Source organism: Hyla sarda, chromosome 8 (genome assembly GCF_029499605.1).
Source record: "Hyla sarda isolate aHylSar1 chromosome 8, aHylSar1.hap1, whole genome shotgun sequence".
Classification (NCBI taxonomy): Eukaryota; Metazoa; Chordata; class Amphibia; order Anura; family Hylidae; genus Hyla; species Hyla sarda.
This window is the reverse complement of record NC_079196.1, coordinates 214425394-214497482: the sequence shown is the minus strand read 5'-3', so window position 1 is coordinate 214497482 and position 72089 is coordinate 214425394. Positions and strand designations below refer to the sequence as shown.

General features: G+C 45.9%; 1 protein-coding gene across 2 annotated transcripts; it reads left to right on the top strand.

The window, feature by feature from the left end:
• Positions 1-31619: 31619 nt before the first annotated feature.
• C1QTNF8 (C1q and TNF related 8) lies at positions 31620-56622 on the top strand. Of its 2 annotated transcripts, XR_008847331.1 has the most exons (5): positions 31620-31864; positions 32009-32125; positions 51151-51390; positions 54932-56108; positions 56252-56622. XR_008847331.1 is itself a non-coding variant. In XM_056536844.1 (4 exons), exons 1-4 carry the CDS (start codon positions 31858-31860, stop codon positions 55477-55479), a joined length of 912 nt encoding a protein of 303 aa, XP_056392819.1. In that variant the 5' UTR covers positions 31620-31857; the 3' UTR covers positions 55480-56622. The 2 variants fall into 2 exon arrangements, 1 of the variants encoding a protein (XP_056392819.1); XM_056536844.1 differs by having other exon boundaries at positions 54932-56622.
• Positions 56623-72089: the final 15467 nt, after the last annotated feature.

The following is a 72089-nucleotide window of genomic DNA, read 5'->3' as shown; positions in this document are numbered from 1 at the left end:
CTAGACAATAAGTCTCGTAATTTAGGAAGAGATTTGCAGATCCGGATTTAGGGGAGGTATTAGGTCCGGAGATGCTGCAGAGTGTTTGGGAGGTGATACACTCTATAATTATAATTGTTCAGCCGTTACCGCAAGGCTCGGGCCTAACTCACTGCGATTACTGCTGTACAGGTCTTGCTTGCTTGACAGCCCATGAGGTAAGAGAGAGAAACATGGCCGCCGCTCCCTTATATGGGCAGGGGGCGTGGCGAATCTGATTGGTCCGAACGTCTGCCATTCACCTTACATGGTGTGATGGGATTGCTTAAGTCACAGGGCCTCCTAAGGTCCTTAAGCCAAATACCATAGAGTTCACCTTGTCACATGACCCGCAGGTCCTGCAACGCCAATGGAAACAAGTAATTAACCATTTATCTACATATACTATGCTATTTACATTAACCTATGCATAAATTACTGATTATACATTAGAATAGAGGCGACTAGGGGTAGACTAGATTACAAGGATCCCTACGTCCTAGGGACTCTGGCTATGGGGACCCATAAGAAAATAAGTACCGTATAGAATGCGATTCTGGGACACCACAAACTCCCTTACTAAAGATAAGTCAGCCTCGACGTCTGTCCCCTAAGACAGAGGGACTAGGACTAGACCAGGATGCTATAAAACAGGATGAACTATAGATTTGCTATACATCCTAAGTAGACTAAACATATTTTTATGCTATCTAGACATCTGAATGCTATCTAGACATTTGAATGCTATCTAGACAATTAAATGCTATCTAGACAATTGACTGCTATCTAGACACTTAAAGAAGCTATCTATCCCTTAGTTTCTAGCTTCCTATACAACTTTATAAAACTTTTGATACATTTTGAGGCTAAACTGAACATTAGCATATACCTCTATATATAAGGCTAACTAGACATTAGTACAGCTCTATTTACCTTTTGCATCAAGCTGACTAGACATTTTGTATTATCTCACATATTCTATATGCCAACAATAAGTTACCTGTTAGTACACAAATGGTATACTGGCTAGCCGGAAGCTAGGTCACAGTAAGGGTGGCTGCTAGGGTCTATGGACTACACGCTACTTACCCCTAGAGCACTTTCAAAACAACATATCCAGGTTATTCCAAGAATTACGTGTTTATTTTCTGTATTTGCAAGAGCATCTACTGGCCACGCAGAGCATCTCACACACGCAATGAAAAAAAGAGAAGTGTACCTAACAGTGGCAGGAATTGGGTATCAATATGCTACAATTCCTTAAGTGTTACTTAAGTGAGATGTTTATTTATTTTTGTGTATGTACTAAAGAAATTTTGAGATAGTACATTAAGTGAGTAATCTAGGGTACTGGAAAGTGATTGGCGGAACATTGAAGTGGGTTATCAAAGGTACCATGTGTGCAGGTACTAAATGTGAGTCCTGGTACCTTATGGGTAGTTTGCCCTGTGTAGTCCTTTGAGACCGCCGCAACACCACCTCCGAGTCATCAGGAGTTCCTTCACTTGAGGATTCTTCAAGAACTTCAGTCCCCGAGGGACCAGCTGGAGGGCTGGAAACGGGAGCAATTTCTTCGGTAGAACGGAGGGGTTCTCTTAAGACAGATGGAGTAGTGGCTTCAATGTCCAGAGCGGTCAGCTGAGGTTGGGTGTAGCGATCAATGGTGGTTGACTTGGGGCAACAGCTACTGGCTGGTTGGTGCGACCAGTGTCGGCTGACTGGATGGAGCTGGGAATGGTATGCCCTAATACATGGTAGGCTGCTGAGATGGGAACAAAGGAACGTCCATAGTGGGATGAATTCCTTCTCCCGGCACATACTCTCTCACAGGCCTTGTCGGAGGTGGAGTAGAAGTAGCAGGTGGATCAGGATGAGTAGGAGGCGATGGGCTGAGCATATCTTCTTTCCGGCACACTTTTATCCTATTTCGGTGAACCTTATACGTCCGTTTCAGGGTAAGGATCTGCAGTGATGGTGTATGGCTCCGTTTCCCTTTATCACGTTGCACATGGAGCACTCGGCACACCATTTCTCGATGTCTCCCCGCATCCCAATCCAGTAAAATCTCCTTCTGACGGTGATCTCTGTCTTATGGACCCCGAAGTGTCCGGATTGGTCATGATAAGCATTCAGAACCATGGCTGCATCCCTCCGGGGAACCACAATCTGGTGTATGCGGTCTCCAGAGACTGGGTCTAGGGAATTTCGGTAAACCAACCCCTTGTGCAGGAACAGGTGGTTTCTCTGCCGCCACAGTCGCTTCAATTCGAAATCTCCATGGGCCTTGCGCACCCGAGTAGGCACTTTCTTGTGGAGGCAATAGTCGAGGAGGTCCCCGATAACTCTGCTCTCATCCTGAAGCGTCTTCCAGGTAGACAAATCTTCAGATACCTTGGGAGATTCAGGTCCGTCACCCATCTGGGCAGTTAGAGCATTCTGGCTCACGAACCTTTGGTAGAAGGGAGGCATTTCTACATCTTCCCACACATCTTCAGCAGGAGGTGCTTCTCCCGGGGCCATGCGAGAAAGTACATCCGCGTTGACATTGGTTTTTCCGCTGCGGTACTTGATGTTAAAGTCATAGTTGGCCAACCGAGAGGCCCAACGCTGTTCAAGAGCTCCCAACTTAGCAGTGTTCAAATGGGCCAAGGGGTTGTTATCAGTATAGACCGTGAAGGGAGTAGCAGCCAGATAGTCTTTAAACTTCTCAGTAATAGCCCAAACCAGGGCCAGGAGTTCCAGCTTGAAGGAGCTGTAGTTAGCATCATTCTTCTCAGCACCTCAAAGATGCTGGCTGGCATAGGCAATCACCCTCTCCTTGCCATCTTGCACTTGAGATAAGACCGCCCCCAGACCTTCAAAGCTAGCGTCTGTGTATAAGCGGAACGGCAGGCTGTAGTCAGGATATGCCAATATGGGGGGTTCAGTAAGGAGATACTTCAGGGCTTGGAAGGCATCCTCTTGTTCTTCGGCCCACTGGATGGGAAGCCTCCCATTGTAATTATCCCGGGCAGTCCCTCTCAGTAATTCGGTCAAGGGTCCGGCAATTTGAGCAAAATGAGGGATGAAACGCCGGTAATATCCAGCAAACCCCAGGAAACTTCGGACATCTCGCACCGTCCTGGGCGTAGGCCACTCTTTCACAGCACTCACTTTGTCTGGATCAGGCTGGACTCCTTGAGCACTGACGACGTGTCCTAGGTAGTGCACTTGAGGCTTTAATAAGTGACATTTGGAAAGCTTAACCTTGAGTCCATGTCGGATAAGAACTTGGAAAACTTATTTCAGGTGATCCAGGTGTTCCTGATATGTTCGAGAGTAGACTATGACGTTGTCTAGATACAAGAAAACACTCTGGAAGTTAAAGTGCCCTAAGCATCGCTCCATTTGGCGCTGGAAAGTAGCTGGTGCATAGCACAGTCCAAAGGGCATACTTTTGAACTCGAAGAGACCCATGAGGGTCACAAATGCGGTCTTCTCTCTGTCCTCTTCTGCCATTGGCACTTGCCAGTAGCCGCTCGTCAGATCCAGTGTGGAAAAGTAGGCGGCAGACCCCAACGCAGTCAAGGATTTTTCAATGCGTGGGAGAGGATAGGCATCCTTATGAGTTATGTTGTTTAGCTTCCGGTAGTCTACGCAGAAGCGGATGGTGCCATCTTTCTTTTTCACCAAGACCAAAAGTGCAGCCCACGGACTCTGGCTTTCTTGAATGACATCGGCCTCTTTCATCTCCACCAGCATCTTCTTTATGGTCTGATACATCCCAGGAGCCACAGGGCGATGCCTCTCTTTAATGGGTGGATTGTCTCCGGTGAGAATCCTATGTTTGATCATGGCAGTCCTGCCAAAGTCTGTGGGAAATTTGCTGAAAGCCTCTTGATGTTTCTTAGCCACCTGGATGACTCCTTCCACCTTTTCCTTGGGGGTGTCTTCGTCTCCTATCTGCAGCTGGTTCCACCAAGGTTCGGCAGGGCTCTGATCAGGTCCAGATTGGACCACCTGTGACTTTGAGACTACATCTCTGACGTCTAGATGGTGTAATGTAGCCACTGGGGTGTACTTGGGTAGCTGGACAGCAACTTGAGAGAGATTGATAAGCCTCACCGGGACCTTCCCATTCCGTACAGTCACAAGGCTTCGAGCAGCTCACACCAAGGGACAATCCTCCAGCAGAAGGGGCTCCAAGAGTGCTTGGTAATCTTGATTTTTCACCCCGGGTCGGGCACGGTACCAAATAACTATCTCTGTCTGTGGCTGTAGGCTAATGGCTCGGATATCTTGAGTCCTTACTCGGCAGATTTCTCCATGATGATTCACGAACTTCTGTTCTGCTTGAAGGGTTTTGAGGTGGTGTTGGGCAGCTCGCCGGCCTGGGGGTGACAAGTGAGGGAGAGATGCATGCAGTGCACAGACAATATCATCAAAACAGTGCCTCATAATATTCATGTCTAAAATGAAATCGGCCACTCCCTCATCTCTGACATTTGTGACAATCACCCCTTGCCTTCCTAACACATGTCTTCCCATCTGCACCGTGGGCTCCCAGTAGCCATGTCTGGGTACTGGTTTCCTGTTCCCTGCAATTACTCTGAAGTCCGCTTCCTGAGGGTCACACAACCTTTCTGGGCCCCAGTACTTATAGAAAACCCCCTGTGGGATAGTGGATACCTGAGACCCCGTATCTATCAGAGCTTGTAACGGGACACCTTCAATCATCACCTGTACATAGGGGCAAGCAGCTACACACATAGATAGTCCTTTCTTGTTGCTGGTTGATTCTGGACCTTCAATCTCTACTCCTGGGGTGCGGTCCTCGACCCCAGGGGACGCCCGTTTAAAGCCCAGCATTGGCTCTTCCAGTGTCCATTCTTGTTACAATAACTGTCTCACAGGAGGAACACTAGGTGGAGTGACAGGGCGAGGGTCAGCCTTCTTAGGTGGTGGTATTGCAGATCTGGAAGGGTTTGGCCGTATTGTCATTTCTTTGAAAGCCTTGGCTAACTGTTTAATGTCCTGTTTAATGTCTTGTAAGTCAGCTGTCCAAGGGCTAGGATTAAATGTTGGTGGGGCAGATTGAGAAGGGGCAGGCGGTTGGGGTGAAGGACCCTGAGAGTCTGTAGTAGGGACACTAATTTCTTCTGTCTGAGGCCCCGATTCTATTACTTTCACCGCTAGTCTCTTAAAGGCTGGGAAGGCCATGTCGGGATTCTGTAAGGCCAGCATCCTAAGTTGGACCTTGTCCCATTTGTTTAGCGCCCCCTCTATAAAACGGTCCATCAGTACACGATTGCCCTGATCGGGCGTGATGCCGTCCAACTTCTGTACCGCCTCTAATGCGCTCTGCAAAGCCACTGCATATGCTCGGAGGGTCTCACCTGGCTTCTGGCGTCGTTCATAGAGTCGGAGACGTACCTCTGAGGGGGAGTGAGATTCAAACACTTTAGAAAGTCCTTCAAAAATCTGTCCCACTGTGGCCTTTTCGGCCACTGACCAGGTGCGAAGTTCTTCCAAGGCGGGTCCCTGGAGTTGTCCCAGTTGTACCTGTTGGTGAGGGGGAAATGCATAGAATGCAAAGAGGCTGTAGAATTTTTCTTTAAAGTCTCTTAGTGTAAAAGGGTCTCCATTGTAGGTGGGAAGTACAGGATTCCCCAAGAAGACAGGTGCAGCAACTGGGGCTCCCAACACATAGGGAGAGACTGAGGGTGGACTGGTTGGGTCCTGTTCTGCCGGTGTTGGAGGTCTTGCTGGCATCACAGGCAGGGCACGCTCTTGGGAGGTCGAGAGTGCTGGTGAGGGCGGCAATATTCTTCTAGCTGAGGGTGGAGACCCTGTTGGCTGGGCCGCTGGAGCATCGCCCCCTTGCTGTTCAGGTGGGGACTGTGGGACTGCAGGTTCCGACATTTTCGTATTTGTTGTACTGGCCCTTTAAATAGACCTTGGATTCCTAGGTCCCAGGGAAATACGCAATTGTTCTTTAATCTGTAACTTGAGAGCGTAGATTTCAAACTTGAGAGACCTGAAACTCAACAGCTTTTAATTGGAATTTGAGTGCGTTGATCGGCAGCTGGAGCGATTCTATGCAGGACTTCAATTCGGTGATCTGATGTCTCAGAGTCCCGTACTGCTCCGGTTCTTCACAGCTTCTAGCCTGTTGGCGCACTCTGCGCCTTTTCGCGTGCTGGGTTGTCTCTCTTTGCTGGTTTCTGGCCCTAGGCTCCGAAAAAATGGCCGCCGCGGAACCGAGGGCTTCGGTGGGCGGGGTCTTTGGATCACGTGCACTGGGATGTCCTGCGCTGACTTGTAACTCCACAGTACTGTTCGCCTCCCCCTTACTTTACATGCGCACTTCCTCCACACAGCACCGTGCGCGCAACCCCTTACTCCGGAGTATAAGTCACAGTACATTAATAAAGTTCACTTCTTAGGGGAGAGTACACTTTCACTAGTGGCAATAGTAGGCACACACCCGAATCCTGTTCGTGCAATGCCAAAAAGGCTTTGTGGTAGCCCTTGGGGGGTGTATGGTAGTGGTGGTATGGTATAGGTATATAAGGGGTTAATGTTAAACCTAGAGTTCGTGACGCCAGGCTGAGGGCTGGTATGCTGAATCAGTGTTCCGGCCTATCGCCGCCCTTCCCAGTAACGATAGGTGCATAAAATAACGAAAGGTCGACATGGAGAATTGAACTTGAACTTGAACAACGTTTACTGAAGTGCTTGCAATATTCACGGCACAGTAACAGTCTCATACAAACAGTCCTTTGGTTACTTAGCGACTGGCAGTAGTTGCGGACCTTGAGCTAGACAATAAATCTGATTATACATTAGAATAGAGGCGACTAGGGGTAGACTAGATTACAGGGATCCCTACGTCCTAGGGACTCTGGCTATGGGGACCCATAAGGAAATAAGTACTGTATAGAATGCGATACTGGGACACCACAATTATAGGAGTTGTAGTTTTTCAATAGCTGGAGAGCCACAGATTAGGGTACAACATCACCCATCATCACTGCGGAACTTACAAGTGACTACAGCTGTGATGGGACAGTCAGGAGAAAACACAATGATATCAGTGACCTGAGTGACGTCTTCTCTGTTGTCTTTTCTTTTCTTCTTCATCTGGTCCAGACGTCAGGACTTCTACCAGCTCCATCTTCTCAACAGAGTCTGACACCCGGACATCATAGGTTCTCACTTTGTCAGTAGATCCTCATCCTCTGTATGAAGACAATAATCATTATTATTCTGCTAAATACTGCACCCCCTCAATATAAAACTACCGTCTACTGTAGCTCTTGCATATAATACTGCCACCCACTGTACTCCCTGAATATAATACTGCCACCTACTGTACCCCCTGAATATAAAACTACCACCCACTGTACTCCTTGAATATAATACTGCCACCTACTTAATCCCCTGAATATAAAACTACCATCCACTGTACTCCTTGAATATAATACTGCTACCTACTTAATCCCCTGAATATAAAACTACCATCCACTGTACTCCTTGAATATAATACTGCCACCTACTTAATGCCCTGAATATAAATCTACCACCCACTGTACTCCTTGAATATAATACTGCCACCTACTGTACCCCCTGAATATAAAACTACCATCCACTGTACTCCTTGAATATAATACTGCCACACACTGTACCTCTTAAATATAAGGCTGCATTCACACCACGTTTTGTACATACGGGTGCCGGATCCGGCGGGGGGAGGGGCAAACCAGGCGCTCCCGTACCCCAACCGGATCAGCCCGTGACTCAATTTACATTAATGAGCCGTCCAGAGTCAAACGGTGACTCCTGTCGGCTCAGTTTTGACCCGTATGCGGTTTTGTGACCGGACCTAAAACCGTAGTATACTATGGTTTTAGGTCCAGTCCAAAACCGCATACGGGTCAAAACTGAGCCGACCGGAGTCACCGGTTGACTCCGGACGGCTCGTTAAAGTAAATGGAGTCACGGGCTGATCCGGCTGGGGTACGGGAGCGCCTGGTTTGCCCCTCCCCATGCCGGATCCGGCACCCGTATGTACAAAACGTGGTGTGAATGCAGCCTAATACTGCCACACACTGTGCCTCTGAATATAAACCCTCAAAAATAACCATGATATACGCTGTACCCTCCCACACATCATACATACATCTTGCTTACACACATCATTCATACACACGCCACCTCCGGACCCCCCAAACACATGCATTATACATACATACACACATAATACATACACATACATCATACATAAATACACCCGCCGCCTCCAGATCCCTCTGCATAATTAATCTCCACACATCCTTCTAGCTTACACACATCTCCACACATCATACATATACATCTTGCTTACACACATCATTCATACATCATACATACAGTACATACACACACATCATTCATACACACGCCACCTCTGGGCCCCCCACACACGTATAATTCATACACATCATACATACACATACATCATACATAAACACATATCATACATACACCTGCTGCCACCAGATCCCCCAACATAATACATGTCCACACATCATATATATATATCCTTCTAGCTTACACACATCATACATAAATCTTGCTTACACAACATCTATCATTCATACATCATACATACAGTACATACACACACATCATTCGAACACACGCTGCCTCCAGACCCCAAACCCCCCCTATGCATATATACATCGCGCTTACACCTACATACATACATTACATACACACATTCTACACACATCATACATAAACATACACACAGCATACATACACAAACGCAATAATACAAACACACATGATACATGTACTCACACATAAACCCCCCCCCCCCCCCCCCGGTCCGGGTTTTTATGGGTCTTAGTTCGGAGGGGGGGGCACTGCTGGGGGCCCCTAAATGGACGGAAGGCAACCCCCCCCCCCCCCCCGCCGGCCACCAGGAATATGTTGCCGCGGATGTTGGGGTCAGAGGCAGATGTGGAGCACCGGCTCCCATCTGCTTGCCAACCTCCACGTCTTCCTCGGCAGCAGGATCAAGAAGACATTCGTGCCTGCACAGCGCACGTTTTCCTCCAGCAGCCAATCCGCTGCGGCAGGAGGAGGGGTAAGAGCGGCCGCAAACTTAAAGAAAAAAAAAAGTTTTTAAACATTGCATTGAAGCAGACAGCCCACTGGACGGCCTGGTCCCACCGGGCAGATGCCCGGTGTGCCCGATATCCAGCCCGGCCCTGGCTGCACCATAGTATAGTGAAGTGGCCGGGCTACGGGGCCCGGTCGCGATTGCGACCTCTATAGCTATGCCACTGACCTCAACTATAAGAGACAGAATGAGAAAGAAAAAATCCATAAAATCACATTGTCTAATTTTTAAAGAATTTATTTGCAAATTATGGTGGAAAATAAGTATTTGGTCACCTACAAACAAGTAGGATTTCTGGCTGTCACAGACCTGTAACTTCTTCATTAAGAGTCTCCTCTGTCCTCCACTCGTTACCTTTTTTTAATGTCGTCTGTTTGAACTTATCAGTATAAAAGACACCTGTCCACAACCTCAAACAGTCACACTCCAAACTCCACTATGGCCAAGACGAAAGAGCTGTCGAAGGACACCGGAAACAAATTGTAGACCTGTAGGAGCAATTATTAGAAAATGGAACACATACAAGACCAATGATAATCTCCCTCGATCTTGGGCTCCATGCAAGATCTTACCTAGTGGTATCAAAATGATCACAAGAATGGTGAACAAAAATCTCAGAACCACACGGGGGACCTAGTGAATGACCTGCAGAGAGCTGGGACCAAAGTAACAAAGGCTACCATCTGTAACACACTACACCACCAGGGACTCAAATCATGCAGTGCCAGGCGTGTCCCCCTGCTTAGGCCAGTACATGTCCGGGCCCGTCTGAAGTTTTTCTTTTTTTTCCCTTTAAATATATTTTTATTATTTCATTTTGCAGTTTACAAAAGTAAAGAACAATTCCTCCTATACAAGTTCTATCCTTACACATACAGTAAAACCCCACACAGCATGTGAAAACCTTGTGAACCTTGTGAAAACCTTGCCAACAAAGGGTGTATAACAAAGTATTGAGATTAACTTTTGTTATTGACCAAATACATTTTTTATAAATCAGACAATGTGATTTTATAGATTTTTTTCTCATTATGTCTCTCACAGCTGAGGTTATACCTATGATGAAAATTACAGGCCTCTCATCTTTTTAAGTGGGAAAGCTTGCACAATTGGTGGCTGACTAAATACTTTTTTGCCCCATTGTACACAAAAAGCTAGTGATTCACTTCAACTGGCTGGGAATTTACACCAAGCCTAAAGTCTCTCCAGAAGGAATGAATACTCAACTAGTGATAACTGTTTCAGAGTGATACAAAGCAAGGTGCTGGCTTGGCTTAATGCTTCACTGGGAATTCTGGGAAGAAAGGATATGCAAAGTAGTTAAAGGGAACCAAGTATTAGATTTTTACTATATATAACATATGTCAACGCGTTATATATGGTAAGATCTTCACCCTCACCATCCCCATGGGACGTTCCTGCCCTCAGGGATGGTGAGGATATGAAGTTTGTAAGTTACCCCTGCCGGCCCCGTAAGCAGTTCCCTGATCTGGGAGCTATACTCACCTAGTCCTGTATTCTCCGGCTGTAATCATGCCCTCTCCGCAAGCAGACGAAGCAGAGCGGTGATGCTGGCTGTCAATAATGTGAAGAGGGTGTGATTGCAGTGCAGTCAACTGGACTAGATGAACTTCATATCCTCATGATCACTGGGGGCAGGAATGTCCACCAGAGGAAACACCCACTGGTGTGAAACGGCTGTATCTCTGAAGTAGGAGGAGGAGGAACTTCATTACAGGAGGATCTAAATCATAGGAAGACATGAGGATCTAAATCATAGGAGGATATATTAGATGGACCCAGGTAATAGAAGAACTTAAGTCACAAAGAGCATCAAAGTCTTAGGAAATGATGTGGAATCTTCATAGACACTGAAGTTCATCTCAAGTCATGCAGATCATTTTTTTTAAATGACATTCTATATGTGGTGAAGTGTCATAGAAACATAAGATAACGCTGGGGTAGGTGTTATATCTGCATATTACACTGTACATGTTGTTATATCAGTATATATATATATATATATATATATATATATATATATATATATAACACGTCTTCTATATCATTATGTAGATTACATGTCACTATAAACAATTCAGGTTTACTGAGCCTCAGTACATCACATCCCAGTGGCACAGGGATCCTTTGGACCCACCAGAGTAGAGGCTGATGGTCAGCTTTCAATCTTCTAGAATATGTGCTCATCCTCATATAGGACATACCGTTAGTAAGGTCTATTTATTTTTTATCACTATCCTGCAATAGACCCAAGAAAGGAGTTATTGTCCCCAAATTTACCTCGGAATGGAGTTTTCTTCTGTAGGACAACTGGAGCCCATTATTGTGTCAGACCATGGGCCCACAGTATGATCATTTGTGTTCTATTAAACCACTGAAGCCCATTACTGTGTCAGACTAGGGGCCCACTGAAGTATCCCTTATGTTCTGTAGGACCACTCAAGCCTATTTTTGTGTCAGGCCAATGGCCCACTGTAGGATCCTTTGTCTTCTATTAGACCCCTGGAGCCCATTACTGTGTCAGACTACGGGCCCACTGTAGGATCCTTTGTGTTCTATTAGACCACTGGAGCCCATTACCATGTCCGACCATGGACCCACTGCAGTATCCTTTGCATTCTGGTGGACTGATCTGACAACTGGACTGTCACGATGCCGGCTGGCAGGTAGTGGATCCTCTGTGCCAGAGAGGGATTGGCGTGGACCGTGCTAGTGGATCGGTTCTAAGTCACTACTGGTTTTCACCAGAGCCCGCCGCAAAGCGGGATGGTCTTGCTGCGGCGGTAGTGACCAGGTCGTATCCACTAGCAACGGCTCAACCTCTCTGACTGCTGAAGATAGGCGCGGTACAAGGGAGTAGACAGAAGCAAGGTCGGACGTAGCAGAAGGTCGGGGCAGGCAGCAAGGATCGTAGTCAGGGGCAACGGCAGGAGGTCTGGAACACAGGCTAGGAACACACAAGGAAACGCTTTCACTGGCACAATGGCAACAAGATCCGGCGAGGGAGTGCAGGGGAAGTGAGGTATAAATAAGGAGTGCACAGGTGAACACACTAATTAGAACCACTGCGCCAATCAGCGGCGCAGTGGCCTTTTAAATCGCAAAGACCCGGCGCGCGCGCACCCTAGGGAGCGGGGCCGCGCGCGCCGGGACAGGACCGACGGAGAGCGAGTCAGGTACGGGAGCCGGGGTGCGCATCGCGAGCGGGCGCCACCCGCATCGCGAATCGCATCCCGGCTGGAGGCGGTATCGCAGCGCCCCGGGTCAGTGGATCTGACCGGAGCGCTGCAGTGACGAGAGTGTAGCGAGCGCTCCGGGGAGGAGCGGGGACCCGGAGCGCTCGGCGTAACAGTACCCCCCCCCTTGGGTCTCCCCCTCTTCTTAGAGCCTGAGAACCTGAGGACCAGACTTTTGTCTAGAATATTGTCCTCAGGTTCCCAGGATCTCTCTTCTGGACCACAACCCTCCCAATCAACTAAAAAAAAAGTTTTCCCTCTGACCTTCTTGGATGCCAGAATCTCTTTGACGGAGAAGATGTCCGAGGAGTCGGAAACAGGAGTGGGGGAAACAAGTTTGGGAGAGAAACGGTTGATGATAAGTGGTTTAAGAAGAGAAACGTGAAAGGCATTAGGAATACGAAGAGAAGGAGGAAGAAGAAGTTTGTAAGAGACAGGATTAATCTGGCACAAAATTTTGAAAGGACCAAGATAGCGTGGACCCAACTTGTAGCTAGGGACACGGAAGCGGACATATTTAGCGGAGAGCCATACCTTGTCTCCAGGAGAAAAAATGGGAGGAGCTCTTCTTTTCTTATCAGCAAACTTCTTCATGCGTGATGAAGCCTGTAAGAGAGAATTTTGGGTCTCTCTCCATATGGTGGAAAGATCACGAGAAATTTCATCCACAGCGGGCAGACCAGAGGGCAAGGGGGTAGGGAGGGGAGGAAGAGGGTGACGGCCGTACACCACGAAAAATGGGGATTTGGAGGAAGATTCAGAGACTCTGAAGTTATACGAGAATTCGGCCCATGGTAGAAGATCTGCCCAATCATCCTGGCGGGAGGAAACAAAATGTCGTAAATAATCACCCAAGACCTGGTTAATTCTTTCTACTTGTCCATTGGATTTGGATTGAGGATGATATGCAGAAGAAAAGTTTAATTTAATCTTGAGTTGTTTACAGAGAGCCCTCCAGAATTTTGACACGAATTGGACGCCTCTATCCGAGACGATCTGCGTGGGCAACCCGTGAAGACGAAAAATGTGTACAAAAAATTGTTTAGCCAACTGAGGCGCTGAAGGAAGACCAGGAAGAGGGATGAAATGTGCCATTTTGGAGAATCGATCAACGACCACCCAAACAACAGTGTTGCCACGGGATGGGGGTAAGTCTGTAATAAAATCCATACCAATCAGAGACCAAGGCTGTTCGGGAACAGGCAGAGGATGAAGAAAACCAGCGGGCTTCTGGCGAGGAGTCTTATCCCGGGCACAGACAGTGCAGGCTCGCACAAAGTCCACGACATCCGTCTCCAGAGTCGGCCACCAATAGAAGCGAGAGATGAGTTGCACAGATTTCTTGATGCCTGCATGACCTGCGAGATGGGAGGAGTGACCCCATTTGAGGATTCCGAGGCGTTGGCGTGGAGAGACGAAGTTCTTTCCTGGAGGAGTTTGCCTGATGGAGGCTGGAGAAGTGGAAATCAGGCAGTCAGGAGGAATGATGTTGTCACGATGCCGGCTGGCAGGAGGTGGATCCTCTGTGCCAGAGAGGGATGGCGAGGACCGTGCTAGTGGACCGGTTCTAAGACACTACTGGTTTTCACCAGAGCCCGCCGCAAAGCGGGATGGTCTTGCTGCGGCGGTAGTGACCAGGTCGTATCCACTAGCAACGGCACCTCTCTGGCTGCTGAAGATAGGCGAGGTACAAGGGAGTAGGCAGAAGCAAAGTCGGACGTAGCAGAAGGTCGGGGGCAGGCGGCAAGGTTCGTAGTCAGGGGAGATAGCAATAGTTCTGGTACACAGGGTATAAACACACAAAGAACGCTTTCACTGGCACTAAGGCAACAAGATCCGGCAAGGGAGTGCAAGGGAGGAGACTAGATATAAGCAGGGAACAGGTGGGAACCAATTAAGCTAATTGGGCCAGGCACCAATCATTGGTGCACTGGCCCTTTAAGTCTCAGGGAGCTGGCGCGCGCGCGCCCTAGAGAGCGGAGCCGCGCGCGCCAGCACATGACCGCAGGAGACGGGAACGGGTAAGTGACCTGGGATGCGACTCGCAAGCGGGCGCGTCCCGCTGTGCGAATCGCATCCCCAACGGCCATGGCAGAGCAGCGCTCCCGGTCAGCGCTGACCGGGGAGCTGCAGGGAGAAGGACGCCGTGAGCGCTCCGGGGAGGAGCGGGGACCCGGAGCGCTAGGCGTAACAGTACCCCCCCCCTTAGGTCTCCCCTTCTCTTTATCGGGTAACTGCCTCCCCTGGGATGAGGACACCGGGAAAGGATGGAGGGATTCCTCAACGGCAGGCAGAACCGCAGGAGTAGGAATGGGGAGAGAGGGCAGAGGGCGGGACCTGGCACGGGGCAGTGTGACACCAGGACGAGGGCCATGAGGGGACACAGAAGCTTGCCTGATGGAACTGGGAGGGGGGGAGGGGCATTTCCTGTGGCAGGCAGAGTCCTTAATGACCTTAGGGGGACCAGATACAGGAGGAACCACAGAGTTACGGCAAGGGTTACTGGGAACCGGTTTTAGACAGTTCTTGGAACAAGAGGACCCCCAACTCTTGATCTCCCCAGTGGACCAATCCAGGGTTGGGGAATGAAGTTGAAGCCAGGGAAGTCCAAGGAGAATTTCCGAGGTGCAATTGGGGAGGACCAAAAGTTCAATCCTCTCGTGGTGAGATCCGATGCTCATAAGAAGGGGCTCCGTGCGGAAACGTATGGTACAGTCCACCCTGGCTCCGTTGACCGCGGAAATGTGGAGTGGCTTGACAAGACGGGTCACCGGAATCCGGAATTTATTCACAAAGGAGTCCCGAATAAAATTCCCAGAAGCTCCAGAGTCCAGGCAGGCCACGGCTGAGAGGGGAGAGCTGGCTGAAGTGGAAATCCGAACAGGTACCGTGAGACGTGGAGAAGCCGACTTGGCATCAAGAGACGCCACACCCACGAGAGCTGAGTGCGAGCGTGCGTTTCCCAGACGTGGAGGACGGATTGGGCAATCCACCAGAAAATGTTCAGTACTGGCACAGTACAAACAAAGATTCTCTTCCTTACGGCGATTCCTCTCTTCCAGGGTCAGGCGAGACCGATCCACTTGCATGGCCTCCTCGGCGGGAGGCCTAGGCGCAGATTGCAGTGGGGACTGTGGGAGAGGTGTCCAGAGATCTAAGTCCTTTTCCTGGCGGAGCTCTTGATGCCTCTCAGAAAAACGCATGTCAATGCGAGTGGCTAGATGAATGAGTTCATGCAGGTTAGCAGGAGTCTCTCGTGCGGCCAGAACATCCTTAATGTTGCTGGATAGGCCTTTTTTAAAGGTCGCGCAGAGAGCCTCATTATTCCAGGATAGTTCAGAAGCAAGAGTACGGAATTGTATGGCGTACTCGCCAACGGAGGAATTACCCTGGACCAGGTTCAGCAGGGCAGTCTCAGCAGAAGAGGCTCGGGCAGGTTCCTCAAAGACACTTCGAATTTCCGAGAAGAAGGAGTGTACAGAGGCAGTGACAGGGTCATCGCGGTCCCAGAGCGGTGTGGCCCATGACAGGGCTTTTCCAGACAGAAGGCTGACTACGAAAGCCACCTTAGACCTTTCAGTAGGAAACTGATCCGACATCATCTCCAGATGCAGGGAACATTGGGAAAGGAAGCCACGGCAAAACTTAGAGTCCCCATTAAATTTGTCCGGCAAAGACAGGCGGAGGCTAGGAGTGGCCACTCGCTGCGGAAGAGGTGCAGGAGCTGGCGGAGGAGATGGTTGCTGCTGCTGTAGCTGAGACTGAATCTGCTGTAGCTGCGACTGGAGTTGCTGAGTCATGGTGGTCAAGTACGACAGCTGGTGATCTTGTTGGGCAATCTGTCGGGCTTGCTGGGCGACCAGTGTGGGGAGGTCGGCGACAACAGGCAGAGGAACTTCAGCGGGATCCATGGCCGGATCTACTGTCACGATGCCGGCTGGCAGGAGGTGGATCCTCTGTGCCAGAGAGGGATGGCGAGGACCGTGCTAGTGGACCGGTTCTAAGACACTACTGGTTTTCACCAGAGCCCGCCGCAAAGCGGGATGGTCTTGCTGCGGCGGTAGTGACCAGGTCGTATCCACTAGCAACGGCACCTCTCTGGCTGCTGAAGATAGGCGAGGTACAAGGGAGTAGGCAGAAGCAAAGTCGGACGTAGCAGAAGGTCGGGGGCAGGCGGCAAGGTTCGTAGTCAGGGGAGATAGCAATAGTTCTGGTACACAGGGTATAAACACACAAAGAACGCTTTCACTGGCACTAAGGCAACAAGATCCGGCAAGGGAGTGCAAGGGAGGAGACTAGATATAAGCAGGGAACAGGTGGGAACCAATTAAGCTAATTGGGCCAGGCACCAATCATTGGTGCACTGGCCCTTTAAGTCTCAGGGAGCTGGCGCGCGCGCGCCCTAGAGAGCGGAGCCGCGCGCGCCAGCACATGACCGCAGGAGACGGGAACGGGTAAGTGACCTGGGATGCGACTCGCAAGCGGGCGCGTCCCGCTGTGCGAATCGCATCCCCAACGGCCATGGCAGAGCAGCGCTCCCGGTCAGCGCTGACCGGGGAGCTGCAGGGAGAAGGACGCCGTGAGCGCTCCGGGGAGGAGCGGGGACCCGGAGCGCTAGGCGTAACAGATGTGTTGCGGAGAGAGTTCAGCTTCCGAGGCATCCGAGGAACGAGAGAGAGCATCGGCCCTAATGTTCTTATCGGCAGGCCGAAAGTGAATTTCAAAATTAAATCGGGCAAAGAACAGAGACCACCTGGCCTGGCGAGGATTCAGCCGTTGGGCAGACTGGAGATAGGAGAGGTTCTTGTGATCGGTGTAAATAATAACTGGAAATCTTGATCCCTCCAACAGATGCCTCCATTCCTCAAGTGCTAATTTAATGGCTAGAAGCTCTCGATCCCCGATGGAGTAGTTCCTCTCCGCCGGAGAGAAGGTCCTAGAAAAAAAACCACAAGTAACAGCATGCCCGGAAGAATTTTTTTGTAGAAGGACCACTCCAGCTCCTACAGAGGAGGCATCAACCTCCAATAGGAAGGGTTTAGATGGGTCAGGTCTGGAGAGCACGGGAGCCGAAGAAAAGGCAGACTTGAGCCGTTTAAAGGCGTCTTCCGCTTGAGGAGGCCAAGACTTGGGATTGGCATTTTTTTTGGTTAAAGCCACGATAGGAGCCACAACGGTAGAAAAATGTGGAATAAATTGCCTGTAATAATTGGCGAACCCCAAAAAACGTTGGATAGCACGGAGTCCGGAGGGGCGTGGCCAATCTAAGACGGCAGAGAGTTTGTCTGGATCCATTTGTAGTCCCTGGCCAGAGACCAAGTATCCTAGGAAAGGAAGAGATTGGCATTCAAACAGACATTTCTCTATCTTGGCATAAAGTTGATTGTCACGAAGTCTCTGAAGAACCATACGGACATGCTGGCGGTGTTCTTCTAGATTGGCAGAAAAAATCAGGATATCGTCCAGATATACAACAACACAGGAGTATAAGAGATCACGAAAAATTTCATTAACAAAGTCTTGGAAGACGGCAGGGGCGTTGCACAGGCCAAAGGGCATGACCAGATACTCAAAGTGTCCATCTCTAGTGTTAAATGCCGTTTTCCATTCATCCCCCTCTCTGATGCGGATGAGATTATAAGCACCTCTTAAGTCCAGTTTGGTAAAGATGTGGGCACCTTGGAGGCGATCAAAGAGTTCAGAGATGAGGGGTAGGGGGTAGCGGTTCTTTACCGTGATTTTATTAAGACCGCGGTAGTCAATGCAAGGACGTAGAGAGCCATCTTTTTTGGACACAAAGAAAAATCCGGCTCCGGCAGGAGAGGAGGATTTACGGATAAAGCCCTTTTTTAAATTTTCCTGGATGTACTCAGACATAGCAAGAGTCTCTGGGGCGGACAGAGGATAAATTCTGCCCCGGGGTGGAGTAGTGCCCGGGAGGAGGTCAATAGGACAATCATAAGGCCTGTGAGGAGGTAGAGTCTCAGCTTGTTTTTTGCAAAAAACATCCGCAAAGTCCATATAGGCCTTAGGGAGACCGGTTACAGGGGGAACCACAGAGTCACGGCAAGGGGTACTGGGAACCGGTTTTAGGCAGTCCTTGAAACAAGAGGGCCCCCAACTCTTGATCTCCCCAGTGGACCAATCCAGGGTTGGGGAATGGAGTTGAAGCCAGGGTAGTCCAAGGAGAATTTCGGAAGTGCAATTGGGGAGGACCAAAAATTCAATCTTCTCGTGATGAGGTCCGATGCACATTAGAAGGGGCTCCGTGCGGAAACGTATGGTACAGTCCAATCTTTCATTGTTTACACAATTGATGTAGAGGGGTCTGGCGAGACTGGTCACCGGGATGTTGAACCTGTTGACGAGAGAGGCCAAAATAAAATTTCCTGCAGATCCGGAATCCAAGAAGGCCATAGTAGAGAAGGAGAAGGCAGAGGCAGATATCCGCACAGACACAGTAAGACGTGGAGAAGCAGAGTAGACATCAAGGACTGTCTCATCTTTGTGCTGAGTCAGCGTACGTCTTTCCAGGCGGGGAGGACGGATAGGACAATCCTTCAGGAAGTGTTCGGTACTGGCACAGTACAGGCAGAGATTCTCCATGCGGCGTCGTGTCCTCTCTTGAGGTGTCAGGCGAGACCGGTCGACCTGCATAGCCTCCACGGCGGGAGGCACAGGAACGGATTGCAGGGGACCAGAGGAGAGAGGAGCCGGGGAGAAAAAACGCCTCGTGCGAACAAAGTCCATATCCTGGCGGAGCTCCTGACGCCTATCGGAAAAACGCATGTCAATGCGAGTGGCTAGATGAATGAGTTCATGTAGGTTAGCAGGGATTTCTCGTGCGGCCAGAACATCTTTAATGTTGCTGGATAGGCCTTTTTTAAAGGTCGCGCAGAGGGCCTCATTATTCCAGGATAATTCTGAAGCAAGAGTACGGAATTGTACGGCGTACTCGCCAACGGAAGAATTACCCTGGACCAGGTTCAACAGGGCAGTCTCAGCAGAAGAGGCTCGGGCAGGTTCCTCAAAGACACTTCGAATTTCCGAGAAGAAGGAGTGTATAGAGGCAGTGACGGGGTCATTGCGGTCCCAGAGCGGTGTGGCCCATGACAGAGCTTTTCCAGACAGAAGGCTGACTACGAAAGCCACCTTAGACCTTTCAGTAGGAAACTGGTCCGACATCATCTCCAAGTGCAGGGAACATTGGGAAAGAAAGCCACGGCAGAATTTAGAGTCCCCATCAAATTTATCCGGCAAGGATAGTCGTAGACCAGAAGCGGCCACTCGCTGCGGAGGAGGTGCAGGAGCTGGCGGAGGAGATGATTGCTGAAGCTGTGGTAGTAGCTGCTGTAGCATCACGGTCAGTTGAGACAGCTGGTGGCCTTGTTGCGCTATCTGTTGTGACTGCTGGGCGACCACCGTGGTGAGGTCGGCGACAACTGGCAGAGGAACTTCAGCGGGATCCATGGCCGGATCTACTGTCACGATGCCGGCTGGCAGGTAGTGGATCCTCTGTGCCAGAGAGGGATTGGCGTGGACCGTGCTAGTGGATCGGTTCTAAGTCACTACTGGTTTTCACCAGAGCCCGCCGCAAAGCGGGATGGTCTTGCTGCGGCGGTAGTGACCAGGTCGTATCCACTAGCAACGGCTCAACCTCTCTGACTGCTGAAGATAGGCGCGGTACAAGGGAGTAGACAGAAGCAAGGTCGGACGTAGCAGAAGGTCGGGGCAGGCAGCAAGGATCGTAGTCAGGGGCAACGGCAGGAGGTCTGGAACACAGGCTAGGAACACACAAGGAAACACTTTCACTGGCACAATGGCAACAAGATCCGGCGAGGGAGTGCAGGGGAAGTGAGGTATAAATAAGGAGTGCACAGGTGAACACACTAATTAGAACCACTGCGCCAATCAGCGGCGCAGTGGCCCTTTAAATCGCAAAGACCCGGCGCGCGCGCGCCCTAGGGAGCGGGGCCGCGCGCGCCGGGACAGGACCGACGGAGAGCGAGTCAGGTACGGGAGCCGGGGTGCGCATCGCGAGCGGGCGCCACCCGCATCGCGAATCGCATCCCGGCTGGAGGCGGTATCGCAGCGCCCCGGGTCAGTGGATCTGACCGGAGCGCTGCAGTGACGAGAGTGTAGCGAGCGCTCCGGGGAGGAGCGGGGACCCGGAGCGCTCGGCGTAACATGGACGTTGGAGTTGGTGCAACCTTTGCTCTTAGATCGTCCTCCATTCCTCTAGGAATCCACTAGATATTATAGGATGTCTGTCATGATTCCCATCTATCTGCAAGGTTGGACACTGTGTTGAGTGATGAGACCTGTCTTGTGGGAGAAACTTCATTTTATCCCAGTACCACTGGGGTCATAGCTCTAACTTTGTGGGAAAAATGGAATTGTTGACAAGACCAAAATTGTTGACAAAAGCTGGAAGCCTACAAGTACCTCAGCTTCACTAAATACTGGAGCATTAAAGATACCCATACACATGCAATGGCTGTCAACCAAATGTTCTCTTCCAATCCCTCCATACATATGAATGTTAGACTTGGCTGAGCATTCATGTCTTCTGAATGGAAGAAGTGAGCCTCTGCTAGACATCTCTGGTGGTGGCTTATCTCCCTTGAAATTCAGTATGCCTGATACTTCTCTCCCGGACATCATCTCAGGAGGCCACCATACATGTTAGATAGTTGGCAGGTCCGGCTGAAATCAAACTGACTTTTCTAATGCGTATAGTGACCTTAAGACTTCTCTTCTATGGAACTAAGAGGTCCATCCCGTAAGAAAACAACCACCATGTCTAAATGAAGCGTGCCAACCACCGCACCAAGCAATGGTTGACACCTCCTCCATGCATCTCTATGGGAGAGTCAGAGATTCCCAAGTGCAGCGTTGCGGCTCTCCCATAGAGATGCATTGAAGGGGTGTGTCGGCCAGCGCTTCATGCGGTGGTTGACACGCCCCCTTCGGGAGGAGAGCTGGGCCCTGTGCAGGAGAGTGTGGGGGGTCCCAGTGGTCAGACCCACTGTGATGTGACACTTTTCTCCTATCCTTAGGACAGGGGATATGTTTTTACATTCCGGAGTACTCCGCCCCTAGACATCTTATTCCCTATTCAAAGGATAGGGGATAAGATGTCTGATCACGGGGGTCCCACAGTTGGGACCCCCCGCGATCTCCGTGCAGCACCCGGCATTCTGAAATTTATTTTCAGAATGCTGGGTTTGGAAGGCTGTGGTCGTGATGTTAAGTCACGCTCCTACGTGACATCACGCCCCTCGACTCATGTTTATGGTGGCAGCCACGCCCCATCCCATAGACATGAATAGAGAGGGCATGACGTGATATCAGAAAGGGCCGTGGCCAGGGCTCAAGTCCTGGGAAAAAAAAACTAATTTCCACTCAAGGACTGCTGCTTATGGGAATGGTTTTCTGCTGTGAAAAAAGTTCAGGAACTCAGTTCCCATGCGTCCCTACAGGACTTGAGCCCTGGCCATGACACAACGTCACACCCTCCAAAACCCAGGGGGGGGGGTCCCAGAGGTCCCGTGATCAGACATCTTATCCCCTATCCTTAGGGGATAAGATGTCTAGGGGTTGAGTACCCCTTTAAGGAGACTATTGAATAGATGAAGTCACCAAGTCTTTCCAGTTGACTCTTTGTATTGCTCATAGTGGTCTCGAATGAATCACAACATGACATTCTGCCCGCAGCCTTCACTATTACCCCATAACTATTAGAAAACACAGCGCCAGTAGTTATACAGATAGTAAGAAATTACTCAGCACAGAATGTTGGACCTGGAGCCGAGGACTTTAGTCCATTGTTGGCGGTTGAGCAGTGAAGGGGTTAACGGATGCCGCTCCATAACAGCTGTCCTCCACGGCTTTTCTCATAGCCCAGTTGCATGATCACGTATGAAAATTCTGTTCCGTGTCTGCGTGTCTCTGCTTTTCATTTGATTCTCCCAGTGGAAATGTTTTATGATGGAATTACTGGCTTCGTGGCTGCAGTGACTGCTTTGTCAGGGCGCCAAGTAAAACAGGCAGCAGAAAATGAGAGCGAGCGGACGGATGCAAAAAGAATAAGAAAAAAGTCTACAACCTAACAAGTAGAACTCCGCAAATAATGCCCTGGGGTAAGAAACAGTCATTTACATCCATGAAGAACAACGAGTCGTGAGCTTAAAAAGTCAAAATCTAGTTCAAGATCTAGTGAGGTTATAGTCTCTTCCTCACTCTCCTTTAAAGGGGTACTCTGGTGGAAAACTATTTTATTTTTTTCAAATCAACTGGTGCTAGAAACTTAAACAGATTTGTAAATTACTTCTATTTAAAAAAATCGGAATCCTTCCAATAGTTATCAGCTGCTGAAGTTGAGTTGTTCTTTTCTGTCTGACAACAGTGCTCTCTGCTGACATCTCTGCTTGTCTCAGGAACTGTCCGAAGCATTAGAGGTTTGCTATGGGGATTTGCTCATACTCTGGACAGTTCCTGAGACAAGCAGAGGTGTCAGCAGAGAGCACTGTTTTCAGACAGAAAAGAACAACTCAACTTCAGTAGCTGATAACTACTGGAAGGATTCAGATTTTTTAATAGAAGTAATTTACAAATCTGTTTAAATTTCCGGAGCCTAGATATATATATATATATATATATATATATATATATATATATAGGTTTTTTCCCGGAATTCCCCTTTAACTCATTTGTCTTCGAAGAACCCCTGGGGCTATCTCTGACCCCCTTGACTCCACCAGTCAATTTGCCTACATGACTGGAATAAAAAAAAGCCACATGCCCATCTGCCCCTCTGTGTGCCTTTGGCTGGTTCATTTTCAGGGCTTTACACAGCCCATGTTAACTTTGGGAATTTTGACTGTCACGATTGTAATTTTGGAATTTCGACTGTCACGACTTCAGAAGAAACAATTGTGCAGCCTTCACATTGTGCGTGGGACTTTATACTGATTACTCAGCAGGGGGCAACAATGAGCACTAAAGTGTGTTTTCCACCGGTGTATGTCAAGACCACGGGGTGTAGCGGTGTAGGGGCAAGATGGTATTAACCCTCGGGGCAAGGTGTTGTTAACTAGTGTTGAGCGGCATAGGCCATATTCGAATTCGCGAATATTCGCGAATATATGGACGAATATTCGTCATATATTCGCGAATATTCGCATATTCGTTATATCCTCGTTTTATTTTCGCATATGCGAATATTCGCGTATGCGAAAATTTGCAGATGTGAAAATTAGTATATACAAAATTAGCATAGGGTAAAATTCGCATATACGAATATTCGCATATGCTAATTTTCGCATATGCGAATTTTAGCACGCAAGTCTCACACAGTAGTATTAGAGCCTTCTTTACACCACACAAGCTGGAAGCAGAGAGGGGTGATCACTGTGATGTGTACTGTGAAGAAAAAAAAAAAAAAAAAAAACGAATATTCGTAATTACGAATATATAGCGCGAAATTCGCGAAATTCGCGAATATGCGATATTCGCGAATAATATTCGAATTGCGAATATTCGCGAGCAACACTATTGTTAACCCCTAATGTTTGTGACGCCAGATTGGTTTTTGGATACCGGAACCACACGAACGGTATCTCCGCTACTCCAATGACTAGGCAGTGAAGTAAGAGTCCACGACCAGTTATGGTTTAACGGAGGCTTTACTGAGTTAAGACAGGTCTTATTATCTTCACAGCTAAGGCCAGATTCCCAGAGAGTCGACCAGTAATATGGAAAGGGCCCTGCAGCTTGCTGGGACTTGTAGTTATTGTAATAGACTTTAGTTCAGCCACGCAGACTAGAATAGACTTGATCAGTGTCTTGACTTTAGTAGAGACAGCAGAAATAGATGAGATGACTTACTGACAATGTGGCTGGTGTGCAGTTTGAAACACAGAGCTCTCTGCTGACATCATGAACACAGTGCTCTCTGCTAACATCTCTGTCCATTTTAGGAACTGTCCAGAGTAAAAAGGAAATCCCCATAGCAAACATATACTGTTCTGGACAGTTCCTAAAATGGACAGAGATGTCAGCAGAGAGCACTGTGCTCGTGATGTCAGCAGACAGCTCTGTGTTTCAAAAAGAAAAGAATTTCTGCCGTAGTATTCAGCAGCTAATAAGTACAGGAAGGATTAAGATTTTTTAATAGAAGTAATTTACAAATCTGTTTAACTTTCTGGCACCAGTTGATTAAAAAAAAAAAAAATAATAATAATAATATTTTTTTTCACCGGAGTACCCCTTTAAGCTGGTGCTCTCTGGGTAATATCATGTGACAACATCATGTGACCTCCACAGGTCCTTAACTTTATACTGACTATACATTGCCATTTCACAGGTCCTTTAGATGACTATACATTAATACACTGACTACAATCCTGTGATAGTAAATGACACTATAGACCACTGGTCTTCAACCTGCGGACCTCCAGATGTTGCAAAACTACAACTCCCAGCATGCCCGGACAGCCTTCGGCTGTCCGGGCATGCTGGGAGTTGTAGTTTTGCAACATATGGAGGTCCGCAGGTTGAAGACCACTGCTATAGACCATGTCCTGTACTGGGACACTACAAAAGCATAGACGCTCCTCCCAGACATGCGCCAAAGTGCGTACAACTGACCCTATGAAGGGAAAAAAGATGGCAAACACCGGGTGGAAAATGTAATAAATGACCCAGATTGTGAACATGTAAAACGTAACGTCCATATTTTGGATAAATGGCTAAAAGCAAAGACGTTCTAAGAAAAAAAAAAAAAAAAAAGGAAATTGTGGCGCACAACATTAATACATAGAGTAAAATGCATTGAAATGAGGCCATTATGTTAGGTATATAATGTGCTGCTCTTTTATGCAGCGGCGGATGTTGTATTTCCGCGTACCTTTTGTGTTATTGTTGGGCGTCTATATACTCTCGTGTGGTCTTCCCTGACTTGTACTATAGACTATTGTTACTGTGTGACTATAACATGCGGCTTTTCCAAGAAAATCTCATTTATATATATATATATATATATATATATATATATATCGGCTTTTGTCTCCACAACGGGAACATTCTGCATCCAAGAGCCCATTATTCCGTCACTCCGTCCAATACCTCAGCGCCAGGTTGGATTAGACTCCTATACACATTACTCTGATGATACTTAGACAAGGCAAAGAACAAAGTCAACGTCTGAGGAGCAAACCTAAAGGAGCACTCCGGGAATTATTCTTCTTATATTGTGGTAAATTACATCGTTTTTACATATAAAACGGTAAAGCAGATTATCTCGTAAACTACTGAGCAGTCTCTCCGACATTCAAACAGTCTTTTGTTGTATGTTTATATAACACATATTATATATATATATATATATATATATATATATATATATATACACACTGCAGATTTAATGCTGTTAAGTCAATAATAACATCCGCAGCAAAAGAAATCAGCTGCAGAAAATCCCCATCATATATATATAGTACATGTGGACATACCCTTATGCAGACTCTCTTGACCATCCTTCCCTTTACATGTTTGTCCTTTTCTGCCTGTGATTGGTTTGTGGACCAGTATGGACCCATTTTTGCCTTCATTCTTTTTACAAGGGGCAGAAATCCTTCCTCAGGGATTTCCCTCAATATGGACATGATGACATCACACAGTTCCTCCATATAGACATGATGACATCACACAGTTCCTCCATATGGACATGATGACATCACACAGTTCCTACATATGGACATGTTGACATCACACAGTTCCTCTATATGGACATGATGACATCACACAGTTCCTACATATGGACATGATGACATCACACAGTTCCTCCATATGGACATGATGACATCACACAGTTCCTCCATATGGACATGATGACATCACACAGTTCCTCCATATGGACATGATGACATCACACAGTTCCTCTATATAGACATGATGACATCACACAGTTCCTCCATATGGACATGATGACATCACACAGTTCCTCCATATGGACATGACATCACACAGTTCCTCCATATAGACATGATGACATCACACAGTTCCTCCATATAGACATGATGACATCACACAGTTCCTCCATATAGACATGATGACATCACACAGTTCCTCCATATAGACATGATGACATCACACAGTTCCCCCATATGGACATGATGACATCACACAGTTCCTCCATATAGACATGATGACATCACACAGTTCCTCCATATAGACATGATGACATCACACAGTTCCTCCATATAGACATGATGACATCACACAGTTCATCCATATGGACATGATGACATCACACTGTTCATCCATATGTGCTCAATCGGATTCAGGTCTGGGGAACGGGCGGCCAGTCCATAGCATCAATGTTTTCCTCTTGCAAGAACTGCTGACACACTCCAGCCACATGAGGTCTAGCATTGTCTTGCATCAGGAGGAACCCAGGACCAACCGCACCAGCATAAGGTCTCACAAGAGGTCTGAGGATCTCATCTCGGTACCTAATGGCAGTCAGGCTACCTCTGGCAAACACATGGAGGGTTGGGCCCCCCCAAAGAAATTCTACCCGACACTATTACTGACCCACCGCCAAAGAGGTAATGCTGGAGGATGTTGCAGGCAGCAGAACGTTCTCCACAGCGTCTCCAGACTGTCACGTCTGTCACATGTGCTCAGTGTGAACCTGCTTTCATCTGTGAAGAGCACAGGGCACCAGTGGTGAATTTGCCAATCTTGGTGTTCTCTGACAAATGCCAAACGTCCTGCACGGTGTTGGGCTGTAAGCACAACCCCAACATGTGGACGTCAGGCCCTCATAACACCCTCATGGAGTCTGTTTCTGACCGTTTGAGTGGACACGTGCACATTTGTGGCCTGCTGGAGGTCATTTTGCAGGGCTCTGGCAGTGCTCCTCCTGCTCCTCCTTGCACAAAGGCGGAGGTAGCGGTCCTGCTGCTGGGTTGTTGCCTCCTACGGCCTCCTCCACATCTCCTGATGTACTGGCCTGTCTCCCGGTAGCGCCTCCATGCTCTGGACACTACGCTGACAGACACAGCAAACCTTCTTGCCACAGCTCGCATTGATGTACCATCCTGGATGAGCTGCACTACCTGAGCCACTTGTGTGGGTTGTAGACTCCTTCTCATGCTACCACTAGAGTGAAAGCACCGCCAGCATTCAAAAGTGACCAAAACATCAGCCAGGAAGCATGGGAACTGAGAAGTGGTCTGTGGTCACCACCTGCAGAACCACTCCTTTATTGGGGGTGTCTTGCTAATTGCCTATAATTTCCACCTGTTGTCTGTTCCATGTGGAATTGATTGTCAATCAGTGTTCTTCCTGAGTGGACAGTGGGATCTCACAGAAGTGTCAGTGACTTGGAGTTACATTGTGTTGGTTAGTTGTTCCCTTTATTTTTTTGAGCAGTGTAAGAAAAACAATATCTGGAGGAGCAGCCGGACGTCCCAAGTGACCTCGTATTCAGATACCGCCCCCAGGCCAGCCCTACATTTTTTCGGGATTAAGGAACCGTCATTCTACCCGCCTGGGGAAACAAGGACTTAAAATTCTTCTCCTGGTCCTCAGCTGAGTCGGACAGCGCAATGCATGCTGGGTCTCGCCGCACAATGTACACAGGGACCGGCATCTTAATGTCTTTCGCAGAGCAGGAAGATTCATCCTGTACAATTTTAGAAAGTCCTGTTTCCTCAGGGTGTGCAAATGTTTGTATCCCATAATATTCCGTAATATTCTTTTCCAAGCTCTTATTGGGATATAGAGACTAGAGATGAGCGAATTTACAGTAAATTCCATTCGTCACGAACTTCTCGGCTCGGCAGTTGATGACTTTTCCTGCATAAATTAGTTCAGCTTTCAGGTGCTCCCGTGGGCTGGAGAAGATGGATACAGTCCTAGGAGACTCTTTCCTAGGACTGTATCCACCTTTTCCAGCCCACCGGAGCACCGGAAAGCTGAACTAATTTATGCCGGATAAGTTATCAACTGCCGAGCCGAGAAGTTCGTGACGAATCGAATCTACTGTAAATTCGCTCATCTCTAATAGAGACGTTACGTCTTCCAGTTTATCGCTGCGTCTTGACGTCGGTTTTGACCATCCCCAGAACGTAATGGACTCAAAGGGGTTGTCACTATTCTTTCCCGCAGACTCTGTTCAGCAAGGGGTGACAATGAGAAAGTGCCTCTCAGATGAGAGTCTAGGATAGTGATCTCCAAACTGCGGACCTCCAGCTGTTGCAAAACTACAACTGCCAGTATGCCCGGACCAGTTGTAGTTTTGCAACAGCTGGAGGTCTGCTGTTTAGAAACCACCAGTCTAGGGAATGTGTTGGTGTCATAATGCAAGCTAGTATGGTGGAAAACCACCATTATAAAAGGTCTCGGAATGGTTGCCACTTTCCCTCCCCTACTCTCGCTAATACAGCACACACTGTTCAGCAGGGGGTGACAATGAACATAGAAGAAATCTTCTTTCATAAACAGGGAATCTGAGAATGTAGGTAATGCATTGATGTCATCAGGCCTCATGTCCTGCAGGAACGCATGGGAACTGAGTTCCTGCACTTTTTTTTCCACAGCAGGGACACCATTCCCATTAGCAGGAGTCCTGCAGGACCAGCCCATGAGCAGAAATCTTGGATGAGTTCCCTCCCTTTTTTTCCAGGACTTGACCTCCTATAGGTTTGTAGATGGAGAAGAGACTGGGAGACCTGTATGCACCGCCATATGTAGGTTGTCCCCTACTCCTGCTAATACAGAAGACATTGTTCAGCAGGGGGTGACAATGGACACATCAGCAGTGGTCTCCAAGCTGCGGACCTCCAGATGTTGCAAAACTACAACTCCCAGCATGCCCGGACAGCCAACGGCTGTCCGGGCATGCTGGGAGTTGTAGTTTTGCAACATCTGGAGGTCCGCAGGTTGAAGATCACTGTCCTATAGGTTTGTAGATTGAGAAGAGACTGGGAGACCTGTATGCACCGCCATATGTAGGTTGTCCCCTACTCCTGCTAATACAGAAGACATTGTTCAGCAGGGGGTGACAATGGACACAAGAGAATCTGAGGATCCAGGGAATGTACTGATCACATAGGCTCCTAGGTGGGAAAGTATAGAGAGACACCTGACGGAAGCACCAAGACATTACATTAGACACACTCTTATATTCTGTTATAGGTCAGAACCTCAGAGAATAATACTCCCCATACTTACCGCAAGTGGATTATGGCGCTTTTATGAGATTTTTAAATAAACATTGTTTCATGGGGAACTGTTTGTGAAGTCTGTACGGACTGCAGCTGTGTTATCTGGGGACACAATCCTAATATCATATCAAAGGTCTGGTGATGGTGTGTACGAGCACTGCAGCTCAGGAACACAACACCCGGCCCATGGGTGAAGGATGTTCTCTCTTCTTCTGCAGACGATTCAGCCATTCCTCCTCTTTGGGGTGTGCAAAATTCTTCGCAGGGTCCTGTTCCCGAGTGGTCCAGCCCAACCCTGATTTGGTGCTACATACAGTACATGCCTGCAGATTGTGGATCATCACTAGCATAGGGCTATAAAGAATATCCGTAATCATTGAAAGGGGTGTTCTGGAGCTGAGGAAAAAATTATAAAGTGTCGGGCCTTAGTAAAATAAAAATAAAAATGTAAAATTAAAAATAAAAATAAAATATATACTTACCTAGTCCAGTCTTCCACTGCAGCTCTGGTCCTTCTATCCCCGCCCCCCCCCCACACACACACCTCCCTCCCACCAGTGATTGGCTAAACAAAAAAAGTCTTTCTTCCGGACGCAGGTTGATGAGTGTCAGGGAACCAGAAGAAGAACCAGAGCTGCAGCAGGACCAGGGGTAGGTAAGTATATATTTTTTTGTATTTTACCAGAGCCCCGGCACTATATTATGTTTTTTTTTTCTATAGCAGCACAATATCCCTTTATGCTTAAATGGGACTCTCAAATGTATGCCCTGCCTTTAGGTGTCAATATAGGTTTGAAAAGGGTTGAACTCCTGACACCTCCACCGATCAGCTGATTAAAAGGATTTTACATTTGTGAATGCTGCAGCCTCTTCACTTCCTACCAGGCACCACTCTATAGTGGGCAGGCTGCAATACCAGGTACAGCCACTACTGAATGTATGGAGCTGTGTTTGGTAAAAAGTAAAGAGGCTGCATTGCTCATGTGAGCACCATGGGCCTTTAAGGGGTACTCCGGTGAAAACCTTTTTTTTTTTTTTTTAAATCAACTGGTGCCAGAAAGTTAAACAGATTTGTAAATGACTTTGATTAAAAAATCTTAATCCTTCCTGTACTTATTAGCTGCTGAACAGCGGAAATTATTTTCTTTTTGAAACACAGAGCTCTCTGCTGACATCACGAGCACAGTGCTCTCTGCTGACATCTCTGTCCATTTAAGGAACTGTCCAGAGCAGCATATGTTTGCTATGGGGATTTGCTTCTACTCTGGACAGTTCCTGACATGGACAGAGGTGTCAGCAGAGAGCACTGTGGTCAGACCGGAAATAACTACACAACTTCCTCTGGAGTATACAGCAGCTGATAAGTACTGGATGGATTAAGATTTTTATATAGAAGTAATTTACAAATAACTTTCTGGCACTAGTTGATTTGAAATCGACCCAACCCCCCCCCCCCCCCCCCCCGCCTTTCGGAGTACCCCTTTAACTGAGATTAGAAAAAACAAAAAACGTGTCCGCTTCCTTTTGCAAACAGCGCCACACAGTTCCATTGGTTGGATGTAGAATGGCAGCTCAGCTCCTCTCAAGTCAACGAGGCCGAGCTGCGCTACCAAGCACAAACTGCCAAAAAGAGTGGCGCTGTTTTTCTTTCAGCAACCAAACCGATCGCTTCTTTCATTTTTAAATGAAAAATGAAAGAAGCGATCTGATTGGTTGCTATGGGCAACTCAGCAACTTTTCCTCTGGACGGGTTTTGACAGATCTCCCCCACATATATATATATATATATATATATATATATAATCAGTAATGTGATCACTTATGGTTGTTATATGTTGCGGTCGCAGGCGGGTTGCATGCAGTGACAAGCGTGCGTGTGTGCAGCGGGGGTGTAAGTATGTGTGTCGCGAGAGGACGAGCCCTTGGCACCCGCTTCACCTTTTATTAGTCTCAGCTTTTAGATCTACGTCTGAGATTTTTTTTTTGCCTCGAGCCGTCAAGGAACGGGACAGCGGTCGAAAAAAAAAAAAAATCCTGCAAATTCGCAAGTGAAAGCCAAATGTAACACTTTCCGCTTCTCCTCTCCGGCAGCGTGTCTGCAGGAATCTCTGGCAGTCCAGTCCTGAGCTCCTGGAGAAGCTTCAGACCTTGGAGCAGAGGAACGAGAGAGAAGATCTAGGAAGACCCCCGCAGAGGAATGAGAGGTAAGGGCAGAAGACCACCGGGGGGGACCTCCTCATGGCCGGTCCATGCACTAAAACACACGCTGACTTTTTTTTTCTATTTTTAATTTTTTTATTATTATTATTTTTAATTTTTTTATTATTTTTTTTTGTCTTTTCCCAAAGCCCCCACCAAGGGTGGAGTCCTAAGAATCTGCAAACGTCTTTTGTTAGGAACGGAAGCAAACGACAAAACACAACAACACGGAGCAGCTCAGGACAACACCGAGGGGTTTCCGGACCGTAAGTTATAGTTTTATTGACTTATACTTTATATTTTTAGGGGGAATGTTTTTTCTTGAATCGTTTTTGTTGTTTTTGTTCTTTTTTTTTTTTTTTTTTTTTTTTTAAGCAACAGTTCTGAGGTTCTTAAAACTTTTTTTTTTTTTTTTTTATCAACTGGTGCCAGAAAGTTAAACAGATTTGTAAATTACTTTTATTAAAAAATCTTAATCCTTCTAGTACTTAATAGCTGCTGAATACTACAGAGGAAGTGTTTTTCTCTTTGGAACACAGAGCTCTTTATGCTGGACATAAATACTCATAAAACCTCAAAAACCCACCCACTTTGGGGCTAATTTGCATAAGTCCTGCCCCCTCCCCCCTCCCTTTAAAGCTCATTTTGAAGGACCACCGTGTTGTGACTGGTGGGAAACAAGGAAAGGTTCACATAAAGTCCACACAGGGCCGGTTCTACCTATAGGCAAAATAGGCAGCCGCCTAGAGCACCCTCTTAATGGGGGTGCCGCTCTGCATGCTGCAAGATGGGGATGCTGCCCAGCCAGCACAATCGTGTCAACCCAATAGTAAGGTGATTACATGAGGAGGAGGTTTGTTACAGTGTGTCACCCCAGTAGTAAGGAGATTACATGAGGAGGAGGTTTGTTGCAGTGTGTCACCCCAGTAGTAAGGTGATTACATGAGGAGGAGGTTTGTTACAGCGTGTCACCCCAGTAGTATGGTTATTACATGAGGAGGAGGTTTGTTACAGTGTGTCACCCCAGTAGTAAGGAGATTACATGAGGAGGAGGTTTGTTACAGTGTGTCACCCCAGTAGTAAGGAGATTACACGAGGAGGAAGTTTGTTACAGTGTGTCACCCCAGTAGTAAGGTGATTACATGAGAAGGAGGTTTGTTACAGTGTGTCACCCTAGTAGTAACGTGATTACATGAGGATAGGGTTTGTTACAGTGTGTCACCCCAGTAGTAAGGAGATTACATGAGGAGAAGGTATGATACAGTGTGTCACTCCAGTAGTAATGAGATTACATGAGAAGGAGGTTTGTTACAGTGTGTCACCCCAGTAGTAAGGTAATTACATGAAGAGGAGGTTTGTTACAGTGTGTCATCCCAGTAGTAAGGAGATTACATGAGGAGGAGGTTTGTTACAGTGTGTCACCCTAGTAGTAAGGAGATTACATGAAGAGGAGGTTTGTTACAGTGTGTCACCCCAGTAGTAAGATTACATGAGGAGGAGGTTTGTTACAGTGTGTCACCCCAGTAGTAAGGAGATTACATGAGGAGGAGGTTTGTTACAGTGTGTCACCCCAGTAGTAAGGAGATTACAGGAGGAGGAGGTTTGTTACAGTGTGTCATCTCATTAGTAAGGAGATTACATGAGGAGGTTTGTTACAGTGTGTCACCCCAGTAGTAAGGAGATTACAGGAGGAGGAGGTTTGTTACAGTGTGTCATCTCATTAGTAAGGAGATTACATGAGGAGGTTTGTTACAGTGTGTCACCCCAGTAGTAAGGAGATTACATGAGGAGGAGGTTTGTTACAGTGTGTCACTCCAGTAGTAAGGTGATTACATGAGGAGGAGGTTTGTTACAGTGTGTCACCCCAGTAGTAAGAAGATTACATGAGGAGGAGGTTTGTTACAGTGTGTCACCCCAATAGTAAGGTGATTACATGAAGAGGAGGTTTGTTACAGTGTGTCACCCTAGTAGTAAGGAGAATACATGAGGAAGAGGTTTGTTACAGTGTGTCACCCCAGTAGTAAGGAGATTACATGAGGAGGAGGTTTGTTACAGTGTGTCACCCCAGTAGTAAGGAGATTACATGAGGAGGAGGTTTGCTACAGTGTGTCACCCCAGTTGTAAGGAGATTACAGGAGGAGGAGTTTTGTTACAGTGTGTCACCCCAGTAGTAAGGTGATTACATGAGGAGGAGGGTTTGTTACAGTGTGTCATCTCATTAGTAAGGAGATTACATGAGGTGGAGGTTTGTTACAGTGTGTCACCCCAGCAGTAAGGTGATAACATGAAGAGGAGGTTTGTTACAGTGTGTCACCCCAGTAGTAAGGAGATTACAGGAGGAGGAGGTTTGTTACAGTGTGTCACCCCAGTAGTAAGGTGATTACATGAGGAGGAGGGTTTGTTACAGTGTGTCATCTCATTAGTAAGGAGATTACATGAGGTGGAGGTTTGTTACAGTGTGTCACCCCAGTAGTAAGGTGATTACATGAGGAGGAGGTTTGTTACAGTGTGTCACCCCAGTAGTAAGAAGATTACATGAGGAGGAGGTTTGTTACATTGTGTCACCCCAGCAGTAAGGTGATTACATGAGGAGGGGGTTTGTTACAGTGTGTCACCCCAGTAGTAAGGAGAATACATGAGGAGGAGGTTTGTTACAGTGTGTCACCCCAGTAGTAAAGAGATTACACGAGGAGGAGGTTTGTTACAGTGTGTCACCCCAGTAGTAAGGAGATTACATGAGGAGGATATTTGTTACAGTGTGTCACCCCAGTAGTAAGGAGATTACATGAGGAGGAGTTTTGTTACAGTGTGTCACCCCAGTAGTAAGGAGATTACATGAGGAGGATATTTGTTACAGTGTGTCACCCCAGTAGTAAGGAGATTACATGAGGAGGAGTTTTGTTACAGTGTGTCACCCTAGTAGGTGGGGCGTGTCAAAGGGCAAAGCCAATGGGCAGGGTCAAGGGGCAGAAAAATTAGCTTTTGCCTAGGGTGGCAAATATCCTTGCACCAGCCCTGGGTCCACAAAGGAAACTTTGGAGTTGAGGGGAACTTTTCCACCCTGGGCAAAACATAGAAATTTAACTTATCCGGAGGATCACAAAATTATATCACATGGTCCCTATGGTCCCGGGTGGGACTGTGACACCCTCAGCAACGTGTGGGTCTTCACCTGTTTCCTTCCAATGCCACTTTTGTAATACGTGTGCCGCTGCCATTGGTCGTAGTCTATGGTCAGTGTCCATTGCCCGGTCTTATTTAGCTTCTGGAACTTCTGGGCATCCTAGGGTTAAGTCTTATACAACCGCCTTCTGAAGTCTACTTGATATTCTAGTTTCCATACGAAGCAGCAGCCGATCTCTTTGTAGGACGTGGACAAGAAATTCTTTCCTCCGCCGCTGAGAGTGTTTTTTGTTTTTTTTATCTTGAGGGTTTGAAGACGAGCGGACGCGGTGTCCATGGTTGCCGGCTATAGATTAGCGGCTGGGAGGAGACTATAGACACAGTCATGGACCCTCCGGCTACAACAGCAGTCTCCAACCCGCCACTCTCCAGATGTTGTTATACTACAAACCTCAGCATGCTGGGGCAGCCGGGGGCTGTCAGGACACGCCGCAAAGCTGGAGCTTACAACAAGTTGTGTTCCTTCAAGGGGAACTCCGGTGGGAAAAAAAAATGTTTTCAAATCAACTGGTGCAAGAAAGTTAAACAGATTTGTAAATTACTTCTATTTAAAAAATCTTAACCCTTCCAGTACTTATTAGCAGCTGTGTGCCCCAGATGAAGTTGTGTAGTTCTTTTCTGTCTGACCAAAGTGCTCTCTGCTGACACCTTTGGTGTCAGCAGAGAGCACTGTGGTCAGACAGAAAAGAATTTCTCAAATGTCTCTGTTTTATACAGCAGCTAATAAGTACTGGAAGGATAAAGATTTTTTTTATAGAAGTAATTTACAAATCTGTTTAACTTTCAGGCACCAGTTCATTTGTTTTCTACTTGTTTCCACCAGAGTTCCCCTTTAAAGACTTGAAGTGTAACTTACTCGAAGGTTATATACTTGGGCAAAATTATAATCGGCCCCCGTGTCATAATGCATCAGGGTAGGGTTGCCACCTTTCTTGCAAAAAAATACCGGCCATGCTAATTTGCATAATTAATTATATATGCGTGACATCACAGGATACACATATGCAGTGGAAATTTTTTCCTATTCTGACCCCTGTAACCTTTTTATTTCTCCTTATACGGGGCCTGTGTGAGGGTAATTTTTTGCGCCCCGATCATTTTTGTTTTGATGTGACTTTTTAATCACTTTTCTTCAATTAAATTCGGGAGTTGCAGTTAGTTACAAACTACAACTCCCAGCATGCCCTGATACAGCCTGTGGCTCAGCAGCTGCCCCAAACGGAAAAACTACAACTCCCAGCATGTTGGACTATATAGTAGTATATAGTATAAGGTCAGTGTTTCCCAACCAGGGGCGCCTCCAGCTGTTACAAAACTACAACTCCCAGCATGTTGGACTATATAGTAGTATATAGTATAGGTCAGTGTTTCCCAACCAGGGGTGCCTCCAGCTGTTACAAAACTACAACTCCCAGAATGCCCAGACTGCCAACGGAGTTGTAGTTTTGCAACAGCTGGAGGCACCCCTGGTTGGGAATCACTGACCTATACTATATACTACTATATAGTGCAACATGTTGGGAGTTGTAGTTTTGCAACAGCTGGAGGCACCCCTGGTTGGGAATCACTGACCTATACTATATACTACTATATAGTCCAACATGCTGGGAGTTGTAGTTTTGCAACAGCTGGAGGCGCTCTGGTTGGGAAACACTGACCTATACTATATACTACTATATAGTCCAACATGCTGGGAGTTGTAGTTTTGCAACAGCTGGAGGCACGCTGGTTGGGAAACACTGGTATAGCATATAGTGCAACAATCCACAAGTTGGAGGATTGGTTGGATAAATACCGGCCATTGCATGGCACTTACAAACGGTTGTCTTGTGTGTTCTTAAAGGGGTACTCCACCCCTAGACATTTCATCCCCTATCCAAAGGATAGGGAATAAGATGTCTGATCGTGGGGGTCCAACCGCCAGGGACTCCCACAATCTCGGCTGCGGCACCTCAGACATCCGGCGCACGAGTGAACTTCACTCCATGTCGGATGACTGGTGATGCGGAGCGGAGGCTCGTGATGTCACAGCCACGCCCCACTTGTGACGGCACGGCCACGCCCCCTCAATGCACCTCTATGGGAGGGGGCGTGATGGCCGTCATGCCCCCTCCCATAGACTTGCATTGAGGGGGTGTGACCTTGACGTCACGCGCCTCCAGCACTGCACCCGACGCTCTAAACGAATGCCGGAAAGGGATAGGGGGATAAGATGTCTAGGGGTGGAGTACCCCTTTAAGGAGCAATTCTAAGGAGTCTTATAGGCAATTCACATTGGAAAAATATATTATATATGCAAATGAGCCTTACACTAGAAGGAAGAAAACTGTCTTTGGTGCCACCTATTGGAAGCGCAACATACTCCATCCAAAAGGTTTGACCACAAGTCCTCGAAAATCTTACTATGGATCCATTTAACAAGTCATGTATACTGTCTGCTGATGTACATATACATATATATGCCTTACAGGGGGCATAGCTATAGGGGAGCATCGGTAGTAAAGGGTACCTAGTCCTTGAGGAGGTCCAAAGGCTTCTCTCCCACTTAAAAAGACCCCAATTGGATTGAGAAAATGACTTGGATGATGAATGTCTACAGTGTCCATTCTCCATTAGTCTCTTTTCATGACCATTTGGCTATTTTCCCCACTTGTTGTTGGGACTGTCTTGGGTTTTGGCCGCTGGGAATAGTCCATTAGGGACTTCCAGGAGAGGTGTGAGAACAATAGGAGCCAATGACACCTCCGGATTTCCTTCCATGCTTCTACCAAAAAGTGTTATTTCCTCTGAGCTGCCAACCAAAAGGACAGTTCACAGACGTATGTGTCCAGCAAAAACAAAAATAGGCATTTAAAAAAATCTTTACAAAGGCAAAAAATAAATAAAATAAAAAACAATAAAAAAAAAACAACAACAACAACAAACATTTAGCATGAAGACTTTCTTCACTCAACCAGTTGCAGTTGTTTGTAGACCAGGAATCGGTGTCATGGTGGCAAAATATATATATATTGTCAATGTTATACAAGGTAGAACAACCCAATCGGTGATAAACATTATATCATCTTCAACACTAGCATTATATGGGTGACAGGTTTCCTTTAAATCTTTCATCTCAGGACAGATGAGGGTTGTTAAATCTTGGCACCACTTCATGGATCTCAAGGGCATATTTTGGGTGGATCATACATGGGAATAAATAAGATCATGATGTTCAGAATTAATGTCTTCATGTGGCTTGATGTCTTGTTCATACGTCTATATGCATGAAGTTAAAGGGGTACTCCACCACCCTAAGATGTTAGATCGCACAATCTCTGTGCCGCCGGCAGCAGCGGCGCCAGGAACGCAGCTTCCGCATGCATGACGTCACGCCCCCTCCATGAACTTCTATGGCTATGTCACAGCCGTCACGCCTCCTCCCATAGAAGTGAATGGAAGGGGGCGTGGTGGCGGCATCGCCAGTCATCAGGGACGGAATGGAGTTTACGTTTCATCTTTTAAATAGGGGATGAGATGTTTGCGGCAGAGTACCCCTTTAACTATAGCATTCATCTTTCTGGAACATAGCTGTAGCTCCAAGTACTCCGATTCTCCCAGGCCTTAAAGGGGTAATCTGCCCCTAGACATCTTATCCCCTATCCAAAGGATAGGGGGTAAGATGTCTGTCCGCTGGGGTCCCGCCACTGCGACCATCACCCAGCGTTCATTTAGAATGCTGGGTGTGGGTGGCGGGATGGTGATGTCACTGCCACGCCCCTCGTGAGGTCATGCCACGCCCCCTTAATGCAAGTCTATGGGAGGGCGCTTGGTGGCCGTCATCACCCCCCCCAACGTTGGGAACAATATGTTCCAAACGCTGGGGCAGCGGAGTACCTTTTTAAGGTGCCAATACACAGTGGGAAAAACCATTGCCTACAGGAGGTTCTGCTGACTGTCTATAATATATGGTGGCCATGTGACGATCGTTCAGCCAACAGATAAATGTATGGCCACCTTTATAGTGGGACAAGTAGTGGCAAGAAATACATACAACGCAAGGATCAATCTGGGCAGGTAACAAGAAGAGGAATTTAAAGGGTTATTCCATGTTTTGTTTTCTTTTACTGTGCTATAGAGGCTGTAGAGTTAGTTAGTAGTGTTGAGCGGCATAGGCCATATTCGAATTCGCGAATATATGGACGAATATTCGTCATATATTCGCGAATATTCGCATATTCGTAATATTCTCTTTTTATTTTCGCATACGTGAAAATTCGCGCATGCGAAAATTAACATATGCGAAAATTAGCATATACAAAAATTTGCATAACTGAAAATTCGCATATGCGAAAATTAGCGTATGCAAATTTTCGTATATGCGAAAATTCGCACGCCGGTCTCACACAGTAGTATTAGAGCCTTCTTTACACCACACAAGCTGGAAGCAGAAAGGGATGATCACTTTGATGTATACTGTGAAAAAAAAAAAAAAAAAAAAATGAATATTCGGAATTACGAATATATAGTGCTATATTTGCGAATATTCGCGAATTCGTGAATATTCGCGAATTCGCGAATGTGCGATATTCGCGTATAAAATTCGTATTGCGAATATTCGCGAGCAACACTATTAGTTAGTGTTGTTTGTAATATAGTGCCTGTACCTGTGTTTCAGGGTGGTCTCACAGTTCTTATGGAATCTTTGCCCAGATGTTTTTTTTCTGTTTTTTTTTAACATCATACAAAATAAATGTCATCTCAGGTTTTCCCAGGTTGCAGTGCGGCCCGAGATATTACATCACTAGCCTGGTGTTGTAAGGGAGCGTGTCTGTGCTTTAATGGGTGGAGCATCCGCTGGGTAGGAGGGAGATCATTCTCCACAGGGCTGCAGGGAATTGTAGGTTTGTGACCTGTATGCAGAGCACAGCTGTGCTTCAATGGGTGGGGTGGCTGATCTGTTAGAGGGACAAAAGTGACCTTACACTTACAAACAAGGGATCCTGGAACTTGGAGTTAGATGGAGGGAACTCCAACAGGAAATAGCCATTTCCAGATAGAAAGCACCAGACTCACAACATAGCCACTTAGCCCCAAGACAACCACGGACCCTTCCTAATCATGTCCACTACTGTCTGGCAGGTACGTACTAAAGTCAGGTACTCTGGTGGAAAACCAATGTTTTCAAATCATCTGGTGCTAGAAAGTTTAACAGATTTGTAAATTACCTCTATTAAAAAATCTTAATCCTTCCAGTACTTATGAGCTACAGAGGAAGTGCTTTTCTTTTTGAATTTCTTTTCAGTCTGACCACAGTGCTCTCTGCTGACACCTCTGTCCATGTCAGGATTAAGAAGGATTAAGATTTTTTAATCAAAGAAATTTACAAATCTGTTTAACTTTCTGGCACCAGTTGATTTAAAAAAATGTTTTTTTTTAAAAAAGTCTTCCACTGGAGTACCCCTTTAGCCAAGTTCTGCCATCTGGTGACCAGCCGACATTGTTACAGGCGTAAGGAATGCACTTGTGCTTGGAGCATGTTGTCACTTTAGTGACTGGATGAACTGCGGTCAGGAGAGGAATTTGAGGGTTAAAGCTCGGGCCACGTATGAAGGATTTGGCTGTACAGAAAACAACTCCAACCAACAATGTGAAGCCAATGACCTTCTGTCCAGAAAACAAGATCCCATCCTCACGGGTCCCTGGAATTCTCCGTAAGGAACAACATTTCATCATCTCAGCTGCTTGTAAAGACATCCGCACCCTTCTAGGTTCTTCAAATTGAAAATGATTATTATGATTTTTTTAAAAACTTTTTTTGGTATTTACATGGATTGTACAATAAGACAATCCCTTTCTGATAGCGCCCCCCCCCCCCATGACAATGATCAGAGACCATCCTACTGCAGAGACCCCCAGCGATCAACTATCAACTGTAGAGGAACCTAGTATCTACTGACTGATTCATCTGCAGCGCCCTCATAGGATGAGTGAAGCATTACACAACATGGACCTGCCGGGTCCTCCAGAGTGATAGACACTCTTTACAGCTGCTCTATGGCTTATAGATGAGGGTCCAGAATCTGAGACCACCCTCCCCCCCCCCCCCCCCCCCCGCATTCTATTAACTCAGAATTCCCTAAGAGGTTGTGTGGTGTGCCACTGTGGTGAGTGGCAGGGCCACGGGTGTTGCAGTTACATAGTTACATAGTTACATAGTTACATAGTTAGTACGGTCGAAAAAAGACAAATGTCCATCAAGTTCAACCAGGGAATTAAGGGGTAGGGGTGTGATGAATCAGATGTCATTAACCCCGGGGGTCGCATGGTATTAACCCCTATGTGTTCGTGACGCCAGTGTGGTTTTCATGTTCCGGAACACCAAACGCCCGAATTCTCCACTATCCCACGGGCTAGTAATGAAATGAGAGTCCAAAACCAGTTGAGGGTAAATGGAGGCTTTACTGAGTATAAGACGGGGTTAATTATCTTCACAGCTATGGCCAGAATTCCCAGAGAGGTGGTCAGGACCCAGAGGACCTCAGAGCTTGCTGGACCAATACTATTAGACCTGACTTGTACTATGTGCAGGACTTGACTATTTGTAGTGACAGCCGACATAGACTGGAGACTTACTGTAGAGTTGTAGCTTTGTGGTCTCCAGATGCTGAACACTTAGGCCTCTGGTAGCTGCTTCAGAAAAGACTTGTTCTCAGCAGCAGGTGGTGAAGCTAAGAGAGCTAATTAAAGATGGTCGCCCCTTTATATAGTGGGGGGATGGACTAAAGCCCATTGGTCAAGCTGTGGGTCATAGGTTAAAGCTGGTGCCCTCTGGGAGAACATGTGACAACAAATCATATAACTGCATAACATGTGACAGACTTACTCATAGGTCCTTGAGACCTCCACTGGTCCTGTATATTATCTAGACATTAGGATCCTGTCTATGCTCTTAAAGGCACATACACCAAATGTATTAAAACAACAGAACAAGGGGAGTCCCTGCAGGGGAGCCCCCAGGTCACTGAGGGATTCAACCTGACAGGGCCTACAGGTAGTACAGGAACGTGTACCTGTACTGGGACATCACAGTTGCAATTAGTTTATTTTAAACCAGACATGAGCTATGAGCATCAGGGTTGTATTTGGCATTAGGCAGCGTTGAGGGGGGCAAAACTATAGTAAAAAAAAAAAAAATAATATATATATATATATATTTGATGTAGCTGTTGCCACATCACATGGGTCCACATGAGTCCACATGGGTCCACATGAGTCCACATGGGTCCACATCAGTCCACTGTAGTCCACATCACTTTACATCAGTCCACATGATTCTACATCAGTCCACATAGGTCCACATCAGTCCACATGAGTCCACATGGGTCCACGTGGGTAGACATGAGATTCAGGCTTGAACAATCGACCGTCGATAACGCTGATCATTGCAAAGCTATGGCTTTGCAGTGAACAGTGCTGGCAATCAGTGTGTGCAGTGCTATAGGTCCCTATGGGAGCTAGAAAACTGCAAAAAAAAAGGGTAAAAAAAAAAGTTAATAAATGTGATTTAACCCTTTCCTTAATAAAAGTTCAAATCACCCCCCTTTTCCCATAAAAAAAACACCATGTAAATAAAAATAAATATAAACATATGTGGTATTGCCACGTGCGTAAATGTCCGAACTAGAAAAATGTATAATTAATTAAACAGCACGGTCAATGGCGTACGCGCAAAAAAATTCCAAAGTCCAAAATAACGTATTTTTGGTCGCTTTTTATATCACGAAAAAATTTATAAAAAGCGATCAAAAAGTCTGATCAATACAAAAATGGTACCGCTGAAAACTTCAGATCACGGCGCAAAAAATGAGCCCTCATACTGTCCCATATGCAGAAAAATAAAAAGTTATAGGGGTCAGAAAATGACAATTTTAAACGTGTACATTTTTCTGCATGTAGTTATGATTTTTTACAGAAGTACAACAAAATCAAACCTATATAAATAGGGTATCATTTTAATTGTATGGACCTACAGAATAAATATCAGGTGTCATTTTTACCGAAAAATGTACTGCGTAGAAACGGTAGCCCCAAAAACTTACAAAATGGCTTTTTTTCTTCAATTTCGTCGCACAATGATTTTTTTCCCCGTTTCGCCGTAGATTTTGGGGTAAAATTAGTGATGTCACTGCAAAGTAGAATTGGTGGCGCAAAAAATAAGCCATCATATGGATTTTAGGTGCAAAATTGAAAGGGTTATGATTTTTAAAAGGTGAGGAGGAAAAAACGAAAGTGCAAAAACGGAAAAACCCCCGGTCCTTAAGGGGTTAAAAATCAGACAATGTGATTTCCTGTATTCTTTCCCCCCCCTTCTGTCTCTCATAGTTGAGGTTATAACCTATGATGATAATTACAGCCGCTCATCTTTATAAGTGGGAGATTGGTGGCTGACTAAATACTTTTTTGCCCCCCTGTATATGATGCTGTATGCAGTGGGCTCCCTCTAATGGTTGCTGCTGGTAGTCAGGGTTTTATTTTGTAACTCTGACATTATACGGGGGAAGGCGATGCATTATTAGGCCGTTGTATGTATTACTAGAGCACCGGCGGATGAAGTAGAGAAGACGGACAAGAGCATGTGAAGAAACATGATGAGGACCCGGAGGACATTGATCTCTTGGTTCCTGCATCGAAGTTGTGTCAGAAACTTGCAGAAAGTTTTACTTTTTGCTTTACTTTTTGCTTTACTGCTTTTTAGGCAACTTTTGAATTATTAACTTGATGCCACATCAAAACTTCTTTTCTACTTCTGCACACGTATTAGAAATTCAGCAAACAGCAGGAACAAGGAACAGCAGGAACAAGGAACAGCCTGTTCATCCTCCTCTCATTTGTTTTATTTACATGCAGCCAGTGTGTGTGTGTGTGTGTGTGTGCAGCCAGTGTGTGTGTGTGTGCAGCCAGTGTGTGTGTGTGTGTGTGTGTGCAGCCAGTGTGTGTGTGTGTGTGTGTGTGTGTGCAGCCAGTGTGTGTGTGTGTGTGTGCAGCCAGTGTGTGTGTGTGTGCAGCCAGTGTGTGTGTGTGTGTGTGTGCAGCCAGAGTGTGTGTGTGTGCAGCCAGTGTGTGTGTGTGTGTGCAGCCAGTGTGTGTGTGTGTGTGCAGCCAGTGTGTGTGTGTGTGCAGCCAGTGTGTGTGTGTGTGTGTGCAGCCAGTGTGTGTGTGTGTGCAGCCAGTGTGTGTGTGTGTGTGTGCAGCCAGTGTGTGTGTGTGTGCACCCAGTGTGTGTGTGTGTGTGTGTGCAGCCAGCGTGTGTGTGTGTGTGTGCAGCCAGAGTGTGTGTGTGTGCAGCCAGTGTGTGTGTGTGTGCAGCCAGTGTGTGTGTATGTGCGTGTGCAGCCAGTGTGTGTGTGTGTGTGTGTGCAGCCAGTGTGTGTGTGTGCAGCCAGTGTGTGTGTGTGTGTGTGTGTGTGTGTGCAGCCTGTGTGTGTGTGTGTGTGTGTGTGCAGCCAGTGTGTGTGTGTGTGTGTGTGCAGCCAGTGTGTGTGTGTGTGTGTGCAGCCAGTGTGTGTGTGTGTGTGTGTGTGTGTGTGTGCAGCCAGTGTGTGTGTGTGTGCAGCCAGTGTGTGTGTGTGTGTGTGTGCAGCCTGTGTGTGTGTGTGTGCAGCCAGTGTGTGTGTGTGTGTGTGCAGCCAGTGTGTGTGTGTGTGCAGCCAGTGTGTGTGTGTGTGTGTGTGTGTGCAGCCAGTGTGTGTGTGTGTGCAGCCAGTGTGTGTGTGTGTTTGTGTGTGTGTGTGCAGCCTGTGTGTGTGTGTGTGTGTGTGTGCAGCCAGTGTGTGTGTGTGTGTGTGCAGCCAGTGTGTGTGTGTGTGCAGCCAGTGTGTGTGTGTGTGTGTGTGTGTGTGTGCAGCCTGTGTGTGTGTGTGTGCAGCCAGTGTGTGTGTGTGTGTGTGCAGCCAGTGTGTGTGTGTGTGCAGCCAGTGTGTGTGTGTGTGTGTGTGTGTGCAGCCTGTGTGTGTGTGTGTGTGTGTGCAGCCAGTGTGTGTGTGTGTGTGCAGCCAGTGTGTGTTCATCTTTCCATCTCAGTAGTCAGTATTAATCTGTTTGGTGTAAGCACCACAAGTCCCAGCAAGGCAACAGGGCTCCCAAGGGGTTATGCGGCACTCTCTTACCCAAAGCCTGCTGTATGTGTGACACCATCTGCACCAGCTCAGTAAAGACAGTTCTCTGTAACCTGACGTCGGTGTCCTCATTTACTCCCCGTGTCTGGCCCAGGAGACGCTGTCTCCAACCTCGAACCGTGTACAGGATAACAGTGCCCTGGCGTCACGAAGCGATCAGGTATGTGGTGGACACCACATGTGCGCAGCCAGTGTGTGTGTGTGTGTGCGCAGCCAGTGTGTGTGTGTGTGCAGCCAGTGTGTGTGTGTGTGTGTGTGTGTGCAGTCAGTGTGTGTGTGTGTGTGTGCAGCCAGTGTGTGTGTGTGTGTGTGTGTGTGTGTGTGCAGTCAGTGTGTGTGTGTGTGTGTGTGTGCAGCCAGTGTGTGTGTGTGCAGCCAGTGTGTGCGCGCAGAAAGTGAAACAGTGAAATTCTTTCTCCTTCTCGGAAAACTCATATTTTTTGTTAAAATTTTTCAAATTTTTTTTTCTTTTTTGTGATAAGATTGTACAGGAGAAAAACACGCGCCAAGCCAAACGAGAGAGGATTATCTCCTGGACTGTAGGGCCGCTGATGCCTTAAAGGGACCTGGCAGAATTTCATGAAGTTCCGGCTGTTTTCAAAGGCCTCAATCAAAAGCAGATGGGATCTGAGGGAAATTGTCCTCCAGCTAAATGGTTTGGATGGTGTCGGAGCGCACACAGACGGTGCTAGTTAGTGCAGAGCTGCCCCCGGGGCAAGTAAAGTACTGCTTTATGAAGTCAGAATCTTACATGAAAGGGCATTATTAACCGAGACAGGTGGGATGTTAAATATTTATCTCCTGTACGCCGGGGCATTGATGGATGAACATCATGTAATAGACGGGGGTCACTTGAAAAATCACTTTTTAGGTAGCGGTACTGAGCTCTGCTACATCGAGGCAGATGGGGCTAGATTGGACATAGCAAGAAAAATAGGGGCTTTAAAAATGCTACTAAAAACGCAACGTAGCCTACACTGATTGTATATAGAGCGTTGTTGTTCGGTCTTATCACCTTTAGGGCACGTTCCCACCTGGCGTTCCCACGCAGCGTATTTCATGCTGCGTAAAATCTGCAGCAGCAGTGGGAAATACGCTGCGTATCCCTGCGTGGTAGAACCCCTGCGATCTCCATGCAGCTCGTGGCATTCTGTGCTGGTTGCTTCTCCAGTCTGAAATTTTTTTTTTTCCATCGGAGTACCCCTTTAAAGGGGTATGTCACTGCCTCAGCATTCGGAACATTTGGAGCGGGCTGCGGGGGTCCTGACATCACAGCCACGGCCCTCGTGATGCCACGTCACGGCCCTCGTGATGTCACGCCCCCTCCCGTAGACATGAATGGAGGGGGCCTGGCGTGATGTCACAAGGGGGTGTGATGTAATCTCTCTGTCTCGGAAACCCAGGGTTTCCCAGACTGGAGCAGCACCCAGCACAGAATGGGGGGTCCCAGCAGTGAGACCCCCCCCCCCGATCCATTGGATAGGGGATAAGATGTCTAAGGACGGAGCCCCCGTTTAACCCCTTAAGGACCCGGGCTTTTTCCGTTTTTTCATTTTCAATTTTTCCTCCTTAACTTTAAAAAATCATAACTCTTAAAAATTTTCACCTAAAATTATATATAATGGCTTAATTTTTGCGTCACTAATTCTACTTTGTAATGACATTAGTCATTTTACCCAAAAATCTACGGTGAAACGGGAAAAAAAATCAATGTGCGACAAAATTGATGAAAAAACACTATTTTGTAAGTTTTGGGGGCTTCTATTTTTACGCAGTACATTTTTTGTCAAAAATGATACCTTATCTTTATTCTGTAGGTCCATACGGTTAAAATGATACCCTACTTATATAGGTTTGAATTTGTATCACTTCCGAAAAAAATCATGAAAACATGCAGGAAAATTTATACGTTTAAAATGGTCATCTTTTGACCCCTATAACTTTTTTATTTTTCTGTGTTCAGGGCGCTTTGAGGACTCATTTTTTGCGCCGTCATCTGAAGTTTTTAGCGGTACCATTTTTGTTCTGATCAGACTTTTTGATCACTTTTTATTCACTTTTTTGTGGTATAAAAAGTGATCAAAAATGCGCTATTTTGGAGTTTGGAATTTTTTTGCGCGTACGCCATTGAACGAGCGGTTTAAAAAGCGGTATATTTATATAAATCGGACATTTCCGCACGCGGCAATACCAGATATGTTTATTTTTATTATTATTTACATAATGTTTTTTTTATTTTTGTAAATGCCGGGTGATTCAAACTTTTATTAGGGGAAGGGATAATTGAAAGGGTTAATGATTTTTTTACACTTTTCTTATGCAATATTATAGCTCCCATAAGAGGCTATAACATTGCATGTACTGATCTTTTACTCTGATTGATCCATCTCCATAGGAATGGATCAATCAGTGTTTTCGGCGATTGAATGCTCAAGCCTGGATCTCAGGCTTGAAGCATTCATTCGGCGATCGGACAGCGCAGGAGAAGGTAAGAAGACCTCCTCCTGTGCTACAGCTGTTCGGGATGGCGCGATTATACAGCGGCGATCCCGAACAGCTCCCTGAGCTAGCCGGGCACTTTTACTTTCGTTTTTAGCCGCGCGGCTCAGCTTTGAGCACGCGGCTAAAGGGTTAATAGCGCGCGGCACAGCGATCAGTGCCGCGCGCTATTAGAGGCGGGTCCCGGCTTCACTTTGACGCCGGGCCCGCCGCGATATAATGCTGGGTCACCGTGTGACCCCGCGTTATATCGCAGGACCGGGACTCATGACGTATGCATACGTCATGGGTCCTTAAGAGGTTAAAGGGGTACTCCCTTGGAAAACTTTTTTTTTTTTTTTAAATCAACTGGTGCCAGAAAGTTAACCAGATTTGTAAATGACTTCTATTTAAAAATCTTAATCCTTCCAGTACTTTTTAGGGGCTGTATACTACAGAGGAAAATGCTTTTCTTTTTAGATTTCTCTGATGTCACGACCACAGTGCTCTCTGCTGACCTCTGCTGTCCATTTTAGGAACTGTCCAGAGCAGCATATGTTTGCAATGAGGATTTTCTCCTGCTCTGGACAGTTCTTAAAATGGACAGCAGAGGCCAGCAGAGAGCACTGTGGTCGTGACATCAGAGAAATCTAAAAAGAAAAGCATTTTCCTCTGTAGTATACAGCCCCTAAAAAGTACTGGAAGGATTAAGATTTTTAAATAGAAGTCATTTACAAATCTGGTTAACTTTCTGGCACCAGTTGATTAAAAAAAAAAAAAAAAAAAAGTTTTCCACGGGAGGACCCCTTTAAGCTTTTGGGAGTGGAAAAGTAACAATGATACATAAATAACACAATATTGGGTGAGTACTGTAAGCCCTGCTCTGTGTACTGCCTGCTATCCAGCTTTCCCAGTCTCCTGAAAAGAATATCTGGTAAAGCAGCCATTTTGGAGTTCTTTGGGAAAGCTTTTCCAGTCTATTGAAGCCCCAGTCAGGCTGCTCCTGCTCCCTGCACTCCTCACCACTAATTTCAATGACATTATGCTGCTCCGCTCAGATTGTGGAATGGCGCGGTCCTATTGGCAAAGTATTTGGCGGCACCTTCTGCATGTGGACAGTCAGCCAGCAGAATTCCATTAGCTGAATGTCCGCAGTGTGGACGAGGCCTAAATCTGAATCTTTTAAAAAAAGGTTATCCGGGGATAGAAACACACAGCTAATATGTTTCAAAAACAGCACCACACTCGTCTCTAGGTTGTGTGCGGTATTGCAGCTTAGTTCCATGATGTTAACAGAACCAAGCTGTAATACCACACACAGCCTGAGGACAGGGTTGGTGCTGTTTTAGGAAGAAATTAGCTCTGAGTTTCTATCCCTGTATAACCCATTTAAAGCTTGAAATAAACATTTCTCATTGGGCCTCCGAATGGTTAATTCTGTAAATAGAAACACGGAATGTATGCAGCACGATATTGAACTTTCTCACTATGAAAAACAGTCACATCTGCACAAAATGTATTTATAAAACACACGAATGTAAGAACATTTCTATTTTTTACACCTGTTTACCAATAATTTTCCTTTGTCCAACCTTCATGTTTGTCGAATGGGAACAAAACCTTGGGTCAGACTCATCCATGGGTTAAAAGAGTTAGAAAAACTCAGTTCTCTGGTAGAGCTCACACAAAACTTGCTCAAAACTGTACCCTCTCTGATTCCTCTCTGATACCTCACTGATACCTCTCTGATACCTCTCTGATTCCTCTCTGATACCTCACTGATACCTCTCTGATACCTCTCTGATACCTCTCTGATACCTCTCTGATACCTCTCTGATATCTCTCTGATACCTCTCTTTTACCTCTCTGATACCTCTCTGATATCTCTCTGATACCTCTCTGATACCCCTCTGATATCTCTCTGATACCTCTCTGATACCCCTCTGATACCTCTCTGATACCTCTCTGATATCTCTCTGATACCTCTCTGATACCTCTCTGATACCCCTCTGATACCTCTCTGATACCTCTCTGATACCTCTCTGATACCTCTCTGATATCTCTCTGATACCTCTCTGATATCTCTCTGATACCTCTCTGATACCCCTCTGATACCTCTCTGATACCTCTCTGATACCTCTCTGATATCTCTCTGATTCCTCTCTGATACCTCTCTGATACCTCACTTATACCTCACTTATACCTCTCTGATACCCCTCTGATACCTCTCTGATACCTCTCTGATACCCCTCTGATACCTCACTGATATCTCTCTGATACCTCTCTGATACCCCTCTGATACCTCTCTGATACCTCTCTGATACCTCTCTGATACCTCACTAATATCTCTCTTATACCTCTCTGATACCTCTCTGATACCTCACTGATATCTCTCTGATACCTCTCTGATACCCCTCTGATACCTCACTGATATCTCTCTGATACCTCTCTTATACCTCTCTGATACCTCTCTGATATCTCTCTGATACCTCTCTTATACCTCTCTGATACCTCTCTGATACCTCTCTGATACCCCTCTGATACCTCACTGATACCTCTCTGATACCTCTCTTATACCTCTCTGATACCTCTCTGATACCCCTCTGATACCTCACTGATACCTCTCTGATACCTCTCTGATATCTCTCTGATACCTCTCTGATACCTCACTGATACCTCTCTGATACCTCTCTGATACCTCTCTGATATCTCTCTGATACCTCTCTGATACCCCTCTGATACCTCACTGATACCTCTCTGATACCTCTCTGATACCTCTCTGATATCTCTCTGATACCTCTCTGATACCCCTCTGATACCTCACTGATACCTCTCTGATACCCCTCTGATACCTCTCTGATATCTCTCTGATATCTCACTGATACCTCTCTGATACCTCACTGATACCTCTCTGATACCTCACTGATACCTCTCTGATACCTCTCTGATACCTCTCTGATACCTCTCTGATACCTCACTGATACCTCACTGATACCTCTCTGATACCTCACTGATACCTCTCTGATACCTCACTGATACCTCTCTGATACCTCTCTGATACCCCTCCTGAATACATTTATTGCTTCCTAGGCCTGGAGAAATGTCCTACTGTCAATGGCCGAACTGCAAAACCAAATGAACTTTTCCTTTAAAATAAGAAATATCCTGGAAACATCTTCTGGATAAATATTACTAAGTGACACTAATAATCCTCTCTGATCTCCCATATTGTTCCCGATTTTGTTATTGTTCATGTGTGAAGGACATTTCATTGTCTACTGAGATTTTGAAGGGTTTTGTTCTAGATATTTTACTATATAGGAGATCCCGACCTGCAGTGACCTCATGACCTCATTATGAACCTGACCTGCAGTGACCTCATGACCTCATTATGAACCCGACCTGCAGTGACCTCATGACCTCATTATGAACCCGACCTGCAGTGACCTCATAATCACAATTTTGTATTTCAGCGCCGCCCAAGCGACCTGTGATGCATTTCCTGGTGGCCGTCTTCTTGGCATCTCTTGTGTCTGCGGATGCTGCCGCACCAAGAACCTTTCTGTGGCAGGAAGTAGGAAACCCCTCATGTATCCGCTGCTGCGAGGCCTCCGAGGAACCCGCAGGACCGCCCAAGAAGAGCCGCGTGAAGGAATATGTCATGTACCCAATGCCAAGAGTCCAGCCCCGTATAGAGATGGCTATTCTCAAAGGTGAGGAGCGAGTGCGCTGCAGGATCTAAGAGTGCGAGGCCTCAGTGACATTATGGTTACAATGAATTAAATGGTATATATAATGATCAGGAATGGATGGTCCTATGAATATCTCTTCAGACCATCACTGTTTATAGGAGCAGTATTATAGTAGTTATATTCTTGTATATAGGAACAGTATTATAGTAGTTATATTCTTGTATATAGGAGGCAGTATTATAGTAGTTATATTCTTGTATATAGGAGCAGTATTATAGTAGTTATATTCTTGTACATAGGGGACAGTATTATAGTAGTTATATTCTTGTATATAGGAGGCAGTATTATAGTAGTTATATTCTTGTATATAGGAGGCAGTATTATAGTAGTTATATTCTTGTATATAGGAGCAGTATTATAGGAGTTATATTCTTGTATATAGGAGCAGTATTATAGTAGTTATATTCTTGTATATAGGAGCAGTATTATAGTAGTTATATTCTTGTATATAGGAGCAGTATTATAGCAGTTATATTCTTGTATATAGGAGCAGTATTATAGTAGTTATATTCTTGTATATAGGAGCAGTATTATAGTAGTTATATTCTTGTATATAGGAGGCAGTATTATAGTAGTTATATTCTTGTATATAGGAGCAGTATTATAGTAGTTATATTCTTGTATATAGGAACAGTATTATAGTAGTTATATTCTTGTATATAGGAGCAGTATTATAGTAGTTATATTCTTGTATATAGGAGCAGTATTATAGTAGTTATATTCTTGTACATAGGAGCAGTATTATAGTAGATATATTCTTGTATATAGGAGGTAGTATTATAGTAGTTATATTCTTGTATATAGGAGCAGTATTATAGTAGATATATTCTTGTATATAGGAGCAGTATTATAGCAGTTATATTCTTGTATTTAGGAGCAGTATTATAGTAGTTATATTCTTGTATATAGGAACAGTATTATAGTAGTTATATTCTTGTATATAGGAGGCAGTATTATAGTAGTTATATTCTTGTATATAGGAGCAGTATTATAGTAGTTATATTCTTGTACATAGGGGACAGTATTATAGTAGTTATATTCTTGTATATAGGAGGCAGTATTATAGTAGTTATATTCTTGTATATAGGAGGCAGTATTATAGTAGTTATATTCTTGTATATAGGAGCAGTATTATAGGAGTTATATTCTTGTATATAGGAGCAGTATTATAGTAGTTATATTCTTGTATATAGGAGCAGTATTATAGTAGTTATATTCTTGTATATAGGAGCAGTATTATAGCAGTTATATTCTTGTATATAGGAGCAGTATTATAGTAGTTATATTCTTGTATATAGGAGCAGTATTATAGTAGTTATATTCTTGTATATAGGAGGCAGTATTATAGTAGTTATATTCTTGTATATAGGAGCAGTATTATAGTAGTTATATTCTTGTATATAGGAACAGTATTATAGTAGTTATATTCTTGTATATAGGAGCAGTATTATAGTAGTTATATTCTTGTATATAGGAGCAGTATTATAGTAGTTATATTCTTGTACATAGGAGCAGTATTATAGTAGATATATTCTTGTATATAGGAGGTAGTATTATAGTAGTTATATTCTTGTATATAGGAGCAGTATTATAGTAGATATATTCTTGTATATAGGAGCAGTATTATAGCAGTTATATTCTTGTATATAAGAGCAGTATTATAGTAGTTATATTCTTGTATATAGGAGCAGTATTATAGCAGTTATATTCTTGTATATAGGGACAGTATTATAGTAGTTATATTCTTGTATATAGGGAGCAGTATTATAGTAGATATATTCTTGTATATAGGAGCAGTATTATAGTAGTTATATTCTTGTATATAGGAGCAGTATTATAGTAGTTATATTCTTGTATATAGGAGCAGTATTATAGTAGTTATATTCTTGTATATAGGAGCAGTATTATAGTAGTTATATTCTTGTATATAGGAGCAGTATTATAGTAGTTATATTCTTGTATATAGGAGCAGTATTATAGTAGTTATATTCTTGTACATAGGAGCAGTATTATAGTAGTTATATTCTTGTATATAGGAGCAGTATTATAGTAGTTATATTCTTGTATATAGGAGCAGTATTATAGTAGTTATATTCTTGTATATAGGAGCAGTATTATAGTAGTTATATTCTTGTATATAGGAGCAGTATTATAGTAGTTATATTCTTGTATATAGGAACAGTATTATAGTAGTTATATTCTTGTATATAGGAGCAGTATTATATTAGTTATGTTCTTGTATATATAGGAGCAGTATTATAGTAGTTATATTCTTGTATATAGGAGCAGTATTATAGTAGTTATATTCTTGTATATAGGAGGCAGTATTATAGTAGTTATATTCTTGTATATAGGAGCAGTATTATAGTAGTTATATTCTTGTATATAGGAGGCAGTATTATAGTAGTTATATTCTTGTATATAGGAGCAGTATTATAGTAGTTATATTCTTGTATATAGGAGCAGTATTATAGTAGTTATATTCTTGTATATAGGAGGCAGTATTATAGTAGATATATTCTTGTATATAGGAGCAGTATTATAGTAGTCCTATTCTTGTATATAGGAGCAGTATTATAGTAGTTATATTCTTGTATATAGGAGACAGTATTATAGTAGTTATATTCTTGTATATAGGAGCAGTATTATAGTAGTTATATTCTTGTATATTGGAGCAGTATTATATTAGTTATATTCTTGTATATAGAGGAGCAGTATTATAGTAGTTATATTCTTGTATATAGGAGGCAGTATTATAGTAGTTATATTCTTGTATATAGGAGGCAATATTATAGTAGTTATATTCTTGTATATAGGAGGCAGTATTATAGTAGTTATATTCTTGTATATAGGAGCAGTATTATAGTAGTTATATTCTTGTATATAGGAGCAGTATTATAGTAGTTATATTCTTGTATATAGGAGCAGTATTATAGTAGTCCTATTCTAGTATATAGGAGCAGTATTATAGTAGTTATATTCTTGTATATAGGAGCGGTATTATAGTAGTTATATTCTTGTATATAGGAGGCAGTATTATAGTAGTTATATTCTTGTATATAGGAGCAGTATTATAGTAGTTATATTCTTGTATATAGGAGCAGTATTATAGTTGTTATATTCTTGTATATAGGAGGCAGTATTATAGTAGTTATATTCTTGTATATAGGAGCAGTATTATAGTAGTTATATTCTTGTATATAGGAGCAGTATTATAGTAGTTATATTCTTGTATATAGGAGGCAGTATTATAGTAGTTATATTCTTGTATATAGGAGCAGTATTATAGTAGTTATATTCCTAAACATAGGACACAGTATTATAGTAGTTATATTCTTGTACATAGGGGACAGTATTATAGTCTGAACAGGGGATTCGTTTGGAGTAACCAGGTTCTTCAGTGATCTTGGCCCTTGTCTACCGGGGTCCCATGATACAATGTATTCTTCGTTATGTTATGTATTGATAACTTACAATGAATGTATTCAAACCCATTTTTCAGGTGACAAGGGAGAAATGGGTGGAAAAGGGCCTCCGGGGGTTTCAGGAAAAGAAGGCGAACGAGGATTTCAAGGACCACCAGGAACAAAGGGTCAAAAGGGTCAAACAGGTCCACCTGGGAATTCCTGCAAAATCCAGTATTCTGCCTTTTCGGTGGCACGACGTAAATCCTTACACAGTACCGAATATTTCCAAACCGTGGTCTTCGACACAGAGTTCGTGAACCTGTATGAACACTTCAACATGTTCTCAGGAACCTTCGTCTGCTACATTCCCGGGATCTACTTCTTTAACCTCAATGTACATACCTGGAATTTGAAGGAGACTTATCTTCATATCATGAAGAACAGCGAAGAGACCGCCATATTGTACGCACAGCCTAGTGACCGCAGTATCATGCAGAGTCAGAGTCTCATGCTCCAGCTGAAGGAGAAGGATGAGGTCTGGGTGCGGATGTTTAAGAGAGAACGAGAAAACGCTCTATATAATGATGAGTCTGATGTCTACCTGATATTCAATGGATATCTCATCAAGGCAATGGATGACTGAGTATATATATTATAGTAGTCATGTGTATATATATATATATATATATATATATATATATATAGATATATCTTCACGGACCTCCATGTTGGGCTGGAACCAGAGACCAATATTTGTACCCAAAGTCTACAGCTTCAGTAATATTATCTGCGGAATAAATACATGTTCTTCACCTGTAAATAGTAGTTATATTCTTGCATATAGGAGCAGTATTATAGTAGTTATATTCTTGTATATAGGAGCAGTATTATAGTAGTTATATTCTTGTATATAGGAGGCAGTATTATAGTAGTTATATTCTTGTATATAGGAGCAGTATTATAGTAGTTATATTCTTGTATATAGGAGCAGTATTATAGTAGTTATATTCTTGTATATAGGAGGCAGTATTATAGTAGTTATATTCTTGTATATAGGAGACAGTATTATAGTAGTTATATTCTTGTATATAGGAGCAGTATTATAGTAGTTATATTCTTGTATATAGGAGCAGTATTATAGTAGTTATATTCTTTTATATAGGAGGCAATATTATAGTAGTTATATTCTTGTATATAGGAGGCAGTATTATAGTAGTTATATTCTTGTATATAGGAGCAGTATTATACTAGTTATATTCTTGTATATAGGAGGTAGTATTATAGTAGTTATATTCTTGTATATAGGAGGCAGTATTATAGTAGTTTTATTCTTGTATATAGGAGCGGTATTATAGTAGTTATATTCTTGTATATAGGAGGCAGTATTATACTAGTTATATTCTTGTATATAGGAGGTAGTATTATAGTAGTTATATTCTTGTATATATAGGAGCAGTATTATAGTAGTTATATTCTTGTACACAATGTCATCATGTTATATATTCCATTACTTTTATTTTTTTTTTTTTTGGATTGAAAACTTTTTGATCAACATGTTTCGCTATCGTCCATTAGAGTTTTAGAGGGACTTCAAGGTGAACAGATACATTCTGTATAGAACAACCATGGTAACAAAACTCAGCTTCACTTAATTTTTTGTTATGTAAAAATTTGTTTACAAAAGTGTACAGATATAATGCATTAGGACAGACTTCAACTCCTTTCATGCTTTTCACATTTTGTTATTTTGCTCCTTGTGCTAAAATAAAAGTTTCCCATGATTCTGCTCTCAATCCCCCATAATGGCAAAGGGAGAACAGAATGTTACAAATCTTTGATAATTTATTAAAAAGGAAAAACCAAACTGTTGCAATGATATAAGTATTAAGGACTTCAGGACTTAGCTGAGGCCCCTTTGGCAGTGGAAGCCATTTTCAGGTCTCCAGAGATGTTGCATTGGGTTTGGGCTCTGTCTGGGCCACTAAAGGGCATTCACAGAGTTGTCCCTAAGCCGCTCCTGTGTTGTCTTGGGTGTGTACTTCAGCCCCGTAAGAGGTCCATAACTCTCGATCAGGTTTTCATTAAGAATATATTTGTACTTTGCTCCATTCAGCTATCCCTCAACCCTGACCACTCTCTGCCCCCACAGCATGATGCTGCCCCCACCATGATGACTGTAGAGATGGTTTTGGGCAGTACCTGGTTTCCCCCAGACATGATGCTGCCCCCACCATACTTCACTGTAGGGATGGTATTGGGCAAGTGATGGGCAGTGCCTGGTTTCCTCCAGACATGATGCTGCCCCCACCATGATCACTGTAGAGATGGTATTGGGCAGGTGATGGGCAGTGCCTGGGTTCTTCCAGACATGATGCTGCCCCCACCATGATCACTGTAGAGATGGTATTGGGCAGGTGATGGGCAGTGCCTGGTTTCCCCCAGACATGATGCTGCCCCCACCATGATCACTGTAGGGATGGTATTGGGCAGGTGATGGGCAGTGCTGGTTTCCTCCAGATATGATGCTGCCCCCACCATGATCACTGTAGGGATGGTATTGGGCAGGTGATGGGCAGTGCCTGGTTTCCTCCAGATATGATGCTGCCCCCACCATGATCACTGTAGGGATGGTATTGGGCAGGTGATGGGCAGTGCCTGGTTTCCCCCAGACATGATGCTGCCCCCACCATGATCACTGTAGAGATGGTATTGGGCAGGTGATGGGCAGTGCCTGGTTTCCTCCAGACCTGATGCTGCCCCCACCATGATCACTGTAGGGATGGTATTGGGCTCGTGATAGGCAGTGCCTGGTTTCCTCCAGACATGATGCTGCCTCCACCATGATCACTGTAGGGATAGTATTGGGCAGGTGATGGGTAGTGCCTGGTTTCCTCCAGACATGATGCTGCCCCCACCATGAACACTGTAGGGATAGTATTGGGCAGGTGATGGGCAGTACCTGGTTTCCTCCAGACATGATGCTGCCCCCACCATGATCACTGTAGGGATAGTATTGGGCAGGTGATGGGCAGTACCTGGTTTCCTCCAGACATGATGCTGCCCCCACCATGATCACTGTAGGGATGGAATTGGGAAGGTGATGGGCATTACCTGGTTTCCCCCAGACATAATGCTGCGCCCACCATGATCACTGTAGAGATGGTATTGGGCAGGTGATGGGCAGTGCCTGTTTCCTCCAGACATGATGCTGCCCCCACCATGATCACTGTAGGGATGGTATTGGGCAGGTGATGGGCAGTGCCTGGTCTCCTCCAGACATGAGGCTGCCTCCACCATGATCACTGTAGGGATGGTATTGGGCAGGTGATGGGCAGTGCCTGGTCTCTTCCAGACATGAGGCTGCCCCCACCATGCTTCACCATCAGATGAATTTACCTCAGGGGACTCCAATCAAGGTGCATAAACATCTCAGAGATGATCAAGAGAAATGGGAGGAGCCAGAGCTAAATATCACATGTCATAACAATGGGTCCGATTACTTATGTCTATGCAAAATTTTTGTTTTCCCTTTAAAATAAATTTGCAAAAAGTTCTTAATTATATTTTAGAAACTGTTGTAAATGTTCTATTTTTTTTATTCATTACTCATTTACCTAAACAGTCTAACGTGAATTTGTATTGTTGCCTTTTAAATAAAACCACAATATTGTCAGCATCAATAGAAATTATACAAAGTCAGCTGCCACAAATCCTTTCTAAAAAGAAGCCATTGATCAGCTGATCACTGTATATTAGGCTTCTCCAGCCTCCTAACTGTCAGCAAAATACTATCTCCTGTGGCCAAATACAACACTTGGCTATCTCCACCAGTCCCATTGACAATGAATGAAGCTACAGTGTAGACCAGGGCTCCATTCAGAGGGGGCACTCAGGACCACCCTACTCAGAATCCTAGCTTCTTAGAATAGAAGGACCCCCACCATATTAAGTCGGACAACTCTTTTAAAGGGGTACTCCGCCCCTAGACATCTTATCCCCTACCCAAAGGATAGGGGATAAGATTTCTGAGTGCGGGAGTCCCGCTGCTGGGGACCCCTGCGATCTCCCTGCTGCAGTTGGTGTTCGTTTAGATCCAGGCTTGAGCAATTAAGTGCTGATAACACTGATCAATGCAATGCTTTGGCAATGCATTGAACAGTGTCTGCAATCAGTGGAATGCATCTGATTTTACCCCTTCCCTAATAAAATTCAGAATCACCCCCCTTTTCCCATAAAAAAAACCAGTGTAAAAACAAATAAAAATAAACATATGTGCTTTTGCCGCATGCGTCAATGTCCGAACTATAAAAATATATTGTAAATTAAACTGCACGGTCAATGCGCACGTTACGCTCAAAAGAATTCAAAAGTCCAGCGTATTTTTGGTCACTTTTTATACCATGAAAAATAAATAAAAAGCGATCAAAAAGTGAATTCAAAACAAAAATGGTAAAGATTAAAAACTTCAGATCACGGCGCAAAAAATAAAAAAGTTATAGGGGTCAGAAGATGAAAATTTTAAACGTATACATTTTCCTGCATGTAGTGATGATTTTTTCCAGAAGTACGACAAAATCCAACCTATATAAGTATAGTATCATTTTAATCATATGGACCTACAGAATAAAGATCAGGTGTCATTTTTACCGAAAAATGTACTGCGTAGAAACGGAAGCCCCCAAAATTTACAAAATGGTGTTTTGTCTTTAACTGTGTCGCACAATGATTTTTCTTTTCCATTCTGTCGTCGATTTTTTGGTAAAATGACCGATGTCATTACGAAGTAGAATTGGTGGCACAAAAAAAAAAATGCCATCATATGGATTTTTATGTGCAAAATTGAAAGGATTGTAATTTTTAAAAGGTAAGGAGGAAAAAAAATGAAAGTGCAAAAACGGAAAAACGCTTTGTCCTTTAAGGGTTAAAAAGAATTGCACTATAATCTTTAAAGGGTAGCTCCCGCCATCATATATTTTTTTTTCTGTCCCTGCCTATTGCCAATCTATCCCTAACCCCCTCCCTGCTTTTAATTTTTCTTTTTATTATATTAAAAATAACTTTTTGTCTGCCTGGTAGTATGCTCACTACCAGGCAGACTTCCTCAGCAGGCACCACGTCACTGATGCCTGCTGGGAACAACACTTTCGCCCTTAGTTTATCTATACAGGGTGCCTCCAGCTGTTTCACCACTACAACTCCCAGCTTGCCCTGACATCTATTGGCTGTAAGGGCATGCTAGGAGATGTAGTAGTGAAACAGCTGGAGGCACCCTGTGTAGATAAACTATAAGTTAGTGCCATGCGGCGCTACGGCGCTAGCCTGTTCCCTCCGTCAAACCCCCATACCCCGTTCCCTCCATCACCCCGTTCCCTCCATCACAACCCCCGCCCCCCCGCATATCCCTTTCCCTCCATCACAAACCCCCCGCCCCGCATACCCCGTTCCCTCCGTTCTGATACCTGCAGAGTCCGGCAGCGGGTGTGCAGGGACGGCGGCGGAGACGACATGTGTGGGAGGAGTGGCCTCCCAGCCAGTGGCCGGGGAGCCAATGCGCTCGCTCCCCCCTGTCTGATTGACAGGCAGGGAGCGAGAGCAGCCTATATGAAAAAGGACTGATTGCCAGGCCAAAATCAGTCCTTTTTCAGGTGTGATGTCACGCCAGGCTGCAGCCGGCCACTATCAATTTCACCCTGATAATCCCAAAAAAAAAATTATGAAAATATATTAGAGATATGTTGTAGTACATAAGTACTACAACATATCAAAAAATAAAGTTGGTGACAGTGCCCATTTAACTCAAAGATGGCGGCAATTTGGCTTCAAAGAGAAGAAATGACTCCAGGAGAGACATTCACAGACAAAAGAAGAATAAGGATTTGTTGACTCTTAAAAGGCCGTGAAACCTGGAAATAAATGCGCCGTTTCTCAACATTAAAAGTGGTACACCGCCCCTAGACATCTTATCCCCTATCAAAAGGATAGGGGATAAGATGTCTGATCTGCAGCACCCCAGAATTCCAGATGACTGGCGATGCGGGGTGGAGGCTCGTGACATCATGGTCAAGCCCCGCTTGTGACATCACGACCACACCCCTCCCATAGACTTGCAATGAGGGGGCATGGCCATGATGTCACAAGCCTCTGTCGCTGCAACCAATGCTCTAAACCAACTGCTGTGAGGTGGTGGAGATTGCTGCTGCTCCTGGGCACTGTTGGGGTCTGGGGATGTAGCATCGTTGCAGACACGTCAGGAGCACATCGGCTCCCAGCAGCCCCTGACCCCTCCGGCCCTGCACTGATTTTTTAAAGGGCCTGCCTGTTAAAAATTCTCATAGGGCCACAATTTGCCACATCCTGTGAAGGTGCCGCAGGACCCATTGTAGGGCCGGCCCTGAATTTACTGATACCTGTTCCTTGTCCTATTTATCAGTCTTCAGGCCTTACTACTACCACTTTGCTCCCCCAACAGGATACATTTAAACTTTGGGGGCAATCTCATAGCCTAAGACTTGTCATAAGACTCACGTGATCAGATGGATTACTTGAACTTCTATGCCTGAGTTCCCATCCAAGTCTATGACCACTCCGGCATGGGGGGTGGGGGGTGTCAAAGTTATATTGATTTTCCGTGCCTTACATTTTCTCACACAATGAAGAGAGATAAAAGGGAGGAACAAAAGAGGGTGCTATCTAAGTGCCGTAAATGATGGTATATAGAAAAAAATGAAAATTCTTTTCAATGCATAAAATGTATGCTGGGTGGAATGGTGTGTGATAATCACACTCACCTTTTCGTGTTGCGCAAACTCAGGCACAACACTGATGTTCGCTTTGTGAGTGTATTCACTCTGGGAGATCCTTGAGGCTGCCGAGCATCCGTCCCGAAGTCCGTGGTATCGGTCTGGTCTGTAGTGATGTGGGTGCCGGGGAACCTCCAGTGAGGTGCTAGTCCGACCTTGGTAAAAATGGTGATGCTTCTCTGGGGCGCCTCAGGTATTGTAGATCCTCAAACCTCCGTCCCAAGCCTGGGTTATTGAAGGATGATGCAGGAACAGGTGGAAGTTTTAAAAGCTTTATTACAGACGACGCGTTTCGCAAGGGGTCCCTTGCTTCATCAGGTCATGACATAAAAGGTACAGATAGTCTTTATATACACTGTTAATTTGAAAAAAGTGCGGGAGTTTGTCTTGTGTTCTGTACGTCATCTGGGTGCCGGATATGACGTATCGGCTGAGGGTGAAATTGTTCATTCACAAAAATGGTGGGATGTTCCTATTGGTTTGTGGTGATGTTTATTCACCGAATGGGGGAAGTTGAATGGTTCCACTAGCCGTACATGTTGTTGTGGGTGTTTGCCGATGTACTGGTAAGTAAGTGATAGTAGTGGATGCAAAACTTGCTTGCATCCTAGAATGGATAAAGATCGTAATATTATTGGTAGGACACAATAGTATGTGGAGCATATAATGGCGTTCTAGGGGCCTCATCCGGTGCTATGCTGTGCAGAAAAGGAAAGTGTTACATTGTTGCGCTACGGCCGGGCATAAGTGTGCAGCTTTGGATGATATATTCGCTCCACTACAGGGGATACTGTGATGCTTGATGTTGTATGACAACATTAACAGTTGGCAGTGGCAGTGATAGAATGTAATGAATTATGCTATCTTTCTTTCTATGTGTCTCACATGTGGGGAACAACCTGCCGGAGTATCGGACGGGAGGGTGACGGTGGTTGTTCTCTTTTTAAGGTATTGCATTATGTCCCCTATGTGTGTGGCAATGTGGATGACATATACAGAAGCATTTTCGGGTTTTAGTTACACTCAAAGTAAGTGGATGGAAATAGCATATTCTTGCGCTCGGGTTGAGCTGGAGTGTATAGTTTCGGGCTGTCTGAGCGACAGATTGGTATTGCCGAGGAGTGTTGGACCTCGGCAGTAATAATGTGACTAGTAGTGATATTATTACTAATAACACTCCTCGGCAATACCAATCTGTCGCTCAGACAGCCCGAAACTATACACTCCAGCTCAACCCGAGCGCAAGAATATGCTATTTTCCATCCACTTACTTTGAGTGTAACTAAAACCCGAAAATGCTTCTGTATATGTCATCCACATTGCCACAGGGTAAGTAAATAGCTGCACTGGCTGTGTGGTGAAATCTCCTGCTTCTCTCCATGATGTGAGGGATGCAGGAGTTTTCACCACACTGGAGCCCACAACAGTCGACATCAGAGCGTCCTAGCATCACTGATGTAAGAGAGAACCATGGTGACCACTGCTCGTACATAGGTTTTAATGTGAATGTTTACTGGAATAATACTGCCATTAAGTGCAAAAAATTATTCCATATAACTCAATTATAAGTGGTCAGATAATACCGCCATCTGTAACCAATTAAGCAGTGGTCAGATAATACCGCCATCCATAACCAATTAATCAGTGGTCAGATAATACCGCCATCCATAACCAATTAATAAGTCATAACAATTCTTTGTTGGCCATCAGGCCAGTTCTTAGGGGCCCCTAAGTAGTCAATGTCCCAGTTTTTTATCCCCTAAAACCAGACCTGATCATTAACATTTATGAGTGATCATGTACAAATGATATGACCTGTGGGGCAGAAGTTGCTATGTCATAGATCCAGATGGCAACCAAACTGGACATCAATGTTCCCAAGAATTTGCAAAAGGCAACTAGAATATACAACCATGTCTCCATTAATCCTGCCTTTAGGATGTGCCTAATGTCCCTCTGTATTTAGATTTGGCTGTATAAGGAAAGAATAACTACGCAGACAATAAAGGCTGTGTCCAGGACAGGGTTGTCCTCTTGACCCACATTTTAGGCCATACTAGGCTGTGTGTGAGGGTCTTCCAGCGGGGGGCTGAAAATGTCTTACTCAAGAGTATGAAATTGTAAGGGGGTCTGGTTCACAAAATTATCCCAGCAAAATCATGATTGTTAGCAAGGGTGGTAGAGATGGTGAATAAAGGTCTAAGACCCTTGTGGTTTCAGGGCCCACCTTTTACCACTAGAGCGAGGGGACCAGCTTAAAGAGGTACCCCACCCCTAGACATCTTATCCCCTATAAGATAAGATGTCTGATCATGGGGACCCCTGCGATCTCATCTGCGGCACACCAGACATCCGCTGCACGGAGCAAACTTCGCTTTGTGCCGGTTGACTGGCGATGCGGAGGCTTGTGACGTCACGGTCACGCCCTGCTTGTGACATCACGCCACGCCCCCTCAATGCAAGTCTTTGGGAGGGGGCGTGACGGCCGTCACGCCCCCTCCCATAGACTTGCATTGAGGGGGCATGTCCGTGACGTCACAAGCAGGCGTGACTGACATCACGAGCCTCCGGCACTGCACCCGACACTCAAAACGAACGCCGAGTGCAGCAGGGATTGGGGATAAGATGTCTAGGGGTGGGTTACCCTTTTAAGCTCATGACCTTGTTCTTGTTCTCTTTACATGGCAGTTCATCCACAACTGGTACATTTTAGTACTTTTTAGACAGCAAGGGCAAGACGCCAAAAATACGTTGTAAACCATTCAACATATTCACCAATTTTTAGATCAATTTATACAAAAATAGTGCATTTTCTTAATAAATCTGCCCCAGTATCTTCATTTCATCCTGTTAGCAAATAATAAAATCTGTCTGTTGTTTACACAATGATAAGTTCTCAAACACAATGCAGGATCTCGATGTTCAGATTCAATGTCATTCAGGGATTATATATTGATACAAAAAAGTCAGATACAGTCCTATTCTAAGACACAATACGTTCCAAGGTGAGTCACAGTGCAAAACATTCACGACTATGGTACATGAGAACATGTAGGGAGAGGAACCAGACCAAGGGTGATGGGCAATGAGAAATGTGATTGTTGTTTTAATGTTTTAAAGGCACGCTAACCTATAATAAAATTACATGTTCTTACTGAGGTAGGCCAGAAGCCTGAGGCAAAACTACTACCAAGTTTAGATAAGAGCAGGTTACTTTGAGGTGTACTGGGAGGGCATCAACCGAAGAGGACCCCTCTTGTAGAACAGTCTATGGGGCCGATTGTTCATCAAGTAGGCCAATATTTATTTCGAGGCCGATTCTCTCAAATCAGCTGATTTGGATTTGTACAGAAGCAGGGACTTCTGCTAAAGATAAGTGCCCCTGTTCCTTTACATTGACTGGTGAACTACTTGGAAATAACAACTGAACGATGAAGCACACATTGTATGCCTTTCTGCTCAACTTACAAGAGCAGGGAATCCTGTCTTTGATAGGAGTCCCGGCTGCTTTACACATTTTTTATAATGGATTTGCCCTAAAAGAATAACAAAATATGTCGAACAAATCCAATTTTTGGTTTAGGAACTTTGGAGTCAGTTTGATTCTGTTAGACTTGATTTGCTCATCTGTTCTTGCCAAAAGTTGCCCTTTTTGTAGAAAATTTTCGGGAACAAGGATGGTAAACAGAGAGGTTTATCCAAACTCCTTCACAGAATTGGGCATTTTGGGGGGTATTCCATGGTGATTTTAAGGTAGTCTTTCGGGCTTAAAGGACCCAATGCTGCCCAGTATGCTCCCTTATGTCTCACCAACATTTCACCAATGATAGTAAGCCTTGACTTCACTAGATTTGTAACTTTCATGTTGCTTAAAGGGGGTACTCTGCCCCTAGGCATCTTATGGATAGGGGATCAGATGTCTGATCTCTGGGGTCCTGCCGCTGGGGACCCCCCGCGACCTTGGTTGCGGCACCCCAGACATCTGGTGCACGGAGCGAACTTCGCTCTGTGCCAGATGAAGGGCAATGCGGGGCGGATGCTTGTGATGTCACGGTTACGCCCTGCTTGTGATGTCACGCCTTCTCAATGCAAGTCTATGGGAGGGGGCGTGACGGATGTCACGCCCCCTCCCATAGACTTGCATTGAGGGGTCATGGCCGTGACATCACAAGCAGTAGTGACCGTGAGGTCGTGAGCCTCCGATGCTGCACCCGACGCTCTAAACGAATGCCAGGTGCAGCAGGGAGATCGCCCCAGTGGCGGAACCCCGGCAAGTAGACAGTAGGAAGTGGCTTTTTGACATGGTGGTGCCACCTTTCCCTTCCTTATCTACTGGGCCACTGTACTGCCACATTGGTTTTTCTTATGGCATGTCTGCCCCTGACTGTTGTATTGGAGACTGTTACGCCGAGCGCTCCGGGTCCCCGCTCCTCCCCGGAGCGCTCGCTTCACTCCCTCCGCTGCAGCGCTCCGGTCACGTCCTCTGACCCGGGGCGCTGCGATCCTGCTGCCAGCCGGGATGCGATTCGCGATGCGGGTAGCGCCCGCTCGCGATGCGCACCCCGGCTCCCCTACCTGACTCGCTCCCCGTCTGTTCTGTCCCGGCGCGCGCGGCCCCGCTCCCTAGGGCGCGCGCGCGCCGGGTCTCTGCGATTTAAAGGGCCACTGCGCCGCTGATTGGCGCAGTGGTTCCAATTAGGGTTTTCACCTGTGCACTTCCCTATATTACCTCACTTCCCTTGCACTCCCTTGCCGGATCTTGTTGCCTTAGTGCCAGTGAAAGCGTTCCTTGTGTGTTCCTTGCCTGTGTTTCCAGACCTTCTGCCGTTGCCCCTGACTACGATCCTTGCTGCCTGCCCCGACCTTCTGCTACGTCCGACCTTGCTTCTGCCTACTCCCTTGTACCGCGCCTATCTTCAGCAGCCAGAGAGGTGAGCCGTTGCTGGTGGATACGACCTGGTCACTACCGCCGCAGCAAGACCATCCCGCTTTGCGGCGGGCTCTGGTGAAAACCAGTAGTGGCTTAGAACCGGTCCACTAGCACGGTCCACGCCAATCCCTCTCTGGCACAGAGGGTCCACTACCTGCCAGCCGGCATCGTGACAGTAGATCCGGCCATGGATCCCGCTGAAGTTCCTCTGCCAGTTGTCGCTGACCTCACCACGGTGGTCGCCCAGCAGTCACAACAGATAGCGCAACAAGGCCAACAGCTGTCTCAACTGACCGTTATGCTACAACAGTTGCTACCACAGCTTCAGCAGTCATCTCCTCCGCCAGCTCCTGCACCTCCTCCGCAGCGAGTGGCCGCTCCTGGGATACGCTTATCCTTGCCGGATAAATTTGATGGGGACTCTAAGTTTTGCCGTGGCTTTCTTTCCCAATGTTCCCTGCATCTGGAGATGATGTCGGACCTGTTTCCCACTGAAAGGTCTAAGGTGGCTTTCGTAGTCAGTCTTCTGTCCGGAAAAGCCCTGTCATGGGCCACACCGCTCTGGGACCGCAATGACCCCGTCACTGCCTCTGTACACTCCTTCTTCTCGGAAATCCGAAGTGTCTTTGAGGAACCTGCCCGAGCCTCTTCTGCTGAGACTGCCCTGTTGAACCTGGTCCAGGGTAATTCTTCCGTTGGCGAGTATGCCGTACAATTCCGTACACTTGCTTCAGAATTGTCCTGGAATAATGAGGCCCTCTGCGCGACCTTCAAAAAAGGCCTATCCAGCAACATTAAAGATGTTCTGGCCGCACGAGAAATTCCTGCTAATCTACATGAACTTATTCACCTAGCCACTCGCATTGACATGCGTTTTTCTGAAAGGCGTCAGGAACTCCGCCAAGATATGGACTCTGTTCGCACGAGGCGTTTCGTCTCCTCGGCTCCTCTCTCCTCTGGTCCCCTGCAATCTGTTCCTGTGCCTCCCGCCGTGGAGGCTATGCAGGTCGACCGGTCTCGCCTGACACCTCAAGAGAGGACACGACGCCGTATGGAGAACCTCTGCCTGTACTGTGCTAGTACCGAACACTTCCTGAGGGATTGTCCTATCCGTCCTCCCCGCCTGGAAAGACGTACGCTGACTCCGCACAAAGGTGAGACAGTCCTTGATGTCTACTCTGCTTCTCCACGTCTTACTGTGCCTGTGCGGATGTCTGCCTCTGCCTTCTCCTTCTCTACAGTGGCCTTCTTGGACTCTGGATCTGCAGGAAATTTTATTTTGGCCTCTCTCGTCAACAGGTTCAACATCCCAGTGACCAGTCTCGCCAGACCCCTCTACATCAATTGTGTAAATAATGAAAGATTGGACTGTACCATACGTTTCCGCACGGAGCCCCTTCTTATGAGCATCGGATCTCATCATGAGAGGATTGAACTTTTGGTCCTCCCCAATTGCACCTCGGAGATTCTCCTTGGACTTCCCTGGCTTCAACTTCATTCCCCAACCCTGGATTGGTCCACTGGGGAGATCAAGAGTTGGGGGTCCTCTTGTTCCAAGAACTGTCTAAAACCGGTTCCCAGTAACCCTTGCCGTAACTCTGTGGTTCCTCCAGTAACCGGTCTCCCTAAGGCCTATATGGACTTCGCGGATGTTTTCTGCAAAAAACAAGCTGAGACTCTACCTCCTCACAGGCCTTATGATTGCCCTATCGACCTCCTCCCGGGTACTACTCCACCCCGGGGCAGAATTTATCCTCTCTCTGCCCCAGAGACTCTTGCCATGTCCGAATACGTCCAGGAGAATCTAAAAAAGGGCTTTATCCGTAAATCCTCCTCTCCTGCCGGAGCCGGATTTTTCTTTGTGTCCAAAAAAGATGGCTCCCTACGTCCTTGCATTGACTACCGCGGTCTTAATAAAATCACGGTTAAGAACCGCTACCCCTTACCCCTCATCTCTGAACTCTTTGATCGCCTCCAAGGTGCCCACATCTTCACTAAATTGGACTTAAGAGGCGCCTATAACCTCATCCGCATCAGAGAGGGGGACGAGTGGAAAACGGCATTTAACACCAGAGATGGACACTTTGAGTATCTGGTCATGCCCTTTGGACTGTGCAATGCCCCTGCCGTCTTCCAAGACTTTGTCAATGAAATTTTTCGTGATCTGTTATACTCCTGTGTTGTGGTATATCTGGACGATATCCTAATTTTTTCTGCCAATCTAGAAGAACACCGCCAGCATGTCCGTATGGTTCTTCAGAGACTTCGTGACAACCAACTCTATGCCAAAATTGAGAAATGTCTGTTTGAATGCCAATCTCTTCCTTTTCTAGGATATTTGGTCTCTGGCCAGGGACTACAGATGGATCCAGACAAACTCTCTGCCGTCTTAAATTGGCCACGCCCCTCCGGACTCCGTGCTATCCAACGCTTTTTGGGGTTCGCCAATTATTACAGGCAATTTATTCCACATTTTTCTACCATTGTGGCTCCTATCGTGGCTTTAACCAAAAAAAAATGCTGATCCCAAGTCCTGGCCTCCTCAAGCAGAAGACTCCTTTAAACGACTCAAGTCTGCCTTTTCTTCGGCTCCCGTGCTCTCCAGACCTGACCCTTCCAAACCCTTCCTATTGGAGGTTGATGCCTCCTCAGTAGGAGCTGGAGCTGTTCTTCTACAAAAAAATTCTTCCGGGCATGCTGTCACTTGTGGTTTTTTCTCTAGGACCTTCTCTCCAGCGGAGAGGAACTACTCCATCGGGGATCGAGAGCTTCTAGCCATTAAATTAGCACTTGAGGAATGGAGGCATCTGCTGGAGGGATCAAGATTTCCTGTTATTATCTACACCGACCACAAGAACCTCTCCTACCTCCAGTCGGCCCAACGGCTGAATCCTCGCCAGGCCCGGTGGTCTCTGTTCTTTGCCCGATTTAATTTTGAGATTCACTTTCGTCCTGCCGATAAGAACATTAGGGCCGATGCTCTCTCTCGTTCCTCGGATGCCTCAGAAGTTGATCTCCCTCCGCAACACATCATTCCACCTGACTGCCTGATCTCCACTTCTCCTGCCTCCATCAGGCAGACTCCTCCAGGAAAGACCTTTGTTTCTCCACGCCAACGCCTCGGAATCCTCAAATGGGGTCACTCCTCCCATCTCGCAGGTCATGCGGGCATCAAGAAATCTGTGCAACTCATCTCCCGCTTCTATTGGTGGCCGACTCTGGAGACGGATGTTGGGGACTTTGTGCGAGCCTGCACTATCTGTGCCCGGGATAAGACTCCTCGCCAGAAGCCCGCTGGTTTTCTTCATCCTCTGCCTGTCCCCGAACAGCCTTGGTCTCTGATTGGTATGGATTTTATTACTGATTTACCCCCTTCCCGTGGCAACACCGTTATTTGGGTGGTCGTTGATCGATTCTCCAAAATGGCACATTTCATCCCTCTTCCTGGTCTTCCTTCTGCGCCTCAGTTGGCTAAACAATTTTTTGTACACATTTTTCGTCTTCACGGGTTGCCTACGCAGATTGTCTCGGATAGAGGGGTCCAATTCGTGTCTAAATTCTGGAGAGCTCTCTGTAAACAACTCAAGATTAAATTAAATTTTTCCTCTGCATATCATCCCCAGTCCAATGGACAAGTAGAAAGAATTAACCAGATCCTGGGTGATTATTTGCGACATTTTGTTTCCTCCCGCCAGGATGACTGGGCAGATCTCCTTCCATGGGCCGAATTCTCGTATAACTTCAGGGTCTCTGAATCTTCCTCCAAATCCCCATTTTTCGTGGTGTACGGCCGTCACCCTCTTCCCCCCCTCCCTACCCCCTTGCCCTCTGGTCTGCCCGCTGTGGATGAAATTTCTCGTGACCTTTCCATTATATGGAGAGAGACCCAAAATTCTTTCTTACAGGCTTCTTCACGCATGAAGAGGTTCGCGGATAAGAAAAGAAGAGCTCCCCCCGTTTTTTCCCCTGGAGACAAGGTATGGCTCTCCGCTAAATATGTCCGCTTCCGTGTCCCTAGCTACAAGTTGGGACCACGCTATCTTGGTCCTTTCAAAATTTTGTGTCAAATTAATCCTGTCTCTTATAAACTTCTTCTTCCTCCTTCTCTTCGTATCCCTAATGCCTTTCACGTCTCTCTTCTCAAACCACTCATCCTCAACCGTTTTTCTCCCAAATCTGTTCCTCCCACTCCTGTTTCCGGCTCCTCGGACGTCTTCTCGGTCAAGGAAATTTTGGCTGCCAAAAAGGTCAGAGGGAAAAATTTTTTTTTAGTAGACTGGGAGGGTTGTGGTCCTGAAGAGAGATCCTGGGAACCTGAGGACAACATCCTTGACAAAAGTCTGCTCCTCAGGTTCTCAGGCTCCAAGAAGAGGGGGAGACCCAAGGGGGGGGGTACTGTTACGCCGAGCGCTCCGGGTCCCCGCTCCTCCCCGGAGCGCTCGCTTCACTCCCTCCGCTGCAGCGCTCCGGTCACGTCCTCTGACCCGGGGCGCTGCGATCCTGCTGCCAGCCGGGATGCGATTCGCGATGCGGGTAGCGCCCGCTCGCGATGCGCACCCCGGCTCCCCTACCTGACTCGCTCCCCGTCTGTTCTGTCCCGGAGCGCGCGGCCCCGCTCCCTAGGGCGCGCGCGCGCCGGGTCTCTGCGATTTAAAGGGCCACTGCGCCGCTGATTGGCGCAGTGGTTCCAATTAGGGTTTTCACCTGTGCACTTCGCTATATTACCTCACTTCCCTTGCACTCCCTTGCCGGATCTTGTTGCCTTAGTGCCAGTGAAAGCGTTCCTTGTGTGTTCCTTGCCTGTGTTTCCAGACCTTCTGCCGTTGCCCCTGACTACGATCCTTGCTGCCTGCCCCGACCTTCTGCTACGTCCGACCTTGCTTCTGCCTACTCCCTTGTACCGCGCCTATCTTCAGCAGCCAGAGAGGTGAGCCGTTGCTGGTGGATACGACCTGGTCACTACCGCCGCAGCAAGACCATCCCGCTTTGCGGCGGGCTCTGGTGAAAACCAGTAGTGGCTTAGAACCGGTCCACTAGCACGGTCCACGCCAATCCCTCTCTGGCACAGAGGGTCCACTACCTGCCAGCCGGCATCGTGACAGAGACTTTGTGTGTTTCGAATCCCTGTCCATAAAAATGTGTACACATATTCAACTCTATTCTAGTCAGCTGACTCGTAGGTATTAATGGGGGTGGCCATGCCAATTCACAGCCATATAAGTAATGTGTTAAATTCATTTGCCAGGACTAATAAATTGATGGACAATTTCAGATTGCTGAGGGTCCAACTCATGTCACCCCAGAAAATTATGGGCCGCTCTAACAACAGGCCAAACATTTAGTACTGCACCAAACCCCATTAGAGAACGTTGGGTAGAAGCAAGTGTCTATTCCTTGAAGCCCTTGGCCTAACTGTGCAGAAAAGTCTTGGCAATATAAAGTTTAACTCATTGCACACTGCCGGCCTAAGACTTTGACAGTGTTGAGGTTTGTTGGGTCTTCCGAAGGTTACGGTGTCTGTTT

What these genes read in the sequence shown, in the direction of transcription:
- C1QTNF8 (XM_056536844.1), top strand. An exon ending in CACCGAGGGGTTTCCGGACC is followed by an intron (nt 32,126 to 51,150) that starts GTAAGTTATAGT and finishes TTTGTATTTCAG; the next exon opens with CGCCGCCCAAGCGACCTGTG. An exon ending in AGAGATGGCTATTCTCAAAG is followed by an intron (nt 51,391 to 54,931) that starts GTGAGGAGCGAG and finishes CCCATTTTTCAG; the next exon opens with GTGACAAGGGAGAAATGGGT.